This window comes from Polypterus senegalus, chromosome 9 (genome assembly GCF_016835505.1).
Source record: "Polypterus senegalus isolate Bchr_013 chromosome 9, ASM1683550v1, whole genome shotgun sequence".
Classification (NCBI taxonomy): Eukaryota; Metazoa; Chordata; class Cladistia; order Polypteriformes; family Polypteridae; genus Polypterus; species Polypterus senegalus.
In genome coordinates, this window is record NC_053162.1 from 61,052,198 (window position 1) to 61,124,286 (window position 72,089).

Sequence of the window (72,089 nt, forward strand, 5' to 3'; positions counted from 1 at the left end):
TTATTTGTTGAAAAATCATTATGTCCAGACTCCAATACATTTAGTGGAATTTTTTCAGTGCAGACTTTCACTGATTTATAATTATGCAGATCTCTTCCTATTTTCGGTGTTTCCTTTGGAAGGAGAAACAGAGATCCTTCACACATCCTACACTAGTGATGCAAATAGTTCCTTAATAGAACTAAAGAAGAGAAAGACAAATTAGTGGTGGGTTGTTAGTAGTGTTCAAATGTACTGGCCTGACATATCTCTAACGGTAAAGTATTCCAGATTTTTGGTGCAAAAAACAGAATGCTGCCACATCAGTTCTTATATGCTGCACTCCCAGAATACTAAACAAGCCAGTATTAGAGGGCCTAAAATTACTGTTGTTTAAATTAGAAGGCTTTATTTTTTAGCTCCATAAAACAAGGCCAGCATTAAAGGACTTGATTTATTAGATAATTTTAAAAATAGAATTCTGCTAGATATTCATCTGGGCAGATGGCTTACCACCTCTATAAACGTGATAGCATCCTGAATCTCAGAAAGCCTCAGAGGGCTATTCAATTAACCTAAACATGGTGTCTCAAACTGTGACACTTATATTTTATCAAAAAAAATAATTCTTTCTGATGTTTATAAAAATAACAGTATTCATTCAATTTTACTTAATTATTAATATTTGGTAACTTTAATTCCATCTAAATCATTGATTTTTTTGTAATTTATTCTGAATTTCTTCCTTATTCTCTGTGTAGAAATGCCATTGTCATGACTTAAGTATTGTTGTGTTGTTTCTCTTATGATCAATACGTTAAATTCTGATTGCAATAGCTATCTTTATGTCTTTATGACGCTTAGTGATGGGGAATTTTGCATATGCATCATCAATTTTAGAAACATCACTTGTTAATATTGACACCATTCTGGGTTGTAATTTATATTTGTGTAAAACATAAGAAATTGTTTGTCCTGATACTGTACATTTGCTTTATGTTTTTCCAAAATGTTCCTTTGGCAACATTAATTCTGAAAAAAAGTCAATTTGTGTAGAAATCAATTTAATATATTCTTCATTTTCTGTTAATAAAGGGTTGATATTATTTAAAATTCTAAGCACCAGCACAAATGGAGCATGGTCAGAAATAACAATGGCATTATAATGGCAGGTATTAACAGAGGGAATCAGGTTTTCATCGATTGAAAAAGAAGTCAATTTATAAATGAGCAAGATGCACTGAAGAAAAAAGAATACTGTCTCCAGTACATGTTAAGAAATTCCATGGTCAGATGTGTTATGGTCCTTGACAAAATGTGAGAGTACTGAAGTATTACGTTTACAGCTAGAGATGATTTGTCTATTAGTACACAATTAATATTTCCTGAAACCTTGAGCTTTTTCACTGTTACTATTAGCAATTTAAGAGAGAACTTTAACTATGAATTCTTTACTGCCTTAACATGGTGTGTATTTGTTAGCCAAGATGAATTGAGTTTCATGCATTTTCTCAATTACTAAATGCAGCAAACCTCCAAATTGGAGATTACCCTTTTAGCCATACATTTAGTGGCTTTTTGAATCAGTATTACTAATAATAATACTACCACTAATAATAATTATTATTAATAATAATAATAATAATAATAGTAATACATTTTACAGTGGTGTGAAAAACTATTTGCCCCCTTCCTGATTTCTTATTCTTTTGCATGTTTGTCACATAAAATGTTTCTGACCATCAAACACATTTAACCATTAGTCAAATATAACACAAGTAAACACAAAATGCAGTTTTTAAAAGATTGGTTTTTATTATTTAGGGAGAAAAAAAATCCAAACCTACATGGCCCTGTGTGAAAAAGTAATTGCCCCCTTGTTAAAAATAACCTAACTGTGGTGTATGACACCTGAGTTCAATTTCCATAGCCACCCCCAGGCCTGATTACTGCCACACCTGTTTCAATCAAGAAATCACTTAAATAGGAGCTGCCTGACACAGAGAAGTAGACCAAAACACCTCAAAAGCTAGACATCATGCCAAGATCCAAATAAATTCAGGAACAAATGAGAACAGAAGTAATTGAGATCTATCAGTCTGGTAAAGGTTACAAAGCCATTTCTAAAGCTTTGGGACTCCAGCGAACCATAGTGAGAGCCATTATCCACAAATGGCAAAAACATGAAACAGTGGTGAACCTTCCCAGGAGTGGCCGGCTGACCAAAATTACCCCAAGAGCGCAGAGACGACTCATCCGAGAGGTCACAAAAGACCCCAGGACAACGTCTAAAGAACTGCAGGCCTCACTTGCCTCAATTAAGGTCAGTGTTCACGACTCCACCATAAGAAAGAGACTGGGCAAAACGGCCTGCATGGCAGATTTCCAAGACGCAAACCACTGTTAAGCAAAAAGAACATTAGGGCTTGTCTCAATTTTGCTAAGAAACATCTCAATGATTGCCAAGACTTTTGGGAAAATACCTTGTGGACTGATGAGACAAAAGTTGAACTTTTTGGAAGGCAAATGTCTCGTTACATCTGGCATAAAAGGAACACAGCATTTCAGAAAAAGAACATCATACCAACAGTAAAATATGGTGGTGGTAGTGTGATGATCTGGGGTTGTTTTGCTGCTTCAGGACCTGGAAGGCTTGCTGTGATAGATGGAACCATGAATTCTACTGTCTACCAAAAAATCCTGAAGGAGAATGTCCGCCATCTGTTCGTCAACTCAAGCTGAAGCGATCTTGGGTGCTGCAACAGGACAATGACCCAAAACACACCAGCAAATCCACCTCTGAATGGCTGAAGAAAAACAACATGAAGACTTTGGAGTGGCCTAGTCAAAGTCCTGACCTGAATCCAATTGAGATGCTATGGCATGACCTTAAAAAGGCGGATCATGCTAGAAAACCCTCAAATAAAGCTGAATTACAACAATTCTGCAAAGATGAGTGGGCCAAAATTCCTCCAGAGCGCTGTAAAAGACTCATTGCAAGTTATCGCAAACACTTGATTGCAGTTATTGCTGCTAAGGGTGGCCCAACCAGTTATTAGGTTCAGGGGGCAATTACTTTTTCACACAGGGCCATGTAGGTTTGGATTTTTTCTCCTAAATAATAAAACCATCATTTAAAAACTGCATTTTATGTTTACTTGTGTTATATTTGACTAATGGTTAAATGTGTTTGATGATCAGAAACATTTTGTGTGACAAACATGCAAAAGAATAAGAAATCAGGAAGGGGGCAAATAGTTTTTCACACCACTGTAGTTATATAGAATCTGTTTCATGCTCAAAATGCTTCAAAGAAAATGACAATGAACAATAGGGCATATACAACACTGGAAACAAATAATATCTACATAAAGCACTAAAAACAGCACATACAAAACTTCATATTATAATAAGAAAAAATAAACCAGAATACAAACACAAAAAATACAAAATACTACAAGAAAGCATTGAACAAATAATATAATTTGTGTTACAAACACAAATAACCCAAAGCACTTGGACAGAAAAGGGTTATAAAGTCGGGGTAAGTTAAATGTGTTTAATTTGCTTTTTAAATCAATAAAATGACTCAGGTGATTTGTTTAATTAGGGAGATCATTCCAAAGTCTGGGAACTATAGAACTGAAGGCTCTTTCACCCATAAAGCACAGGTTAGTTTTGGGTAGAACAAGATTGCCAGAATCAGTAAACAGTGGGTAGACAGCAGCATGGTGATGGAGGAGTTTACTGATGTAGTCCAGTACAAGGCCATTTAAACCTTTGTGTATTATGAATAGAACTTCATATTAAGTCCTATAAGACATAAGGAGTCACTGAAGGATGTGCTGGATGGGCTTTATATGCTCACTGTTGTGGGTTTGTAGAAGGACTCTTGCAGCAGAGTTTTCCAACTGGAGCTGAGGTAATCGATTAGAAGGGGCAACTGCCAGTAGGGAGTTACATTAGTTAATATGGGATATAATAAAAGCACGGAGAAGTTTCTCAGCTCCAGAAAAGGAGAGGAATGAGAAAACACTTGATATGTTCCAGAGGTGGAAATAAGAATGTTTTTAAGGTGATTTATGTGGGCAGATAAGAAAGTGAGTTACTACAAATGACAATTGAAGAAGAAGAAGAACTCTGATTGAAAAATAGTTCATTTTATAAAGCTGATCTTTAGTGCCAATTAACACGACTTTGGTTTTGTTGGAGTTTAATTTTAAAGTGTTTTGCTCCATCCAGGTTTTAACTTCAATGAGACAAGTTGTGAGCTGAATAAACTCTGATGAACTTTAACTTTTAAAAGTGAAATAGATCTGAGTATCATCTGCATAAAAATGATAACCCAGTCCAAAGCTATGAATAAAATGGCCAAGAGGAAGCATGTATGTGCAGGACAGTAGAAGGCCAAGGACAAAGGCTTGATTGACTCCTTCTGTGACTGGCACTGAGCTGGGGCTGCTGTTGCCAAGACTAACAAGCCTTTGTTTATCAGTCTGTGGTATAGCGGGTCCGCGGCTTCCGAAAAAGTCAGGTTTTTTAAAAAATCCGTATAGCCGTGTTGTTCTCCGTGGGCGCGATTGCATGACCGTGGGGAGTTAATGAGGTGATTGGAGTGAGTCGCACCTGCACGTGTGTGTGCGGTCGTTCTTGTTTGCTTAATTGCGGTGTGTAATTAAGACGCTGTGCCCACGGAGGCAGAGGTGTATATATAAACGAAGGTACACCAGAGAGGGGGATAGATCGTGGAAAAAAGAGAGAAAGATGATTGAAAGATGTATGGAGGAGAAGGAGGTTAAAGGATAGCAATGGCAGTCTAGGCTGGATGATCTGGCAACCTGCAAAGAGAGAGACAGAACGAGTGGGGGCCCCTGCGAAGGAGTGTTAGATGGAGGCGCTCTTGGGGGCTAATTCGCCCCACTGACAATTAGCAAGTGGGGTGAGCAGGAGAGGTGTCATCCCGTCGGATCTGAGGAGCAACTACAGGTGCGCGAAAGATCACGGGAGGAGAGCCAACCTCGTCGGTCTGGCAGTGACGTCTGTTTGGAGGCCAAGACGGAGGTTGACAGAAGGAGCTCATGACTGTTTGGTCTCCGCGGCTGCGAGTAATGGTGAGCCGGGGAGAGAGTGCTGGAGGTGGGCCAGAGAACAAGAAGGGAGTGAGAGACTGCATTTTTAACTCCTACATTTTTAACCTCAGATTTTAAAGGATTTATTTATTGTTGGTTTTAACCCCACTGGACACTTGATATTATGGATTTATTTATGGAACTCTGACGCTGTACTTTTTGATTTGATTGTTGTTTTAAATAAAAGCACTTTATGGAATATCCCCTGGTCTTGATTTGTCCCTATTTGTCAGCTCATCTCGGTGACATTATCGATGGTGTTGGGTTCAGGGTTCCCGAACAAACGAGGAGAGCATGGAAGAGAACCCGCATCGTCACACAGTCAGACTGGACTTAAACCACTGAAGGGCAGTGGCAGAGATACCCAGATTATTCTCTATTCCTTTATTACTTTTTGTCATGATACCCTGCCAACAGAATTTCATTTTGTCTGGATTGATCTGCCTTATTTACAGTAAATTAGTATCCTACAGGAAGACTATTTTTGACTTTAGTATCTGGAGATGTGTTGACCCTTTTTGATTTAGTGTTAACAGTTAATATCATTAATATTGCAACTACAAAATATAGATTTTTGTATTTTATAATTTGTATTGCTTGATTGAAAGAGATTTTTTTTTTTTAATTTTTAAGAAAGGGTCATTTATGTGCTGGATCCTGCCACCACTGCCATAGTCACTAAATGTAAAAAATGGTGTTTGCCCTGTCCTCACCACTTCACCCCACTTGCCTCTCCAAATGAGGCTAAGATCACAAAATCTCCTGTCCTCTGAAATCCACACCAGACACCCATAAAACACAGGCCCCAAACAAACAAAATTTCCAATTGAACATTTAATACAATATCAATAATTCAATTACCTTTTTCTGTAAGGTAAGAAATACAGACATACCCAAAAATGTATTAAATATATTATATACTGAATAATAAATTACCATTGTAAACTAGGAATGCTTATGCTAATTAGTAATTAACTGCATAATAAACCGCTGTTAGCCAAAAACTGATGACTGAAAGGATGGAAGTAATAATTTGATAGCTGCCTTTCAAACTCAAGGGGCACTTGACCCCATCTTGACACTATTTTGTGTCATTTTTTGGCAACGTGTTTTTTTTTTTTTATTTCTACTTGGAATTACTGGATGTTCTAACAGTTTATCTATGAACAAATATACACACACTGATGAGTGATGTGATGGATGCCATGTCATACTATAAGCAGATGCAGAACTAAGAAAATGTTTTAAATCTTAGCTGGCGCTTTATCTTCTTTAATATCTCATTGATGGAATCTGTTCCTCCTCCTGTTTCAAAGACAAAACAAATATCCTTGGAGGAAAGAAAACAAAACGGATGATCTCAATAACTACAGGCCAGTGACATGTATTTCTATTTTTACGAAATGCTTTGAGAGGTTGGTGGTTGTTTACCTCCAGTTTGTAAATCATCTTCACTGGTCTACAGAGAATGCCATATATTTTGTGCTTCATCTATCTTAACAGACAAGAATAACAGAAACAGCCATAACTATTTAGACTAAAGGTCAGCCCTTTTGTACCATCAAAGCTGATCATCAGTCTCCTTCCTACACCTATGACACAGGAAGTCACAATCCAGCTGCAGAGAGTGTTACTATCTGGTAGACCCGTGTATGTGCGAATTTACAGCATCACCTTCTCCACACTGATACATAAAATAGACACCTTATGGGATAATGTGACAACAGGCACAGTATTTGTTTGCTTATGACAACGTGGCCAAATATAGTCAGCCCAATTATTAAACTTGAAAATGACACAATCATTGTAGACCTGATAGTCAACAATGGTAAAGAGAAGAGATTTGACTATTGATACAGTTGTGAAAAAATAGCAATCACTCCTTTTAATATCAGCAAAATTAAGAAGCCTCTGCAGCTTCAAAAGTCCACTCAGGTTTTAAAGCTTAATAAAAGGTACATGGACTTGAAAAATCTACTGATTTTAAAATTCAGTTAAATTTATTTTGTATAGAACTCTTTACCGATATAGCATTACCACATGCTGATCAGCATGAAAGGAAGCTTAAATTCTTTGTTGCTAATTCCAGCATCTCAGGTGTTAAATTCATAGGCTGGAGTATTAGCTTGACAATGAATCACAGCAGTGCGGGTGTGCCCCTCGCTACCGCGTCCCACTGGAAGCTTCCTAAACTCGCCAAAAACGCTAATGTCTCAGAGGGTTGAGCTGGGCAAATAAGGACACCACACAAAGCAAGGAGAAGGTGCAAAGTACTAAAGTGCTTTTATTAAAACCATTCAAAAACAAACAGCGTTCCTAAGTGCAATGCACAGTTCCCAAATAAATAAATAAACCAATTAAAATCGTGAATTTTTGGAGGTTAAAATTCAAATAAATAAATCCATTAAAAACAAGGTCAAAAACCATCTGGCAGGAAACTGGCCTTTTCTAAGAGCCTGGCACATCTTTCTTAAAACTGTCATCTCCTCTGTTTATCCCGAATGGACCTTGCAGCAGAGAAGTTGCCCTGCTGACAAACACAGCCAGCCTTCCACAGGTCCAGATCCCTGCCATCTTATAACTATGGTAAAGCTTCCATTCTGGACCTAGGCATGAGTCCACAAAGGCCATGATCCTCATATTGGAGCTCTCAGTCTAAGCCTCATCAACCCCCACTGCCTTCCCAGGGCCTCATGCATAACTCCGTGCGTAGAACTCACACTATAACATGACGTAAGCACAAAAGCCGAAATGTGCTTATACACAGAAAAATCCAGATGCATATATCTGTGCGTTCGCCAACTTCCGCGTTCTTCTGCTACATAAATCCCGGTCAGCTTGAAAAGTAACGCTTGCGCACGCGCCTACTGTTCCGCCCCAGCTCCTCCCAGAATTACGCCTCTTTGAAAATGCAAATCAATATAAATAGCCCAGTAATAAATTAAGCTCAGTATTCTGTTAAAAGACAATGGGAAAAGCAAGAGGGAAAATGGAAGAATTTCAGTGAATACCAAGTGGAGGTGTAATGGGCTACAACTCAGCATTATAAAGAAAATAAAATTTTGGTGTGTTTCTTAGAAAAGGCAGAATTTCTGGAAAATTCTGCTAGAGGTTATTGCTGATGGCTATCTACAGAACATAAATATTTACCTGTCTTGCTAAAGAGTCACCTGCTTTGAATAGTCAGACTGCTTTGACTTAGTATCTCATCTACATACAATGTGGAGATACAGAACTGTCTGCTTCCTTGGAAAATTGGTTTCTAATCAAGGACTCAAAGTAAATATGTTTACACTATTTGTTATGCAGAGGAAATTGGCTTGCACCATTGTTTTCACTGATTGCCATGTTGATCTATGCAGAAATTGAAGTATATATATATTTCTGGAAAAAAGAAAATAGAGAAGTATGGTCTGAGACTCGGGACTGCTGTCTGTTTCTTTTATGCTTTACACCATATCGCTGTGGCTACACCCTGTAGCAACAGTGGCTTGTACCTGGCCCAGGTTCCCCTAGGCCTGAGGTCGGTAACAGAGGCAAAGAAAAACGTACTATTTGTTGGTTTAAACAGTGGTGTAAACAACAAAAGGAAGTTGATCGCCTGACATAGCGTGTCGGAGAAACGAAAGTTCAAGTTCACAAAGTCGCACAGTGTCCAAAATAAAAAAGAAGTTGTCAGATATCATAGTCGCCATGAAAAGGTGAGTCATAGCCCACCATTTGAGTGTAATAATAAAGCTTATTAGGGTACAGAGAAAAAAAAAGGCACACAGTGGGAAAAAAGCACGAAATGTCAAGTTCAATCTCGAAATTTCCACTTTAATCACGTAGTTTATTTTGTCATTAAAGTAGAACATCATAAACTTCATCTTAAAATCGTTTAATTAACCAGTTTCTCAAATCACATCATAATTAAAGTAGCACGTTAAATGCTTCGTATTGTATGTGTTCTTCTATGTGCTCTATGTGTGTGAATCACTACGTGCTTCCAGGCTTTCTCTTCCTCCAACAGGACACAGAATCCATTACATTTGTGATATTACAGCACTCTGAATAACTAAAATACTGAGATGTATACTTGATATCATTTTCATGATGATTTGAGTTAAAGCACGTTATTAAACATGGGTTTCACGGTGGCGCAGTGATTGTGCGCGACCTTTGATGAAATAATTTATTGCAGCAGTACTCAGGGGTGGCTCTAGGCTCATGGCGGACCTGGGCAGAAAAACAATCGGTGGCCCCTTTGCCCACCAATGCCAATATGGAATCTTATGCACGGCAGATGTCCACATCCATTGCGGACACTGCATAGCCGCCTCGTGATCATGACACAAGCGCTTAACTTTTGCTGAAATTTGCCACTGCAATTTTAGCTGTGTATTTTCTCTTTCTGTTTTATATTCAATATATATTGGCGTGGTGGCCCCTAGGATTTGATGGCCCTGTGCAGGCGCACACTTTGCACATACCTAAGGCCGCCCCTGCGGTACTGTCTCTTTCAAACGTATTAACCTCCAATTCCTGTCCTTCCTTTTCTTTCTCCAAGTAGCAGATCGCCACACAGTCAGCTCTGTAATAGACGTTAAGTCATCTTTAAACTTATAATGTCGATTCTTCAAAACTTTTAGGGAACATTGAAATATCTTCGTATTACATGTTTAATTATTCTGTCCTTCACGCCAGTCCCAGTGAAGCATACAGTGTGAGGCAGGAAACGGTTAATTATTTATTAAAAATGGCCAGTGTTTCTGAGCCACAGATCTGCTGTACCACACAGGAGGATAGTGAAATGAGAACCAGAATGAGCAATTAATCTGCTCAAATGAGAGTATACCAGTCTAAAAAACTGGGTCTTCAGCTTGAATTTAAATGCAGTGACCAAAGAAATAGCCATAAGATTGTATCCAAAGAATCTGAAACCCAAAAAACTTACATAGCACAAGTTGTAATAGTCAAACTTTTCTATTCACCTGACATGTTTGAATCCATTGTTATTTTGGGACTTTTTCTGTATGGTGCTATATAAAGTTTCATCAGTCTTAACTTTGTCGTTATGTTTTACATTTTAAATCTTCTATGCCTGTGAGTTTTCTTCCTTTGTAATTACTCTAGTAAAGCCAATCTGGCTGTTTTATCCATGAGCTCTCCATTTTAACAGATAACTATTCTACAATATGTGTTATAAAGAAAAAGACAGTAGGGAGATAATAAAGTGCTGAGAACTAGCTGGTAACCCAATTAGTATAGAACAAAATTAGGAAAAAGAATGAAAATTTTCAGTGGCATTATTGCAGACATTGTGCATCCTTGAGTGCCTCTCTTCTCCCTCTTTGGTTCAAAATGAAAACCAGCTTCTGACAACACTGTTCTGTAAATAGCACATGAGGTGGATAAGGTGGAACTTTCTGGGTTGAAGTTGTACCAGTGGGCTTCATTCTCTTGAAAGAAGAGAGGCTGCACTTTCTCAGACACTGGTGTCTGTGTCCTCACCTCTATAATGTCATGAAGATATTCCTTATTCACTCATGTGCGACCCTGCATTTATTGTTCATTATTATTTTAGCTGATATTAAGATATATGAAGACTCTTCTCAGATTCTCAAGAATGCTATGTGATTTATGTTTGATTTGGATTTTTCTGTTGTACAATACGTATTTTTCCTTTAACTAGACTTTAAATAGTGTTTGCTCTAAACCTTCAGTAAAGGTTAAGTATGATTTACTGAATTTAGAGGATTTGTGTATGTTTATCATTGGAACTCAATTTTTATATCTTTAACACATTGACTGCTGGACTATTTATTATAAAAAACTGCATTGTAGGTCTATGCATACAGGTATATGATAAATAAGGAACTCATCAAAACTTGTAAAAAACTTTCAAAAAGCAACAGTTTTATTATTAACAATAACTATTTTACAAAATGTAAAGAAACTGTTAATAACTTAATTTGATCAGCAACATGGCTATAAGTCTCTGTCTGAATGAGAGTCCAAGAAGTACATCACCTTGCAAAGTAGAGGCTTAGAAAAACATGCCACTGTAGTTGGATAACTTGTGCAGAAGAAATTCCTTCGGGGCAGCTATCAGCATCAGTGCCACTGTCATTATGATCATTATTATTCATCATGAAGCAAATCTAATTGTTTCAAAACATCAGCAGCTTTATACCTTTATTACAACATCATAACTATAGATTGTCTTTTTATAGCACTCTTTTCAAAGCTGTTGCCGCCAAAAAACTATACTGAGATACACATTTGACAAACTCAGTGAGATACGACTTAACTCGTACCTTGTGTTCAAAGTGTTAAGCCATTTGAAAATAATCTATTTTAATGTTGCTTAAGCCATTGCTTTCCTGGAAGTTCATGAACATTGCTAAATCATTGTTGACTTCTGAAATATGTAGGATTTCTTCCCTACAACAGAAAAGTAAAGCTTGAAACAAGAGTTTCTCTTCTCTCATACAGAGCTGTATTTGAAACTAATATGGAGGCTTTTTCTGTTTTACAGTGACTTACAAAATGCACATTAAAAACAGATTGAGTATGAGAAAGGCATTATATAAATAATATGTATTATTATTATTATTGTGCCTCGCAGATAGGAGACCTGGGTTCGCTTCCCAGGTCCTCCCTGTGTAGAGTTTGCTTGTTCTCCCCGTGTCTGTGTGGGTTTCCTCCCACAGTCCATGACATGCAGGTTAGATGCATTGGTGATCTTACAGTAAATTGTCCCTGGTGTGTGTGTGCCCTGCGGTGGCCTGGCACCCAGCCTGGGGTTTATTTCCTGCCTTGTATCCTGTGTTGGCTGGGATTGGCTTTAGTAGACCCCTGTAATTAGGATATAGTGGGTTGGAAAATGGATGGATGGATGAATGTTAAGAAATTGTTTGCCTGTTAATTTATTTCACATTTTAGAATTTTGTTTAAATAATATCATAATCTCCCTTTTTTTTGGACACTTTTAAAAAAGCTTCACCTCTTGCACTTACTTCTTTTAACATAAAGCCAGACTTTTAAACTATTGACTATCTTACACATATGCAATTACTAGTATCTTACAGAATTCTGACTTTACTCCAGTGTTTGTCCCACTTCCCAGAGATGGGTACATTATTGGTCAACTTTAAAGCGGCCCTTTAGATTTTGCAAGTGCGTTCCTTGACAGACTGTTTCCTATACTTTGTCTCCTTGGTGATGAAAATCTTACTGGCTCCCTTTTTCCATAAAATTGGATTAAATGATTTTTCATAAATTGTTAGTGACAGTTTCTGTTTTCTTTTTTACCAAGATTTTAAAACCAGTATTATCTCTCACAGGAAAAAAAATATTATTTTAATTAAAGAAGGCAAGCACCATCTTTAATAAAAAAAATATTTGTCTAGTGCAATCCAGGTAAACTAATTGAGCCTTGAAAAACAAAGCGTGGGGTAAAGGGATCCATGCCAGGCTGACACCTGCACTTCAGGGAATGAGTGAAGACAGAAAAATTGATTTTTTTTCTCTTAACTGTGTATGTCAGGAAAACTGTTAAATGTTACTTTTTACAATAAGTCTAAAAAAATTTCATTACATACTGAAAGCTGCAGAGCCTTAGGCTTATATTTTCCTGCTTGAAAGATGGATAGACAGAAAAATGGGACCCAAAGAATTCAATTTCAGTTTGTTGTCTCCTCAGCCCCAGCTCACACTGAGACAGAAGGTAGGGCTTGAACAGACTGTCACATTGAATCACAATAAAGCATGCTTCCAGATGAACAAATTACAAATGTGCTCATGGTGGGTGAAGACAAATTAGGTTGAAAACATCTAGATGGGGGAGTTATGAAGGCAAGATCATCTTTCAATGTATAAGTTGGCAAAAAAATAGCCGGACATTTCTACTGAACTGCAGGTAAGCAAGAAATGGTATTGTGTATTTTAGAGTTTCAGAAAATACTTATTTTTGACTTTCAATTGTGTTTATTTACTAAAAACAAAGCAAATAAAATGCTACAAATCAGGCACTGCCACATCAGATTGACTATGAAATGCTTGTATGATCCAGTGCCCATGTATCATAATGCCTAGTACTGCTGTGTGTCAAAATTCACCTAAGCATATATACTGTGTTTACTGGAGTGCTTGTTTGTCGAATATTTTCCTGGAAGTTCACTGTGTAGAAGGCTTAGACAATTTCACATGCTACAAAACTTGTTATTTTTCTATATAAATTATATTGAGCATACAATGTAAAACTGAAAAATTTGCATAAGAAAACAAAGTTAAGGGTTGTTATAAACATTTTTATCATAAATGAAATTACTGAGGAAAGGGTAAAACTTAGTTGCAAAAATACCACTGGTCTTTGTACTTAAAGATATTATAGAAGTTCTCTTAATTGTTTCAATAACCCTAATTAAACCTTTTTCTGATGCTTTTCTTACTTTGAAGATGTATATCTTCATAACTTAACAGTGTCAAGATTTAATTGCATTCTGTACTGTGTTTGTGCATATTTTTTCTTATTTTCTTATTTCCCATTTTTGCTTTGTTTCATGAATTGAGAATGGCTGCTTCATCATGATACCATAACAGTGTGATCACTTGGGGCCTCATGGGGGTATAAACATGCATTACATCTGTTTCCATTGTGGGATAATAAAAATTTGAATCAACATCTTAAATAATAGTTGAACAAAGAATCTTGGGCGGAGGGCCTTTTGACCTAGTCCAAAAGAGAGGAAGAAGATCTTGAGACTACACCTAAGTGCAATGTAACATTTGGTACTTAAATAAACAAGTCTAAAACGCCTTGACGATTACTATCTGGGTGCGTTTGGGTGGATGGAAAATATCTTATGCAAACCAGCTGATGCTAAGAAAATGTATATATCTGCAAGTATAAGAGTTCTTTGTGTTAACCATATGAATGCATTAAGATTGTTAAGGTATGTGATATAGGAAAGTTAAAGGTTAGAGCCTGGGCATAGAGAATAGCCGCAAGCTAAGTGGAAAGAGGTGGGTGAAGGGTGTGTCAGCCCTTAGGAAGATGAACCCTGTCTTAGTTAACAAAAAATGAAGTTACTCCACCAGTGAGGGAGGGCTGCCTGTAAAGGCGCAACTATAAGATAAGCTTTGCGTTAGGTGTGTACTGATAAAAAAAAGGATATTAAAGCCTACAGTAATTTGGACAGCTGTGATTAGAAACTGTCAATGACAAGCTGATAGGGTCTGCACAGATTTCTCTGCTCACCAAGAAAAGAAAGAATAAAAAGAATTCTGCTTGTTTGAATCGGTGTCTGCCTGCTGTTGTCTCGAACCTTTGTCCACACCATGCTCATGTCAAGATGTATAAAAACTAAACTTAGAGTAAAGCTGCCCACATTTTCACGGCAGCCTCAGACCATGTGTACACACATTTCTGCATGGTTTTGTAAAAAGATGACACCCAACGTCAAAGCAGTGGTACTGTTTCTGTGTGGTTTTGCTTTCTTTTTTATATTCACACCCATGATGCAGGCTGTATTAAATACACCAAAATTAATTGCTTATCTTTAATAAATTTAAGGTACTTGATTGTACTCAGTCTTAGAGATCATACTGATTTCTTGTCCCATGATGATGACTTCTAATTTAATTTAGATTTCTAAGAGCTTTTCTCTTGGAGCTGTGTGCTGTTAGAATAACAAGATGTATACTTGGTATCATTTTCATGATGAAGCATCTTTTCCAGCCAGCATTTCTCATGAGGCAGGAACAATCCCTAGACAGAGCACCAGCTCATCACAAGGCAAATGCGTGCACAAACATACACTAGTAGCATTAGTTTAGCTTCACCAAATCCCCTAACCTGCATGCCTTTGTAAGGAAACCAAAGTACGGGAAGGAAACCCACCAGTAAAACATAAAAACTCCAGACAGGGAATACCTAGCATGTGATCTCCTTACTGTGAAGCAGCAGCATTACTGTTGTGCCACTGTGCCTCCACATGTTTAGTAAATGCTTTAATGCATTTAATCATGAAAATGATTTCAAGTGTAAATTTTAGTATTCTAAAATATTCAGAGAGCTGTAATATTATGAAAGTAATGTGTTCTGTGTAGCTGCCTGTGCACTACTATAAGTGTAAGAGAAGTCTAATTTAAGAAGCAAGTAGTGATTATAAACTGGGTAGGGGAACACTTAGAATACGAGGCATTTATTGAGATACTTTAGTTACAAAAGGGTTTGAGAAACTCTAGTAAATTAAACATCAGTTTTAAGATGAAGTTCTACTTTAATGACAAAAACTACGAGATTAAAGTGAAAATTTTGAGATTAAAGTCTAAATATTATGCATGGTGCTGTGGCTATTTGCACCCCTATAAACAGCATAACAGCATGCGTAGAATTCATGCAAAACATGGCATACAGACAAAAGTGGAAATGTTCGTACACACAAAAAAATCCAGATGCATAAATCTATGCATTCGTCAGCTTCCGCGTTCTTCTGCTCCATAAATCCTGGCCAGCGTGAAAAGTAATGCACGTGCATGCACCAGCTACCACTCCCCAAACTCTTCCCAGAATTATGCCTCTTTGAATATGCAAATAAATATAAATAGCCATTAAGATCAACGTTCTGTGAAAAGGCAATGGCAAAAGCACCAGGGGAAATAGAAGAAGAATTTCAGCGAATACCAAGTAGAGGCAAGGAAAAACATACTATTTGTTGGTTTAAACAGTGGTATAAACAACAAAAGGAAGTTGATCGAGTGACATCGAGTGTCGGAGAAACTCAAAAGCTCAAGTTCACAAAGTCGCACAGTGCCCAAAAAAAAGTTTGTCAGATATCAAAGTCACTGTGAAAAGGCGAGTCGTAGTCCACCGTCTGAGTGTCATAAGAAAGCTTATTAGGGTACAGAGAAAAAAAAATAGGTACACAGTGGGAAAAAAGCTTGAAATGTCAACTTTAATCTTGAAATTTCCACTTTAATCATGTAGTTTATTTTGTCATTAAAGTAGAAAATCATACACTCCATCTTAAAATCATTTAATTTACTAGTTTCTCAAATCCCATCGTAATTAAAGTAGCACATTGAATGCTGTATGTGTTCTTCTATGTGCTCTGTGTGTGAATCACTACGTGCTTCTTAAATAGGCTTTCTCTTCCTCCAACAGGACACAAAATTCATTATATTCATGATATTACAGCTCTCTGAATAATTTAAATACTGAGATGTATACTTGATATCATTTTCATGATGATATGAATTAAAGCATGTATTAAACATGGGAACACGGTGGCACAGTGATTGTTCATGCCTCACGAAAGATGCTTGCTGCGCCGTTTGCGACCTTCGATGAAATAGTTTATTGCAGCAGTACTTTCTCTTTCAAACGTACTAACCCCCAATTCCTGTCCTTCCTTTTCTTTCTGCAATAATCAATCACCACACAATCAGCTCTGTAACAGATGTTTAGGCATCTGTAAGCTGAGAATGCTGATTCTTCAAAACATTTAAAGAACATTTAAATATCTTTGTAGTACTTGTTTAATTTTTATATCCATCTATCCTTCCATTGTCTTGCCAGCCCCAGCAAGAATACAGCGCGAGGCAGGAACAATCCATGAACGGAGCATGACACTGTATCCTCACATGTTTAATTATTAATAATATGGATTATTTAAGTGAAGTTAAAGTTTTATCTGTTGTGATATATGGCCGGCCATTCATCCTGGCCAATACCCCCATGCCGCCAGGTGGAGCCCTCCCTGCAGCATGGAGGTGCCCTGAATGCCAGCAGGGAATTATGGACATTGGAGTTTTCCTTTACAGCCTTGATGGATACCATGGGGGCCGCTAGAAGGCGTTGCATGGAGGAGCAGTGACTATTTTCCCTACATCCTGGAAGTACATCCGAGTCACATGGACAAGAGGAATGACGTGCTTCCGGGGTGAAGAAAAGGACTTTTGATCTGACCTGGAAGTGACAGGAGATCACATGTACTGGGGATTGGAAACACTTCCGGGTCAGGGATTATAAAAGGACTCTGGGAACTCCCAGACGGCGAGCTGAGCTGGGTGGAAGGGTGGCAACGCATCTGGGAGTGGAGGATTGTTTATTGATTAGTATTGTGCTATTGAATGAATATTGTGGACAAGAGGGTGCTTTGTGCACTGTGCAGTTTGAATAAAGTCAATATTTGGACTTGTACCTGGTGTCTGGTGTCTTGGACAAGGGTTCAAGGGAGTGATAGCGCCCCCTATCTGTCACACTGTATAATATAATAAACATATTTTGCTGCATTTCATCTTAAAATGATATCGTCATCATATGTAAATACACACTTTATAAGGTGGCTCAGGTTGTGCAATATTATAACTATCACAAGTTTACAGTGAGGCAATTGAACTTATAAGTACAAACAGTTTTACAAGGAGCACTTGATGGACTGATTGATTGCGTTTATAGTTCTTGGGATGAAACTGTTTCTGAACTGCGAGGTCAGTACAGGAAAGGCTCTGAAGCGTTTGCCGTGTGAGAGCAATTCAAATAGGCAGCATGGCTGAGTAGATGAAGTTCTACTTTAATGACAAAAACTACGAGATTAAAGTGAAAATTTTGAGATTAAAGTCTAAATATTATGCATGGTGCTGTGGCTATTTGCACCCCTATAAACAGCATAACAGCATGCATAGAATTCATGCAAAACATGGCATACAGACAAAAGTGGAAATGTTCGTACACACAAAAAAATCCAGATGCATAAATCTATGCATAATAAACATATTTTGCTGCATTTCATCTTAAAATGATATCGTCATCATATGTAAATACACACTTTATAAGGTGGCTCAGGTTGTGCAATATTATAACTATCACAAGTTTACAGTGAGGCAATTGAACTTATAAGTACAAACAGTTTTACAAGGAGCGCTTGATGGACTGATTGATTGCGTTTATAGTTCTTGGGATGAAACTGTTTCTGAACTGCGAGCGTTTGCCGTGTGAGAGCAATTCAAATAGGCAGCATGGCTGAGGCAGCATGTGCTACATGCTGTATACCAATAATTCTCTTTCTGATCAGCTGCTGTAGAGCTATGATTCCACACTCAGATACAGTGATATAAATACTCCAAGTGGTGCAGTGAGAGTAGTATGGAAAAAGATGATCTGCTGTGGCAACCCCTAATGAGAGCTGCTGAAAGAAGAAGAAGTGCAGTGAGAGTAACACCAATAAAGCACCTTTGGTATTTGGAATAGTTTGGCTATTCCATGGACCATAATATTGTTACAGGTTAATTACAATCAGATACCTTAAAATAATAAACAATATACGGTACATTTCAGTGTATATGATAAAGCCGCGTCAGGGATGTGGATCTAAAACAGAAAGGGAAACCAAACTGGAGCAAAAGCACTGCTTTGACACTGGATGCTGCCAGTTTGCAAAACCAATTGGAGAACTTGCGTACACCAGGGATTGAGCTATCGTAAAAATGTGCGTGGCTTTATGCCAAGTTTAGGTTTTATGCATTGTGATTTGATTGTGGAAATGGAAGTACACAGCATTTTTGTGCATATGCGCCATTTATACATGAGGCCCCAGGTCTAGTAGTCAAAACATTTCAAATTTTTTTTTTTGAAATGTCGTTTGTTATTCATTCTTAATTTTCCCATATTTTATCCTAGATTTGTTGTTTTGCTCTTTTTTTTGCCTGTTAATTTCTTTGTATTTTGTACTTTTAGCATTTGTACTAGTCTCCTTGCTATTCCATTTTTCTGATCTGTGGCAATGTTTTCCTCTGTAGGAAATAATTAACGCTGTGAAGATTCTTTGATTGCTTTGTGAAAGTGTTATGACTTAATTTCTGAAAGAAAAGATAAGACTGTGTTTACCCCAAATAATTTATACTTACGTTTAATAAACTCAATAAGTAGGAATCAGATAAGAAGCATAAGCAGACACTATAAACAAAAGAAAAGAAAAGAAAAAACTGGAACAGTGGCTGAATTTAAATAGATCAGACTTCTGGATTGCCCTGGAGTGTAGCACACCTGGAGAATTGGGAGGCCTGCTGCCTGGATTGAATTAACAAAAACAAATGAACTAAAACACATGAAGATAAAAACAGACACTTAACTAAATTAAAATAAACACATACTATGGTAATGTAATTGGCAGAATTAAGTATAATGCAAACAGAACAGAAGAAAATGACAAAAAGGTCATTGAAGATTTTTCCACTAGGGAATGGGTTTAGGTAATACCACACAGCCAGTGCTGAGCCAGTCTGTCAGGAATATTTTATTCAGGTAATCCGGTGTTACTTCATGTTCATTTTAATGACATCATTTGTCACCTGTTTGTGTATTTAATTTACATAGGCAGCACAATTTTGCTTTTTAAAATTTCATTTGTACTACCATTTTGTGTGTCAAGTCACTATGATGTTCTATGGTTCTTAGTCATGTGATGCATATGCTGTTTAACAAATGGCATCAGGGTGGCCATAACATATAAGCAGCATCTAAACTAGATTAATGGGATGACTTAGCAATAGTTTAATGCTTGGGCAAACATGCAATTTAGAGAAAAGATTTGAGTATTGACTTTAGTTTTATTTATAACATTGACTTTAGTTCATTTTTAAGTATATTCATGAATATTCATAATAGTGAAGGGCAGCACAAAACTCTTTAGAGCACCAAAACATTTAAACAATTCTGCCAGAATTCGTTTCAAAGTTTCAATGAATTTGATAACCGTCTAGTGATATTTCTTTGCCATTTGTATTAACATTATGGATCAGTGACAGACTGAAGCACCAGTCCTGAAAATCACTTAAGTATCCTGATCATTGTTACAGCTGTGATGTAATATGCTTTGTCCGATGCTTAGCATTGATAATAAAACTGTAAAAGAAGTTATATTCCATATCTGAGTTTTTAGGACCACTGATGTAGAAAGATTGCTGATTGTGAGGTCCATGCTATAATAACTTTTTATTTTTGAGACAAATAAAAAAAACTACCTTCCAGCTTGTTTAATTGTGCATTTTCATTTTAGAGTGCCATAAAGGTAATTTTCTATTACCTAAATCTTTATAAATATTTTCTGTCAATCATCACCATCCTTCAACATTATAATATGCTTCATTAACTTTTATTGTGTTATTTTACTATTTATTGTTAAGCATTGTTTTAGGTGCTGTTACTGTAAGGAAATGTTATGAACGTATTTCATTCTTAATTGCCTATACTTTTTATATTGAACTGGGTACATTATACAGTATACTTAAACCGAGATTTTTATATTGCATGCTAATGGTGTCCATTTTAAGATGATTATTTTACATATCTTCCATCATGCATTATTTATCATTTTTCAATAGCACATAATGCATCACTACTCACATCTGACTCATCTATTTGAAATTTTGTCTCATACACTGTATATGCAGACATTCAACAGAAAATTGAATGTATTGAATTATTGAATTGAGTGTACCTGACCTGTGATTTTTTTCTTAAAATGACTTTATTTCTGAGGTATTGGCAGTTTAATGTTATAGGAAAAAATGAAGCTACATATGCATGTATTTGTGTGGAAATGGCACATATGGAATTGTAACACCCCAAACAGCAATGACTTAAACAAAACATAGACAGGAACTCAAAGAAAAATTCCTAACAAAGACTTAAATAAATCCCACTTTCTATTTACAAAAGTTAAGTCATAGAAAGCTGTTAGTTTTGCTGTTCCTAATGTGCTATTTTGCCTCATTCAAAGCCACATAAAACATTATGACTTTGCCTATTATCTCGTACAGAGAGTGAATTAAAAGACTAAATATTGTACCAGAAGTCTAATTTTTAACCTCATTTATTCCCAGGGAATAAGGGTAAAAACATTCCTTTTGCTTTTTAAACAACTACTATGAACAGTTTATGCATTGTTGATTCATTCTTTTATTGAACCTGCCTTCTCCAACAGAAAGGTTCTTATGGTCACACACTACACCCATTAGCTCTGGGGGCAATGCAGGAACAAAACCTTGTATCACTTCATCATATGTTTCATTCACACATACACTTCCACACTGTTTCATCCAAGGCCGTATAGTCTAACTTGCTCATCTTGGGGTAGAGGAACCATCGTGGCTATCCAAAACCCAGTTGAACATGAAGAGATCATACACACTCCACTAATATAGTATCTGGGCCATGACGTCAGCCCAGCAGAATGGAGTTGTGAAACAGCTGAACACAACAACACAGTGTTTTGAAATAATATTAAGAATAAGAAAAATACAGAGACTGGAAACATCAAAGTGTTTTTTGCTTCTTAGGGTCAGTATTGTCACATGGACAAAGTACAGTGGAAGTCTTATTTGCATGTACTAATAAATATGAAACATGTCATCACTCTCTGGTGTCATGATCAGTTTACGTCAAATTTGTGTCTTCTGTTAGATATCTTACAGCCAATAGTTAAGTAATATAATAGCGTTATAATTATAGAAAAAAATTGTTAAGCAAATATCCATTAGGTTCTTAATCATTTTTAAAAGAAAGATTTAACACATTTGCAGTAAGAAATGGATCAGAAAAGCTTAATGAAGTATTATGTTCATTTTTGTTCACTTTTATATCTAGTAAGTGAAAATGTGACAATGGTTTCACACTTGTAAATACATTTTAATGCTATTTTAAGCACATTTTCACATTTTGTATTTAAAAAGTGCATGTATAATTGTATTACATTGTTTAATTCTCAAGGGAAGTAATACTGAATTTCTTTAAATATGAACACCAAATCCCATAAAACATTAGTTGAATATTTTGGCACATTGTGTTTGAAATTTTTTTTCTTAGCTGCTAATTTTGAGGTGGAGACACTCATCCTTCTGGGGAAATCTTCAAACATGGTCATTAAACAGAAACATTGCATACATTTGGTGGTTCATTTAAACTGTGGCAGGGTGGAACATACAGTGTTTGTAACACCAGTCCTCATTGTCAGCATTGTTAGCCCATTTGGAAGTTTATTTGCTAAGTTGGAAGTTTGAGACCTCATGCAATTAGGCCCATGATAATTATACCCGCTTCATTATTAATAAGCCTTTTTTGCTTGAATTCTCTTGTGGACTCAAGTTAGTTGAGAGTTGCACTTAAATAGCCAGAGAAAATTATAATTGCACTCTGCATATGGAAGTCAGCACAAAGCCACAATTTTTAGTTTCATGACTCCAAAATTTTGAGTTCTAATCTCAAGATCTACCTGTGGAAGTTGTTCTGTACCTACTTTGGATTTTGAGCAAATGTGTTGTGTTGACCAGTGGTTCCAAATTGGCCATGAGTGTGGGTGTATGCCCTGGAATGGATTGGCGCCCAGTCCTCAGCTGGTTCCTGCCTTACACCTAATAATGTCAGGATGGGCACTAGTTCTCTGTGACCCTAAATCAGGTGAGTTCTAGTTAGCAGTTGGGTAATAATAAATTGGATGAATGGATAGAAAATGTATTACTTTACGCAAAATATTATTGTTACACCTAAGTGGAAATTTTGCATGGTTTTTAAAGCTTTTGTTTAACCTTTGGACCATCACATAATTTCACACAGTTAAAAGCCACAAGAGGAGATACATTTTAATGAGCACAAATTTGCATGGCAACTCAAGTGTTTGGAGCAAATGACATCATCATCTGATTTTGAAATAAATAGTGTTAACTTTTGAATTACCAAATGCATTATTTAATGGTGAAATAATGTTAAATTAATTACTTCTCCCTTTATTGACTTTTTATGGCAATCCTTAAGTGAGGCTATCAAGTGATGAAGTCATTGTATGTTTGTGTGAATTTGTATATTTCTCATTCACATTCCCTTAGCAGCAGTTTTTTGTTATAGAATATGCTTTGCTTTTACACATTAATTTTTTACAAAATGTAAAAATTACATTGTTATAGAGGTTAGAGTTCAAGTGCTGTACCCTAAAGCTATGCCAAAAAATCACTTGGATGTACACTTATGAAAAGGACCAAAAAATCTACTCATTATTTTAAAAATGCTATGTAAAAGTCAGGACAGGGATTGTCATACAAAATAGTTACCCTCTACACTTATACAAATCTAAATCTGGACTGTCGATATTAGTCTTTTTGAAAAACAAATTGCAGCAAGAAGACAGTGAACTTTATACATGTTTTAAAAACCTATTGAAAATTCAATGGTAGCACTTCTGTGACCTTCACCCAGATAAAATGTAAGACTATTCTAAGATTGGGTTCACTTGCCTCATTTTATTCCCCTTTGAAAGGTCAAATCCATTCTCTCTCCCCATATTGAACAGCAGTAGCAAGGTCAAGGAGCCTTCCCCAGTTCAAAATAGTCTTCTTCTTTTGAATATGAATATGAAAATGGGTGGCATGAAACCACATCAAAACTTATATTTCTTTGAGTATTTCAATAAAGTTACTATTTGCATATTTTATTACAGAAGGTGACTGACATCCATTTTCCATATTCTGAACATACTTTATTCATTAACCAGTAATGCTTATCTAGACAGAACCCAACCCTAGAGGTTGTACATCTTTCATACCATACTCATGCTTAACCCTACAATAACTCACACTCTGACAGTCTACCTAATACATTCAAGTTAGACTGTGGATTGAGACTGAAGTTTCAGGACACCACAAGGAAAACTTACACACTGCAGACAAAGGACCCCCACTCAGCCACACAAGCTGCAGTCCAAGTACTTTGATATATGATTGACACCCAGTACATGATTATGCCATTTCTAATTGTCAGTAGTATTAAGTAGTTATGTGTTGATCAATATTATAGAATAGACTTAATATGATTTAGATCATTTTAAAGAAATGTAATTTAAAGTTAGTTTTTAGGGGTTGCTTTATATGCACATAATGTTTAACATTTTTATATATTATTAGTACCATACTTTGCTGAATTTTATTATGTATTTTAATGGTAACATAAATAAAAAAATAACAAATATATGGTAAGTTTATGTCAGGCTGAAAAATTTTAATATTTCATTAGGTGTTGTAAAGCATTGTCTGGTCAGGACTCCAACTGCTACACACATGAAGTGATAAAGGGCAGGAGCCAAGTTATAAAAATCTCTGGTGTGGTTTGGGACCACCAACTGAGATTACTATACCCAAATGTAATATCAGGAATCAAGGAGATAACTACTGCTTGGGCACAAATAAACGAAGGGATCGGCAAATAGATTGGTGGCAGCAGAGAGCCCCATTTGTTTACACATGGCTGCCTGCAATCTTGTGTAGTATACAGTGATCCCTCGCCATATCGCGCTTCAACTTTCGCGGCTTCACTCCATCGCAGATTTTAAATGTAAGCATATCTAAATATATATCATGGATTTTTCGCTGGTTCCCGGATTTCTGCGAACAATGTGTCTTTTAATTTATGGTACATGCTTCCTCAGTTTGTTTGCCCAGTTGATTTCATACAAGGGACGCTATTGGCGGATGGCTTAGAAGCCAACCAATCAGAGCATGTATTACATATTAAATAAAACTCCTCAATGATATACGATATGCTTCCTGCGCGGTGCTTGATTGTTTGCTTTTCTCTGTCTTTCTCACTCTCTCTGCCTGACGGAGGGGGTGTGAGCAGAGGGGCTGTTTGCGTAGAGGATACGGATGCTCCTCTACAAAATGGCGCTTTATTGCGGTGCTTCGGCATACTTAAAAGCCCAAAAGTACGTACAGAAATCCCTCGCTATATCGCGCTTCGACTTTCGCAGCTTCACTCTATCGCGGATTTTATATGTAAACATAACTAAATATAGCGGATTTTTCGCTGCTTTGCGGATTCTCCGGACAATAGGTCTTTTTACTTCCTGTACATGCTTCCTCAGTTGGTTTGCCCAGTTGATTTCATACAAATATTTACTGTATACAATTTTTCTTGCATTGTACGTACGTATTTATTGCTGGTGGCCTGTCTATTGTAATGGTTGTAACATATGTGATATCGGAGACACTCGATATCTTTAAAATAATATTTAGTTTTTACTGTATATAAACAGTGTGTTTACATACATAATTTCAATGAATCTTACCTAATATCTAAGAGAATACAAAGGTTTAAAGGGTTTATGCTGTATAACTGTGCAGGGAATATTTATAAACAGTGTGGGAGAGTTTATAAGGACTTAAAATATATACAAATAACCATACAAACATATGGTTTCTACTTTGCGGATTTTCACCTATTGCTGGTCTGGAACGCAACCCCCGCGATCGAGGAGGGATTACTGTATTGATTTTTTGATTGTTTGCTTTTCTCTCGCTCTCTCTCTCTCTCTCTGACATTCTCTGCTCCTGACACGCATTCTTTGAAGAGGAAGATATGTTTGCATTCTTTTAATTGTGAGAAAGAACTGTCATCTCTGTCTTGTCATGGAGCACAGTTTAAACTTTTGACTAAAGGGTGTTATTTCATGTCTAGAGGGCTCTAATAATGTTAACAATGTGGGGGAGTTTATAAGGGCTTAAAATATATAAAAATAACCATACAAACATATGGTTTCTACTTCACGGATTTTCATCTATCGCGGGGGGTTCTGGAATGCAACCCCCGCGATCGAGGAGGGATTACTGTACTGGTGACCTGGAGTTAGTCTGACCCTTAAAGAGGGAATTGGGGGCCAGAGTTGGAGGAGTAATTGGGACTGCTTGGATCAGTAATAGTAGTAGGATGGTCCCAGGAATTTCCTGAGACACTACTTTCACTAGAAGAACTTCTTGTTCAGAAGACAAAGGAGCTTGGAGTTTGATGGACTGGTGTAAAAAGGGTACAGCAGCCAGGTGGAGGGAGGAAAAATGAAAGAGACAGTGCAGAAGGAGCTATTTAGATGGGCAAGTGAATCAGTTACCCTACTAGAGTAGGTTAGGTAGATTATTATTTAGTTAGGCACAAATAAGAACAAACGTTTATGGCTTCCACATCTATTTTTATTGCTTTGAGTACCTGCTGCTTTTCTTTTATATAACTTGGCTTCCTTGGTGTATTTTGGGTTCAGGGTGTATTCGAGAGTGTCTTTTCCAGTTCACAATGTATAAGGTATTTTTTTTTTATATTAAATGCATCATTCAATTTTAATTCTTAGCTACTTCATGTTTATAGCTATATAGTGTAAGAGCAGAATATTCAAGTTATATACTGGTTTCTCTCATTGCTGATGAGGTCTTTCACTTAATAATTATACCTTCATCCCAAATCCCAGCAAAAGACAGATTACGCCGATTAGAGACTTAAACCTGGCTTAATGTGAGTGTAAGAGTGGCTGCATTTATGAATGTACTATCACAAATCTAGCATCAATTGCCCTTTATGTGAATTACTGGAAATGGGAAAGAGTCATTTTGCAGCTCTAAATTGTTACTTCTTACATGCTCAATGACGTTCAAAACTCTCAATTAGAGAAGCAGAGATATGACCTACTGATGAACTACAAAACATTCCACTATACTGGAAAATATTGTTGACAGCCTAGGGAAAAAAGAGGGCTAAATTACAACAGAGAGAAGGAGAAACAATGTCTTAGACATACCATGCTTATTAATCGTTCCTTCACTACATGGTCTCAACTAAACTGGGAGGTTGACTGTCTCAATCCTTTACTATATTTGTATGTATTTTGAGTGGAGTAAACGGTAGTGATAAATCTAGATGAGAGAATAAGTGGTTATTTTCCAACAGCTAGTGAAAGAGGTGAGTTAGATCCAAATTCAAGAGCTCGAGTTATACTGTCAAACAAACCATTTCCCTACCCTGAAGAGAGGCAATACGTTCATCCTCCTGACAATGATTTGGAAGTTAACTTTTTTTTTTTTTTTTGTAAAAGCTGCAATTTGTCACTGCTGGCCACAAGAAAAATGAGCATCTGTATTAGCACCATTTTTGTGAGAGGAATCTTTGCAGACTTATTCTGACCTTTATGAGACCCGAGTGTCTGATATAATGAAAATATGTTGGTTGGCAAAATGCTCCTTGCAGCTTGGTCGGGAACTACAACTCTAGCTTGAAATGACTATAAACTAATTCAAACAGCATGATTAGTAAATCCCTTGTAAAACCTCAGAGAATTACATTTAATGCAAGAAGAATGAGGATTTCAGACAGTTACAGCAACATCAAATGCAAAGCAGGAGCCAATCACTGAAGATATGCCTCATCAGGTAAAAATAATTTGTGGTTATTAGTTATTTCACATTTTATTTCAGTACTATTTTGAAATCTTGAAATAAGTGATATTTTTTCTACTAAATAACACTAAAATGGCAAAACAAAACCAAAGTTCCATAAAAATTTCTAAATTAACTATATAAAGCAGAAAATGACTAATTCCATTTCTGATGCTCTTTAGTCTTTTGAATCTTTCATTAATCCAGTTAACCTTCAATGTGATCATAGTGCATATAAAACTCTTTTGTAATACTTTTCATATTTAAGCAATCATTTCAATTAATCTGGCTCTTAAATGTTTTATTTTCCTGTACTTTCAGTTTTGTATATTATTTCACACTGTAAACCCAATTAGTGCGCAATACTGGTTGATTACTACTACTTAAATCTCATCTAAATCGTTAAACATATTTATGCATACAGCATCTCTCTTTGTTAGTCTTTTGGGCAAAATTATAAGTAATACAATATTTATAAATCATTATTAACCCTCCTCTATTCTGTTTCTCTTCTGTGTATCATGATGGTGCCACTGCTCTACTGCGAAGTTGCTCTCCTCAGTATGGATAAGTTATCTCAGATAAAGGAGCATTGGAATCATCAGATATAAAGATTCTCTCATCAGACTGGATGGCCCAATGTAGACTTCATTATAGAATCAACAGGTTTGTGTAGGTGGCTATTTAGCCAAGTTCTCCAAGACTGCGACTCTGTCCATCTTTGACTTTCTCTCTCTCCTCCATTGTCAACTGGCCATAGTTCTTCAAGTTAATTAATGAATGAATATTATTGATTTCCATTTATGTTATTCAGTTTCTACTTTGTTTTATGGGTGTTTTTAACAAATCTGTATCTTTTTATGTACGCATTAATATCTATACTTGCATTTTACTTGAGAATCTGTTGACAACATTCTGCAAATGAACTCAGTGATGTGCACTATACAAAATAAGTTGTATTGTATTGTGTTATATATTGCAGAGGTTCTCTAGTGTCTTTCTCTGTCAATATATTTCTTTTGTTTTTTTCCTTTTCCTCCCAATTAGTTTTCTTCTCCTTTTAGCCCTTTTGGTTTATTCCACTCTTTTGATTCTTTTGACACAATTTGATTTAATGTTTGCTTCCTTCCACTTCTTGTGCTGAAGTGAGCAGCTACACTCCCTAGACTGTAATCAAGACCTGCATGAGATAAATAAGTGGTAATAATTAAATAATGACACATTGTTAATAACTAAATAAATATTGTATTTGATCTTTAAGAATAAAAATCAAGAGTCAATATTATCTCACCATGTGAATAATTATGATTTAATTCCTGGACTACATATAAAATATAATACTCCTTGAAGCAGCAATTTGAAAAAGATACTATGAAAAACAGCGTGAAATTTGGTTAATTCTAGCCTACAAAATAGTTATCATAGCCTAGACTTGTGAATTGCTAAGCGCTTCCTGTCCAAAAGTGCACATGGCTTTCAAAATCATTAAAAAAAACACTAAACTGGCAGCAGATTGCTTTCTTGAGTTTAGATTACTGTAAAATATTTCATTTTGTCTGTAATGCAGAGGCAGCCCTAGGGTTGTACGGGGCCTAGGGCTGACAAACCCCATGCGGGTTAGTTAAGTCAAACGCTGTTACCGTTATATGTAGACTGTATAAAATAAAAATAATGTTAACATACACCGGATTTTTTCATTACAGTATTCAGCAAAATTTTTGCAAGATAACATTCAGACTTTATCAAAATATAACTGGAGAATATAACTTGACAAATCCGCTCGAACATGACAAAGCGGGGGCCCCCTTAGGTGTGGGGTCTAGGCCGGTTGCCCTACTTCCCACCCCCAAATGCTGCTTTGGCTGAAATGTATTTGTAAAATATCAAGATAGAATGTCTTAACATAGTCAGCAGGTACTTTTTAATATGTTTGATTTGAAACTTTATTTTATGAACTGTACAGCTCAAGTCACACTTTTTAGATTCATTGATTCTTCTGGGATACCTATGTATTATTGCCAGTAACATAATTAGTATGTCAGGTTGCTAAAAATTAGCTATTGGGTTAAGTTCAGACTCTGATTCTATAATGTTCAAAACATCGAAAAAAGTAGATTTTAGCATGGTGTCTGTCTGTCAAGTTGCACTGTGTTTGTCTTGTTACAGGCTGCAGGTCCATAGTTTTTGGTCCATCTCCATATCCTTTAAATACTGTTTGACCTATATGTACAATGAAAACAGCCATAGAAATTGTTTAATTTAACTGGGATTTTTCCAGTCTGCTCTGTTTACTCACAGAACCAGCAATACTGATTTGCAACATTTTTGCACAAGCTCAGTTAACAAATTATCTTAGAACTAAGCTCCTTTATATTTCTCATAAAATGAGTGCTGTGGAAGTCTTTGTCCAGTTTCTCAGAATCTCATTAATATGCATACAATACAACACCATGTTATTTGTATGTGAGGGTATGGTATTGTACTGTAGTTATTTTAATATATCTGCAAAGTAATACTGATAATTTGCCCAGTATGTCACTAAAATCATTAAGCAATATCTTTAAAAACTAAAATGCAGATTATAAAGAGGGTAGAAGCTAGAGAAAAGAACCCCCTTGTTGCAGAGGCCTTGGGGTTAGCACATGGCCATGAAAGGAGCCATTGCTGAGTGTAGAAGAGAGGGCACTGATAGACAACACTTACCTGCTGCTTGTACTGCTTGTAGTGCAGACACAGCACAACATAAAGCAAAGTGAGGAGTCGTAAATGGGAGATCAATCTGTGTAAAGCGTCTAAGTCCAATGCCCAAACTGAAAGACAACAACCAAGGACATGTGAGAACAAAAACCAAAGAGACTATAAAGCTTGGGAAATGTGTCGTGATCTTTTATTTTAAAGTCGGACAATTGAACTTGAATGGATTCACAGTCATATTAAAAAGTTTGGGAACCCCTCTTAATTCTTTGGATTTTTGTTTATCATTGGCTGAGCTTTCAAAGCAGCAACTTCCTTTTAATATATGACATGCCTTATGGAAACAGTAGTATTTCAGATGTGACATTAAGTTCATTGGATTAACAGAAAATATGCAATATGCATCATAATAAATTAGACAGGTGCATACATTTGGGCACCGCAACAGAGATATTACATCAATACTTAGTTGAACCTCCTTTTGCAAATATAACAGCCTCTAGACGCCTCCTATAGCCTTTGGTGAGTGTCTGGATACTGGATGGAGGTTTTTTGTTTTTTTTTGAAATTTTATCAATTTTATTGCAATCATTCCATACAAATCAATCAATTTTTACAAAAAGTAGGATTAAGAACAAGTCGACCCCCACCCCTCAGAGAGAGAGCAAGGCCAACGTAGTAAAATTTAAGGCTTGTAAACATACCTAAATTGATAAGTTTGATAAGCCAATAGAGATGAATGGAGAAGAAAAAGAAATACAGAAATAATTGCGTCCTATGTGCTTTAAGAGCTTATTCTAAAATATTACTGATTAGATCCTGCAATGTTTTGAAAAAAATCTGTACAGATCCACTAACTGAGTATTTGATTTTTTCCAATTTCAAATAGTATAAAACATCGGTTTCCCACTGACTTAAAAGAGGAGAGTTAGGATTCTTCCAGTTTAGCAAAATAAGTCTGTGTGCCAAAAGTGTAGTGAATGCAATCATAGTTTGTTTGTCCTTCTCCACTTTAAACCCATCTGGAAGAACCCCAAACACAGCTGTTAATGGGTTAGCAGGGATTGTGAGACCAAGGCTGTCTAAAAGGTAATTAAAAATTTTGGTCCAGAATGACGTTAATTTGGTGCAGGCCCAAAACATGTGACCCAGTGAGGCTGGGACCGGGGAGTCTTCTTTTGCATCCTGGCTTTGTTTGGCTCACAGAGTTGAGGAGTGTGATGCAGTAGGTTTTGACTGAGACCCCAAGTGAGTGGTGAGAAAGAGAGTGCCAACAGTATGAATTTGCATACAATGGATAAAGCAGATGAGAGTTTGAATAGCGGCATGGAGGGAGCTGTGAAATACTGGGTGGTGGCAGAGGTCATATCAGTAAATATCCATATTATTCCTATTTTGCATCAAGTTTCTAATAATGAACTAAAGTTGTGGAATGCATTTGCTTTGTTAAATAAAGTAGTACAATTATGTGTGGAATTCAGTCTGACTGGTCCTCACCAGATTATATCTCTGACAGGAAAATTCTCAGGAACACAAGGGGCCTCATGTACAAACGGTGCGTACACACAGAAATGCTGCGCAAGAACTATTCCATGTTCAAATCGCGATGTATAAAACCTACACTTGGCGTAAAGCCACGCACTTTTCCACGGTACCCCATACCTTGTCGTACGCAAGTTCTCCGCTCGGTTTTGCAGACTGGCGGCACCCAGCGTCAAAGTAGTGTTACTGTTCCTGTGTGTTTACTCTTTTATTTTCCTGACGCAGCTTTATAAATACATGAAACTAACCGCATATTGTTTATTAGTGTAATGCATCTGATTGTAATTAACTTGTAACAATATAAAGGTCCAGGGAATAGCCATAGTATTCCAAATACCATAACTGCTTAAGCGTTGTTACTCTCACTGCAACTTCTTCTTCTTTCAGCTGCTCCTGTTAGGAGTTGCCACAGCAGATCATCTTTTTCCACATTACTCTCACTGCACCACTCAAGAGTATTTATATCACTGTATCTGAGCGTGAATCACAGCAGCAGCTGATTGAGAATTATCGGTATACAGCTTCAAGCACACACTACCTTAGCCATGGCAAAACGTTTTAAAACCTTTCCCGTATGGACCTCGTGGTTCAGAAACAGTTTCCTCCCAAGAACTTTAAATGCACTTAATCAATTTCTCCTTGTAGAACTGTTTGTACTTATAAGTACAATCACCCCACTGTAAACTTGCACTACAGTTATAATAATACACAACCTGAGCCACTTTATAAAGCGCGTATTTACATATGATGACGATATCATTTTTAAGATGAAATGCAGCAAAATATGTTTATTATATTATACAGATAAAATTTTAACTTCATTTAAATAATCTAGATTCTTCACTGGGACTGGTGTGAAGGATAGAATAATTAAACATGTACTACAAAATTATTTCAATGTTCCTAAAACGTTTTGAAGGATCGCCGCTCTAAGCTTACAGATGGCTTAACGTCTACTACAGTGCTGATTGTGTGGCAATCGGTTACTTAGAGAAAGAAAAGCAAGGACTGCAGGGGTGGCTACGCCAATATACTGTATATTGAAAATAAAACAGAAAGAAAATAACAACACATATAAAAATGCAGCGACAAATTTTGGCAAAAGTTAAATGCTTGTGTCATGAACACGAGGCGGCTATGCAGTGTCCGCAACGGACATGGCCATCCGCCGTGCATAAGATACCATATTGACATTGACAGGCAAAGGAGCCACCGATTCTTCCTCTGCCCAGGGCCACCACAAGCCTAGAGCCGCCCATGAGTACTGCTGCAATAAATTATTTCATCGAAGGTTGCACACAATCACTGCGCCGTGAAACCCTTGTTTAATAACGTGATTTAACTCATATCATCTTGAAAATGATATCACGTATACATCTCAGTATTTTAGTTATTCAGAGCTGTAATATCACGAATGCAATGGATTCTGTGTCCAGTCGGAGGAAGAGAGCCGGTTTAAGAAGCAAGTAGTGATTCACACACATAGAGCACATAGAAGATCACATACAACACAAAGCATTTAACGTGCTACTTTAATTACGATGTGATTTGAGAAACTGGGTAATTAAACGATTTTAAGATGAAGTTTATGATGTTCTACTTTAATGACAAAATAAACTACATGATTAAAGTGGAAATTTCGAGATTGAAGTTGACATTTCGTGCTTTTTCCCCACTGTGTTCCTTTTTTTTCTCTGTACCCTAATCAGCTTTCATATGACACTCAGACAGTGGGCTATAACTCGCCTTTTCACAGCGACTTTGATATGTGACTTCTTTTTTATTTCCGGCACTGTGAGACTTTGTGAACATGAGCTTTCAAGTTTCTCCAACGCTATGTCACTTGATCAACTTCCTTTTTTGATTATACCACGGTTTAATTAAACAAATAGTATGTTTCTCCTTTGCCTCCACTTGGTATTCGCTGAAATTCTTATATTTTCCCCCATGCTTTTCTCATTGTCTTTTCACAGAAGGCTGAGCTTAAGGGCGATTTATATTGATTTGCATATTCAAAGAGGCGTAATTCTGGGAGGAGTTGGAGCATTACATAAATCGTGTGCACGAGCGTTACTTTTCAGGCTGACCAGGATTTATGTAGCAGAAGAACGTGGAAGTTGGAGTATGCACAGATTCTTGCATCTGGATTTTTCTGTGCCTAAGCACATTTCAGCTTTTGTGCTTACGCTATGTTATAGTGTGAAATCTATGCACGGCGTTATACATGAGGCCCCTGGTGCCATTAGAGAGAACCCTACTGATATGGAAGTGGTCACGGGCCCTAGCTTAAAATGCTGTCCTTCGTCTTGGTCTTGGAGAGTGGGGTCGGGTGATTAAAATTGGAAAGGGCTCCATTAACTAGTAGGAAAAAAGCTCAGTTAGATGAAGAGTCGTAGTTTCAGGAGACAGGAATGTCACTAGGTGTGGTATTATACTCCATACTGAACCTTGTATTTGGTGATATTGTTCCTTTTTTCATGTCTTGCCATTGTTCAATTGTAACTGAAACCACTTTTGTTTTACTGCTTTGTGTTTTATGCCTGTCTTTTGGGACTGGGGTCTGCCCTTAACCATCGTTTATAGTCACTAATATATATAAATCTTTTTAGACAGATGAATACAATTGTGAGAGAGAGTGAAAGGGACACCCCAAACCTAAAATAATACCATGAAAGCCAAAATACACTAAAAAAATACTAGAAAATGAATAACAGGAGGAGGTAACAAGGGATGTTTTAAAAACCATGGTTCAGGCCCCAAATAAGCCACTTTAACATTTCTTTTTCTTCCCTTCTAATATAATCCTCTACAACATTTTAATGGAAATCTTTTTTATCTAACTGTGTCATTTCATAAACTGAAATCATCTCCATACAAGTGCAACAGAATGTATTAATATTTAATTAAACAATTTTTAGATGAGTATATATTAATAAAGGCTATATTAATGTAGTATAATTGAATGGTTGATGAACAACAACAAAAAAAATCTGACTAAAAATAGAATCATATTATTCTCTAGTACTCTCTATGATGCTGCTACTATTTACAGTATAAGCCAATATCTAGTCCCCAACGGTATACAAGTAGTTCACAGACATATTTTAGTATTCTCAGGAAGTGCCTTGGAAAGTGCTGTGAGCTGTAATCCATCTTGCTTGCAAAGCACTGGAGGTGGGTTTAAATGTACCCTTCTTTAATAGCAGAATAGTGTGCTGCAGCGTTTCCCTTGAAGCAGAGAATAGTGCTTCACATTCCATTTTCAATGCTGTAGATCAAGGCAGAGGTTAGCTTGGCTAGAAATATAGATCAAGTATTGAAAGATTTATATTTAGCTTGCAATTATAACACACAATTGTAAATGATTTATGCAATGCTATCCCAATATGATATGTTGTAATCAGACAATAATTGGTGTATATTTTTGTACCATTAGGAAGTGGTAAAACCCCTTTTAAAGCAATAAATGGAAAGTGGTACGGTGAGATGAATGACCAGTGTGCTAAAACAAATCAAAGCCCTGACACAGCCCTTATGGTAAATAACCCACATAAGACATTGCCTGCAATGTACATTTCATGACTAGAATATAATAACAATATTATACATTTAATTGAGTGAGAATACTTTAGCCCAGAAGCTTGTAGCCCATGATTTATAATTCTTTCTATAACGTCCTTGATTCAATGTTCACCCTAAAAGTGTTTTTGCAGTGTTATGTTCAAGAATTTTTTAAAGCATTTTAAGAAGCCAAATATGTAAAACTCAGGTTTTTATTAATTATTAGGTACTGATGCTAATTATGCAGCATTTATTTATATATTCATGTTATTCTAATCTGTTCTTATTTGTTACACAAGGCTTCCCATAAAATAAACATTACTAGATTTTTAATATCCTACAAACATCTTACACATTTTTACATTTCTTATTGTGTACTATATCATTATTTTTCCATAACTCTGATGTTCAAAAAATATCCTGTGTGCACTAAAACATGAGAGGCCACTGTTACATTTCCTACTAAAAAGTGCCACATTGCGCTTATTCTACAATATTTGATAGTCCACATTAGCAAAATTTAACGCAATTCTTCTGAAGAAAGTCAACCTAAATGATAATCCCAATTTATCCCTAGGCCATTTATGACCTTTCCTCTCCTCATTTCTCATTCTATGACCTTTCAACGATATATGCCTTTTGCAATTTAATGTTTTCTATTGTAAGCCTTGATCCATTTTCAGTATACATTTTTGGTGTTTAAACTTCAGTCCACATATTGAAAATGTTGGTAATTGTTCGTTAAAAAAAAAACGTTTATCTCCCTCTGCTTGGAATGGTTCACTAACAAATATGATTTAGCTTCTGTTCAAATACACTAACTAAATATTTTGAGTTATTAAAAGGAATTTAGAGCATAGTCTTTACAAGATGAATTACCTTATTTTGTTATTTATGCTTGGGCTTGTATTATTTTCTTTGTAAATTTCAACTATGTTTATGAACCAGACAAGCAGCCATTGTTGAAATTATTTGTCTTTACAGAGGGTCTGCAAAAAATGCATTCATCTATATTGTAATTTTTTGCTGCACATACTTGAGTGATAAGTGTTAGGAACAAAGCTGAAATACCCAAGAAGGAGACTAAGACTTTCAGATGCCTCAGAGTCTGCACTGCTTATTTTTCAGGAGTACACAGCCAGGCACATTATTTTTTAATAAACGTTTTTAAAACAATTATTAATTACTAGCTGTGTAAGTCCATGCTGTAGAAAGCCCAGGGTCCCAGAAACTATTGAAATTATCAGAAAAAAAATTAAATGTAGAGATGTCAGGTAATTGAAAGGAACTACTCTGGGCCTCTCGTTCTGCCGACGTTCTTTCATCGCTTGTACATTAGTAGTGGGAGGAAAAGTAAAAGGGATACTGTTTTACCGATGTTAGCGGCTATGCGACTTTATCTTTCTTCGGAGGTTTCATTTTGCTGACGTGCTGGCCCTGCTGTTGTTATTAGTGGCTAAGCGAGCTTTCTGTTTCCTAAAAGGTGAAGCTCTTACCCCGACTCCACCTCTCACTTCTGGGTCGGACAGACACATACACTTCCATGCATAGACATTTATATATAAGATTGTTAAAATTAGATTTGATCTTGTATCTGATTTGTTACTATAAATTTATAAATTTAAATGGATTTTTTGATTGAAGATATAATTCTGTTGTCACAAGCCCAAGCGTTGGCCCACCTCTACTGGCTTTTAAACAAGCTGAACTTGAAAGATGTCACAGAGTGAGGGTGGAGGATCAGAAGGCTATCCTACGTCTGCAACATCTAAGAATGTAACAGACTCTGAGAAATGTAAAATGAGGTATATTAAATATCATACTGAGCTGGTGGCATTGCAATCAGTACCATCTAAGGAGCTCTGTGACAGCTTATCTTGTCCAAAGATGGACAAGATCTATCTTAGGATAAAAGTAAAATGGAAAAGTTTGATTGCATTTAAATAAGTAGGATGAACTATCACATTTCATAGCAAGTCATGGCAAAGTTAGGTACTGAGAGGCATTTTGGGTACTGTGAAAAAACAGTTTAAGCTTCATATTTTTGAACCTATTCTATCTAAATGTTAATGCCTTCAAATGTAAAGCTGTAGCATAAGTGGGCATATCTGACTACATCTTACTACCACCCATAAGCCTGTTATCAGTTGCCAGTAGTTCTCTCATTATCTAAGGCAGAAGTTCTTTTTGTGTGTGTGTGTGTGTGATTTTATTTTGTGGTTTGTTATAATATTTATAGTTTTCTGCCACTATCTGTCAATCTATCTATCTATCTATCTATCTATCTATCTATCTATCTATCTATCTATCTATCTATCTATCTATCTATCTATCTATCTATCTATCTATCTATCTATCTATCTATGCCAAAAGTGCATAAGCAGCCGCACATCCTTCTTGTCCAATAAACACAAGAATATAAAAGACCCTTGAACTTGTGAAATAGTAGTTAACCATTCTCAAAAAAATAGATTGAAGCTTATCTGTGAGTTGATCTAGGCAGCAAAAATAACAAAAAAATCACATGTATGTTTATATAGTGCAATTAGATTCTTATTTGCATATCTCCCAGTTTAGTAATAGTAATTCAATACTCACAACACAAAAAAAATAAATACAACAGCAATTACAGGTTTGTTACAATGAGTGTCTTTTGAGAGCTTTATGAATCTATTGGTAGGAGTGTTAATGGCCCTTTATCTTTTACCAGAACAGAAAAGGGAGAAAAGTAACTATGTAGGATGACTGAGGACTTCATTTAATACTGTTTTCCTTTCTAAGACATTGTTAGATATGTTTGAATAGAATGCAGTTAGTTGTGTGCCAGAAACATTTTGAGCTGAGCTGAGCAAGTGCCAAACCAGGATGTAATGCCGCCAGTGCGTATAGACTACACTGTGACATTCATTATCACTGTACAACTTGCTGAAACAATTATCTAATTCTTTGCATCATTCCTCCTTTTGTCTAGCTTCTTTTATGTCCAGAATCATTACTTTTGCTTTCCTTGTTTCAGACACCAGTTCCATTTCTTTTCCATTTATTCGTCCTACTTTCCATGTACAATAATTTGTTCTCCTATTACTGATCCATTTTTTCAGTTCAACTGCTCCTTGTTTATATTTAATCTTTTAAGTTTCACATACTGTATGAAAGAGTTTGTTTGGCCCTTGACTTGTTTTTAAGATTTCCTCCTCTAGGATGGCTGGTTTTGTCATGCCTAAAAGCCCCTCCTGCCCCATTTATTGTGGCCTGCTGTTCGTGTGCCTCCTGTCCTGTATAATTTTTGGCTTGTGTGACCCTGCCATAAACATGTGCTCCCACCATCATGGCCCTCAGGATCACTGTGGGGCATGCAAACCATCTTGCCACAATAAGGACAAAGAGACCAATATGAAATCTGAATACATGTGCTGTTTCATTTACACTGTTTCTGAAGCTTGCACACATTTTAATGTCCACCAGCTAAGTTTTTACATCCTCCATGTTTCACTACCCTTTTAATGCCACCTAAGCTTGTCATTCATGGCACTGGAAAAAAACAGCATCCGTGACTAGAGCAGCACACAGTCATATTTGAAACAGATCCATACTGAATGACTTCCTTCTTGACTTGGATTGCGAACAGCCCATCCTATTTCTAGATAATAGATAAACCTAGAGAACAATTACACTTTTGTGAATTGATTGCATTAACTGGATGAACGTTAGTAAGTCCTAATTGAGGATTGCATGACTTTTTGTATGCTTTACCCAACTATTTTCTGCCATTGCTTATACATATGCAGACCTACAAAACTGATGGAAATAATACTATGTCATATCATTATACATTGCTAGGTCAGGGATATTGATGGGCTCTTGAACCGTGAAATTGCCAATCAAATTCAAGATAGCCTGCACATGTGACTCCACTTAAAACAGCTTTTGAGAACTCTCATGAACACTGATGCTCTTGTATTGAGCACCTGTAAAAAATAAAAACGTGTTATCTTAGTATGAAGAACCAGGAAACAAAATAATTTTCCTTTATTATCTAATATTTGTAATAAATTTCAGATTATGCACTCCACACTCAGCAAAAACATAAGCCACCATTCTAATTTGAAAAGAAGCTTAAATTGAAACCAATAGAGGAGACAGAGAGTGAAGCAGAAGGAAGCATATGGAATGAAATAATGCAGAGGTTACTAGCCTAGTTTAATCCAAACGTGGATTAAGCAGATTCAATAAAAGGCTGGATAAATGGATGGCTATATCCCAATAAAGTTTCCTGCCTTTTTAAATGCTTTCTGCATTTTTAACATTTTGTACAAACCACAAGCTCAAAAGACATCATTGTATTTTTAATTATGCCAAATTACTATTTTCAATAATTATTAAAATTATGCACAGAGTGAGCAACCTCATTTTCTGTGTAGCTGTTACTAACTCCATTAAAATGTTCTCATATTGTGCGGTAGTAATTTTAAATATACTGTAACTTTTTAGGACAAAATTGTTTTTATGTATTACATATGTCTTTATTACAATTCAGTTATTTAATGTGCCATTAGCTGCAAGCATTATGAAGGCACAGCATGTAGCATGCCTTAGGAAAAATGATGTATGGGGTTCTATTAATATTTAAGACTAGAAAGAAAATATCATGATTAATTTTGTACATAATGAAACATTTTATAATTTTACAGCTCAGCTTCACTGTTGCAAGCCATTATTTACTATCCAGTATTTCTCAGCTTTACATGTATTTATTTTTCAAATATCTTTTTAAATTAAAAGACAAATGAACAGCTCTTTCTGTTAAAAGTCATTCATGTTGTAAGGGAAAATACAGATTTGTCAGTTTTACTTTTGTTGTGTAATAATTTGTCATTATTTGCTGTGAAGAAAGCCAGTTCAGCAAATATTGGTTTCTTGAAAACAACATATATAATATCTGTACCTTTGTGTGTAAATTCCTACAAACAGGGCTGTAGGCTGGCCATGCAAGTGAACATTAAAGAGCAAGTGTGCCAACTTGTAGTCAGCAAGTCAACAGTTACAGGCATGATAAATATTTCTGGGCAAGCTGCCTTGTGCAGTAACTGGACCATAACAAAATGACCTTTGCCACCATTGCTACTTTTGGAATACCATAAGTGCATTTTTCTTCCAGCAGCGGATTAAATATGTGGCCAAGTTCTGAGACTTTTTAAATAAAGGATCTTGTTCTGTTTACACAGCAGGAAGATATAAATATTACGTCTCTTGTTGACCAAAGGGAATATGTTTTATTTATGTGAAAAAGAGAAAAAACACAATTTTTGATCACTAATTATTTTATTATGTTCATGTTTTCAACCAACAATAATTCTAGTAAGTTTATTTTAAAAAGCTGACTAGTGCTCTGTTTGCCATGAAAGTTATGGGAGTGGGACACATTTTTTTCTAAGTCAGTCATTTTCTCACCCTCTTATTTCTGCACAGGGCACTGAGGGATGCTGGAACCTATCCCATCTAGCATAGGGCACAGGGCAGGAACAGCTCCCAGGACAAGGCGCTAGTCCATCGCAGGGCAAAAATACACATACACCAACCACAGACTAGGGCCAATTTAGCACTGCCAATTCACCTAACCTGCATGTCTTTGGACTGCAGGAGGAAACTCATGCAGACACTGGGTGAACATGCAAAATTCATGTAGGGAGGACCTCTCTGCAAGGCAACAGTAGATTTCTGTAATGTTAAAGGAATACTTCACCTCACAATTATACATATTTTTTAATATATATAGATAGATAGATATATAGATAGATAGATAAATTCATGTTACTCATGTCACATAATCCACATGTCAAGTTTTCCAGTAGTATATGCAAAATATGTACATTTTTCCTAAAATATTGTTAAATTAATACCTTCAGAAAATGAAAGCCTGTTTTCACAGGATCATGCTTTTTGAATTGAATATCTGTGACTTTCATTCATTGGTCAAGAGCCCCGTCTTCAACTCAAAAATGCAGTTCAAATATCACCTACATAATATTCCTGGTATCCAAGTTTGTAGACAGAAACCTTGATTGTTTCTAATTATTTTTTTTTTTTTAATTTTCCTGCTTAAGAAAAAATGACCCTGTGCTTGGATTCTTTTAACTTGGATTTTTGGAAACATTTCAGGCCAACACTGATTTTTGGCTAGCGAACATGACTTTTGACAATGTTTCTTCTCCCAATCCTTGATAAAAATCTGCTTCAATTCTTTCTGTAGCAGAATACACCTCATCTAATGTTGGTAACTGCCTTTTATCCTTTGTTGCTGTGTTAAGCTCTTTGAATGATTAGAATAGAGAACTAAGCAATTAATAAACAATTGTTCATCATTGTTCAGTTCATCTTCATACTTACTTTTTCCTTTACAGTGTGTACAGGTGTAAATTCTATACAAGATGCCGATTATTGGATGGGCACACACTGATGCACACATCTGACCTTTGACTCTGGGCCATGTTTTAGAGGACACAATGAAATGTAAAAACCAAATAAGGATAAGGGGCACCACATACAATTCACCTGTTTAGGTTGTCTGAGGCCCATAATCTATTCTGGCAGAACTCAGTCATGCACACATCTAATTTGATGTCATTTAATTGTGCATCTGCTAACAAAATAATTAATGATACTGTAACAATCAATGGAAAACAAATAAAAAAGGAACCACTATAGATAGGATTCAGCTGGTGGATAAACTGTTAGATTTTTGTCCTTTTATACTCTTTGAAATATAGATAAATATCAATTGCATTGAAAGCAAGGTAATATAAAATCTAATTTATTTATTGTAGTTTTTGTGGTGCTCTTGATAGTGCAATATTTCGCAAAGCTGATAGATAGTCAATTCATTTTTTATTTATTTCTGCTAATTTATAGCTGCTGTCAAAGCCAAGCACTATGCAAATATCATAAAAGTAAGCAAAGGCATTCAACATGCCAGAGATGATTCATACCATTAAGAGTGACAAGATAATAGATTTAGATTATCTTAGAGCTTATTACGGTTCTTTTTGCTATTTATGGGCACGCATAGATGGATTAAGATAACTGTATCCTTCATTGTTTACCCAGTCAATTAAGTTAGTTGTCTAGACAAGCTGTCGGTTTCAGCAACAGTAACCAAGTGATCAGAACGGGTGGCACTTATAGATCATGCTCTCTAAATCCTTCTTGAAGCCTGAAGTGGAAGGGCAAAAAAAATCAATAGCAGTATCTTGAAAGATTTTAATTAAAACTCTCAGTGGAATAAATATTTCCAGCATTCTTCCCCTCATATATTCCTTATACACACACCTTACCCAGACTATGAAAACTGTGTGGGGAAGACAAATGCTAATTTTCAGCTAATTGCCCCAATGCCAATTCATAAATGAACATCAAAGGTTACATCCAGTCAATTAACAAAATGCAGCATTAATTGCTTTATTCATCATAACTCTTATGTGCATTGTTTTTATACCAGAGAAAATGTCCAGACTAAAATCAGATACAAAAGTTATGTTGATGATCTCTATTTACACTGCATTGCTAGGTAAGTGGATTTTTTGAGATATAATTAAATAGCTCTGTTAAATACATGATGGGTGATGTACTGTAGTGGCTAGATCATTATACTATAAAATTCAAGGTTGCTTGTTCAGTTCCCATCGCTGAGTAAAGAGAGGCACAACGCTAAGCAGCAAACTGTCTTGTCTTTAAACCACAAGGTTGCTGGTTCACTTTTTACTTCTGACTCCTTGTGTGCCTCACTTAGCACATAACTTTGCTATTTATGTACAAACAATTGTACTATTGTGATTGAAAAAGTTTGCTTTTGTAAAAGCTGCACATTTTATGACTGGATATAAATGTAAATCTAGCAGGTAATAATAATAATAATAATAATAATACATTTTATTTATATAGCATCTTTCAGTTTAAGAAAGAACAGCAGGGTATACACTATATAGCATTGTACAAACCAGATCAATAAATAAAGATTATTAAGACAGTAAATTCATAGAAAAAGCCTAACAGACAACATAATTGATGGTCAAGTACACAAACATACAGCTTACATGAGCATCTTGACATAGAAGTAAACTGAGAGAAGGGTAGTAAAGTCAAGTAGAGCTAAAAGCCTTCGTGAACAGATGAGTTTTGAGTTGTTTTTTAAAAGAATTCATGGAGTCAGCTGATCTAATTAATTTCGGTAGGTCATTCCAGAGTCTGGGCGCTATACAGCTGAAGGTCCTGCTGTCAGCCATGGAGTGCCAATTAGTGAAGGGCACAATAAGATTTCCAGAATCAGAGGACCTTAGTGGCACATAGTGAAGGAGAAGGTCACTGTAGGTTATTAGTAGAATTTTATATTCAATTCTGTAAGACACAGGTAGCCAGTGAAGGCAGAGCAGGATTGGTGTTATGTGATCGCTGCTGCTGTTTCGTGTAAGGACTCTTACACTCGAGTTTTGAATAAGCTGAAGCTGTGATATAAGATTAGAAGGGGCACTTGCCATTAGGGAATTACAATAATCTATGCAATATTTGAGTTTCTCAGCATTAGAAAAAGAGAAGAAGGAGCGAACACGGGATATGTTACGGATGTGAAAGTAAGAAAGTTTCTTAATGTGATTTATGTGGGCGGAATGAGAAAGGGAGGAATCAAAAATGACACCAAGATTCTTTGCAGTGGAGGCAGGTCTGATGAGATCACCGTCAAGATGGACTGGGAAGGAGCTCATTTTATTAAGGTATTCTTAAAGCAGTATACACTTTCTTAAAATCTGAAGACTGCAGTGAGATTTCAATTGAATATTCTAAATTTTAAAAATGAGATGAATCTTTTATAATAATAACTATCTCCATTTTTTGTTGTTTTATTTCCATATGCTTAACCCCTGAATTACATTTCATAAGAAACAAGCTGAGTTAGAAAATCATGGCGTCATCAAAGCTGCTTAATCCAGTTCTGAGTTGTGAGGAGAAACATCCTATCCCCAAAGCATCAAATGCAATAATAGGGACAGCACCTGATGAGGAGCCAATCCATTTCTGAGGTCATTAATACACACACCTTAACTTGGTCAACTTTGAAGCATCAGTCATCAATATTCATGCCTTATTTGTTATGTGGGAGAAAACTCCCCCAGAGACATACAAGAAGCATATTCAGAGTCCATGCAGACGGTGTCCTGGATAGGATTTGAATCCAGGATGTGGTATCTGTGAGGAAACAGTGCTAACCATTGCCTCCTTGAGATCGACAACGTAAATAATAAAAGACATTTTTAAGTACCTGGCATTACCCAGGTTTAAATATGTATGATGGATTAAGATAAAAAAAACGTTTATGTGTTTTCTAAATGTTGACACTTTTTCAGGTGTCCCATCTGTCATCTACAATACCTTTCAATCATTTTTTCTGCTCTCATGAATCAAGAATTTGTTCTTTTAATGTATGATGGTATTATAATATTGCAGTAACTCTGTGCTGGGCTGAATCCATGAATGGTACATCTTTGTAGTCAGCAGCCATACCACATGTACTTCAGAGCAAGCCATCCACCTAAAGGTAAGCATGTTCAGGCCTAGCCAACCAGGAAAAGCTGGGGTTGCTGTTGGAAGTGGTGTTGGTGAGGCCAGCACGGGGCCACTTATCCCAGGGACTAAAATTGAATGCGAATGTTCCAGTGCAATCATACGGACAATATGCTGAAAAAATGGTGCCATCTTTCAGTTGAGAAGTAAAATCGAAGTCTTGACTGTGTGGTCATAAAAGATTCCTGGGCATCCTTCATAACGAGTAGGGTGTATCTCAATGTCCTAGCTAAATTATGCACCATGGCCTAGTCATTCTGGCCCCCTAATCATCCCCAATTTCTAATTGGCTAACTTTCTTGCAACTCTTCACCACCTAACAACTGATGTGTGGTGAGTGTACTGGCGCAAAATGGCTGTTGTCGCATCATCCGGATCCGCACATTGCAGGTGATTGAAGTGACTGTCCTCTCCCTATCCAAAGTGTTTTGAGTAGTGAAAAAAGCTTTATAAAAATGTAAAGAAGCATTGAATTTCCTGGTTTAATAGATGTTTAACTGGAATGCTTGTTAAATAGTTGAATCGTTCATACGACATGTAAGCTGGGCAAAACTATAATTTTCGTGTTGTTTTCTTTATGAACCCTTATTCATGATGAAACTTTTGAAACTGCTTAAGCTCTATTACAGTCAATCCAAATTAACATATTATGAACATCCAATCAGCTGTTTTGCAGTAATGTGTGGTTTGTGTGCTGTTGGGTCCTCCCATTACAACTCCCCAATGAAGTTCTTGAAACTCCATAAAACCTATATTTTAAATTGCTTGAACAATAATGTAAATATAAAATACCATGAAAGCTGACATACTCATTTTTGAATGATGCACCATTTTTTGCATCTATCACACCACCCACACCTTCCTCACTGTCATTTCCATTAAATTACTGACATGCGATGCAGCCTTCCTTGTTAAGTAGGGCCAATCCTTAAAAATGATCCCAGTTTTATAACCATCAGATGAACAGATTTGGTATGATAACACAGTTTTGGTTTAGTGTCCCTCTTATATAATACCATTTCTTATTCTGACTTTCAAAGGCCTAAAAATCTAAATTATAACTTGTTTTGATTGTAATATCTATGCAAAAATTCATTCAGTTTGACTCTTTTTTTTTTCGAAACAGCATGTAGTCTTGATCTTAAGCTGATTCAGATTTATTATACATGCAAAATGTCCTGAAGATCACCTCAAATATTTTGGAATAAAGTGCACTTTATTTGGTCTATATTTTAAGTAAAAATTACAAACATTTTGTTCAAATCATTTCAGCCAATAAACCACCAAACAGAGAAGATGTTATATGAAGGTTAAATAAGATCCATTATATGCAAAATGGATGAATAACATTAAATGAAGCTGAAAAATTAAAAAGACAGACAAAAGGCATTATCCATCCATCCATCCATCCATCCATCCATTATCCAACCTGCTATATCCTAACTATAGGGTCACGGGGGTCTGCTGGAGCCAATCCCAGCCAACAAAGGGCACAAGGCAGGAAACATACCCCGGGCAGGGCGCCAGCCCATCGCAGCAAAAGATATTATGATTTTATTTATATAGATTAACACATTAGTGTTGTTGAGAGAGAAACACAAAAAGCAAAACATTTTATACTGTACACTTTAATTTATTCTTCATTTGCTCTATGCAAACTAATACATCCCCTGTCTGAGGCTGCAAAAAACTGGGGTACATCAAAATAGAAAGATTGCAAATGCCAGCCTATTGCTGGGTACACACATGAACTTTCTTACAATTATATTTCATGCAGCAGCTTTGTTATGTGCTACCATTATAACCCACTCAGATGCATATTAACAGTTCCATTGAGTTCTAAACAAAAAATCATGAAACATGTTATTTAGCAGGATCAGCAATAACAACAACATTTATTTCTATAGCACGTTTTCATACCAAGAATAATAATATTATGTTTGATTTATGTAGCTCATGCTCAAGGAAGTAGCTCAAAGTGCTTTACAAAATGTCAAAGAAACAGTTACATGCAAAGAAAAAAGAATGAAATTTAGGTAAAAATAATAATGCATAAAAGTATAAAAAGTTAAATAAATAATGCACACATATAATTAAGATAAGCACAGTAGGGGAACACAGAAGCTAGTAAGGCCCGCTAAAATGGCGCTTAAAGAGAATAAATTTTGGTTTTCTAAGGTCTGCCAAAGCTAATGTAAGAGTGCCACATATTGAAACGTTATTTTTTTCACATGCATATCTGAAAATGGTTTCCTTGAATTTTGCCATTTGTATTTCATTTTAGTCTGATAATTTGACCAGTGGATATCCTGGTACAAAGCAAGGGAATCATCTAAAAGAAAAACCCTTACACATTATTGCTTCAAAGTTTTATTGTATCCATTTACTTTCCATCCACTTTTCAAAAGGTAAGAGGTTATTTTAGATGGAAACAACTTTTCATGGGGTGCACAGTAAGTCATTTGTGAGGCATACTTCAGTTAACCCAACAGCCCAAAAACTAGTCTACCAAAGGGTGACAGAGAAAGCACCGATGGCTGAAACTAAACTGAGCCTGAAATGTTTTAAAGTGGAAATGTAGGATACTGCAAATCCAACCTTCACCTCCAGGTCTACTGATACTAGCAGTTGTTTTGTGCTGCTTAATAGGTCAGATCAATGTTAAGACTGCATGAGAAACAAAATGTTTTTTTTTATTTAGTAGATTAATTTTTTTTTTTATTTTGCTCAGGTAAGTACCACCTGCCTCAGATTTGAAATTTGATTGAAAAGAAAACCATGCACTGTGCTGGCATCCTACATTTGCTGTTACTCCTGTCTTCAGTTGAAGGGCATTCAGTTGACAACCGAAAGGCAGTAAGATGTCATAATAGCAAAAAAGCATAAATAAAATTCAATGCAAACTCAGAGAAGGTATCAAAAGGTGGTCTTTATTGGTTTTACAGGTGTGAAAAATGTGAAAATATTCTATACTATACCCTTTTGTCCTAGTGGAGATTTTTTTTTTAATAATATACACATATTTGACAGTTATGTTTGATACAATGATGCGCTTTGCAGATCCTGTGTACAGGGCTTGACCACCACAAAAACACATAGACAGCCATGAAGAAGAAATTGTTTTTCTTTGGGAAAGATAGGGATATACTTCCTCTCCTAGTTATCATGTTTGAAATACATGGAAATCGTTCATATCGTATGCAGCATGGTAATTTTCAAGGAGATTTATAGTAACTGTTCAATTGCTCCTCCATATTCTTGTTTTGATCACACCTAAAATATTACATTACATAAATCTATTGGCTCTCAATCAAGACAGAGAAAAGTGACCTGCCTGAATGTAACAGGAAAGGAATAAAATGTTGAAGGTATAGATGGAATGGGATTCAAAAGCCTGAGTGCAGGTGATAGCTAGTTTAATCTCTTTTTATAATGCAAATTAAGACCAACAGTGTGTGCTGAAACAATTAAAAACTCAGAAAGCAGATATTAATTGTGGTGACATAAGGCATGGTTAAAGATGTTCATGTGAGAGATGAAATTTGGCAGTTAATGACCTTCTTTGTTTAATTATAGTATTACTGATTACATAGTGTAATGGTTTCAAAATACAATGATTAATATTCGAGCTGTGGTAAAATAGATGGAAGAGGGAGATTTACTAAGCACATTCATTTTTCACATTTTGTGAAAAAATGTATCCCTTAGAATGCCTACAACTCAATAAAATAACTTCTTCCTCACCCTGTTTTAGTAATGAAATACGTTCTTAATCGAAATTTAAGCTTGTTTTGCTCAGGTGATATTCAGTATAATGTAAAACATTACTTGTGCTTTTATACTACTACTGTACTTTCTTAAGGATATCTCTTATCACAAATGGGGTGGAAACGATTTCATTGAAGGCCTGTCTTTAGATGAACATTCATCCTCACATTTCCATTATATTATATTATATTATATTATATTATATTATATTATATTATATTATATTATACAGTGGTACCTCGGTATACATCCTTAATCCATTCCAGATCCTTTGACATATACCAAACAGGACGTATACCAAACAAATTGTTCCCATAAGAAATAAAGGGAAAATGATTAATCCGTTCCCATAAAAAAAATCCTATTGTTATTGGCATATTATACATTGATGGGGTTGTATAAAATAATTTAAACACTGCTTAATACTAAAATACATAAATACAAAAGCAATTAGATGAAATAAATGAAAATTTAATCTCACTTTACTTTTTAATAACGTCTTTGTTTTTCACAATCGTAGATACCGCCATTCTCAGTATATGGCATGCAGCAGCCATGTCCCGGATACGCATGCCACCTTCATGCTTTTCAACAATCAATTCAAATTTATGCAAAAAAACACAAAATCACGTGAAAATTCACATAGAGTTATTGCGTGAATTGTTCACTGAATGCTAGAAACTGGCGTACTGATGCGCGTGGCCAGCCGTGGCTTTGTCTCAAGAGAGGTAAACAAGGGTAGCGCGCGGTATTTTAACATGCAAGTCGTATTCCAAACATAGGTTGTATACCAAGCAAAATTTTTCGCATCCAAACAGAACGTATACTAAGTTGGACTTATTCCAAAGTGGATGTATACTGAGGTACCACTGTATTATATTATATTATATTATATTATATTATATTATATTATATTATATTATATTATATTTTATTATATTATACTAGCCGTTCCCTGCGGCCCTGCCTGCGTAGTAATGAAACAGAACACTGAGGAGGGCCCTGCCTGGCTCCCCACTCCTGATATCACGCTACCTCCTCCCCTCGGGCCATAGCCTCTGTCTCACATTAGCGCGAATATATCACTTCTGCTAGCGAATTATGATTCTTGCCGAAATGAGAGAAGTCACAAAATCAACCAGAATGTGCAAGCAAATTATAGAAAAAAACCTGATCTAAATCCATTAAGTAGTTGTTTTGTTCGCTAGCTAAGTGGCGGTAATGTACTCCCCGAGGCTGGCACATGAGTGAAATTGTCTAATAAATTGTCTAAATTTATACTGATGACAAAAATTAAACAAAGAAACAAGCCACTTTTTACTAGAGCTCCATTAGGACAATTATTCATTGATTCATCCATTTTATACCATCTTATAAATCTCTATCCCAGCTGTATACTGTAGGTTGGAAGGTGGAAACAGAAAACCAGCCCATCGTACAGCACGCTGACACAATATGTCACACTCAGTAGCACTTTTACCTACAGTCACCCAATAACCAAACAGACACACCTCTTTTGAGATGTGGGCGGCGGAGCTACATGATGCAAAATGCAAACTCCTCACAGACAGTAGTTGGGTCCTGGTCTTGTGAGGTTTCAGCCCTGACCACTGTGCCACCATGCTGTCACAATTATTCATTTATCCAATCAGAAATTTTGCCAACAAAAAAATAAAGTTTCAGAAGTTATTCATATTTTGAATAAGTGAGAGACAGTTTTACGTTTATTATTTTTTACTTATACATCCTATGAAAGATTATGTTTTATTGCAGTGGAAGAAATTAGTTCACAGGGTGGCACTGTAGTAACAATAATGGTTTTAAAATGTTTTCTATTGGCCTAAAATCTTAAGTATCTTTAATAAATCTGTATTTGCATATTTTCAATAATGATGATGCACAACCTTCCCGTAAAGATCAGGATTATCTTTGGATCATTACAAGTTTAAATATTATTCAGGGGCCATCATAGCCAAATATATATAGTAAGGCAAAATTCATCCATCTATATATTTTTACTGGACCGAATTAATCAAATTTCAAGATTAACAGAAACTGGAGCCATTCACTGTAGAATTGAATCCAAGGCAGGATCCAACAGTGACCAGGCTGGGAGCAGATCCACTGTTTTGAAGGTATATATGCCACAGCGCCCTACTAAAGAAAATTTAAATTAACTAATTTTGCTGTGAGTGCCTATTGAAGCAGGACAGAAAAAAGTATCCTAGCCGAATATTTCGATGGCATACAAGTCATTGAACTGAAGGATCATATACAGTATAAGCAGAAATCACATAATCATATATACTGCATATATAGGGGAATGAATGGGACAAAGCACTGTAATATAAATATCTTTAAAAATTGTAATCCTTTCCTTAAAATAATGAATTGATATTGAAATATTCATTTTTATCAGTAAATTTGGGGACACTTTTTTTCCCTTTATGGTCCAATGACGTGCAGCTGGGCTGACCAGTGACTCTAAACTGATCCTTTTTGAGTGAGTATACCTGTGTCTGCAATGGATAGAAAGTGTTATTTTTACTTTGCGCTTGATGCAGTGAAGGTAAGCTTTGGTTTGCTGTGTTCAGAAAATGGATGAAGAAACAGATAAGTAACACAGAGGCACAAGGTGTGAAACCAATGCTTAATTATACTATACACGTTTTTTTTGAACTGGCAATTGTTTGGAAGAAAAAGGCATTGTGCTCTGTGTTAAATGATGTAAATCGCCAACCAAGGCAATCACCAGCCACATTCACAGTGGTGTACAAACCCTCAGTAAAGTTTCAATGACTTGATTGAGCTACATTTGCAGATGCGTGATACCCAGCAGCTGGACTAAAATCAAAATGCTCTGTAGAGCGTAGTTTTTTAAAAGTTGTTAAAATCATTTTATTCATCTACTGAAGGAACAATTCAGTTCCTACATTACATTCCACTTTTAGGCTCAAATGCTTTGAAGTTTAAATATATGTGCATCTATTGAATATTTAAACACAGTGGTAAAATATGCCAAAGCAGTAACAAAATAATATTGCAATATAAAAGGTATGTATCACTCCATTCATAAAGTCAAATGAAAACATTCACCTAGAAAAATAGTGATATGAATAGTAGATGGCCTCTGAATAAACATAAGCACTTAAAAGCATAATTAATTTTTGATTTTATCTATTTATTCATCCTTTGATTTACTTGCTGAGCCCACTTTTAGCATTTTAATTATGTGGGGATCTTGAATCTATCCCATAAACATTAGACACAAGTCAGTAACCACCACTGGGTGGGACAGCAGTATATCAAAGGTACCTCGAAAATATACTCAGCAATACTGAGCCAGACAGCCAAGGATGAATATCCTTAGGATGAGGAAAGCTGGAGGAACCTGGAGAACCGAGGAAAAAATCCACCAGCATATAAACAAGAAAGCCCACTTAACTTTATATACCACCTTTGAGTGGGTCAACACCACGCCAAGGTTCTCTATAAGTAAAGTTTGGGTACAGACAGTTTAAGTGACTCACTTAGGGACACACTACCAGTTAGTGTTGGAAGATGAACTGCTCTATAGCCACTAAGACACACTGAATGCCAAAGCAATGACAGAAACTAAGATGACAAATTGAACCAGGCTCTTGAAACAGTGAGGCAGCAGTGTCAATGAGGTGCTTGAATTCAGTACATTGAAAACAATTCAAACAATTTAGAAAATGTTTGCATGGCATAATATTCAGGTACATTCTGGGACTTAGTTAACTGGTTTGAAATTTGGACGATATTCATTTTTTTTAGTTAGTTCATCAAATTATCAGATACCACATTTGCATTTTATTATATTTTTGATACAATCAGTGAACTGTAATAGAATGCAAATGCATGTGTTATTAGAATACATTAAATACATGAATTCAATGCCATTGTCACACGTGTGCATGGGAGGCAGCTAAAGGGCTTGAATAGTGACAATTCCATATTTGACCAGGGTGTGCCGAGGTGCACTGACATTTTCTCTCAATCCTATGCAAACCATTCACGGGAAATTTCACAGGGTTCCTACGCATGTGACGACATCACTTCCTGCCCAGATGACATCACTTCTGGTTTCAGGGTGTGTAATGATGTCACTTCCGGTTCCAGTTAGTGTTGGAAGATGAACTGCTCTATAGCCACTAAGACACACTGAATGCCAAAGCAATGACAGAAACTAAGATGACAAATTGAACCAGGCTCTTGAAACAGTGAGGCAGCAGTGTCAATGAGGTGCTTGAATTCAGTACATTGAAAACAATTCAAACAATTTAGAAAATGTTTGCATGGCATAATATTCAGGTACATTCTGGGACTTAGTTAACTGGTTTGAAATTTGGACGATATTCATTTTTTTTAGTTAGTTCATCAAATTATCAGATACCACATTTGCATTTTATTATATTTTTGATACAATCAGTGAACTGTAATAGAATGCAAATGCATGTGTTATTAGAATACATTAAATACATGAATTCAATGCCATTGTCACACGTGTGCATGGGAGGCAGCTAAAGGGCTTGAATAGTGACAATTCCATATTTGACCAGGGTGTGCCGAGGTGCACTGACATTTTCTCTCAATCCTATGCAAACCATTCACGGGAAATTTCACAGGGTTCCTACGCATGTGACGACATCACTTCCTGCCCAGATGACATCACTTCTGGTTTCAGGGTGTGTAATGATGTCACTTCCGGTTCCAGTGCATGTGATGATGTCACTTCCTGTTCAGACCTTTAAATCAGTTCTGTTTTGGACATTGAACCAGACACAACCCCACAATAATTAACAGCCAGGGCATAATACACAGGTGGCTGTCTCAAATCTTTTTATTTGTCCTGTCCATTCTTGTAATACCATGTAGTTAAAAACTGGCTCAAATAGGCTTGTAGTGGCTCAATAGCTGTCATAGACGGCAAATTCCAATTCAAGGAATGTAGAATGGCATTGGTCGTTGTTCTATTGGAAGTTGTTTTTGGAATGTCTATGATTATTGTTGTTTAGATTTCTTAAACATACAATTTTTGAAAGTTGTACCAGACGGAAAGTTAAAATCTTTGTTAAGGTCTCAAGACAAAATTCTGAAATGTGTGTGCTGTATTTGAAACGAAAATGGATCTTTCCTCACAAATCTCTTTGGAGAATAAGTATGCCAGATTTCAACAACTTCAGTCACCTGGGAGCCAAGTTGTTTTACGCAGGCAGACAGACAGATATGATGATGGCAGTAGGTAATAATAATAATACATTTAATTTATATAGCGCCTTTCCAATGCTCAAGGCACTTACTTTCTGCATTATAAGCAAATGCACCTTAAAGAAAGAAAGCTGCACAAGCTACATGTTGATCAGTCACATCATTTATAAATTACCTTAACCAGCATCTGTTGTTCAAAATGTGATTTTAAACAGTACTGAACTGTCATATCCATTAAAACTTACCAAGGCATGGTGTCACTCTTGGCTTAGTGGTCTGACATCCAAGAAGGCATCCTACTTCTCCACAATAGTGCAGGCATTTCACCACCAAGGTACTGTCCCCTGCCATTCTGTTGTTTGAAGCATACTGTAAATAACTGCGATCAACAACCTACAAGGGACAATCCACGGGTGACAACTTACCCTTGAATTTGTATGTAGTTTAGATCTCATTGCAAGGATTAAGAAGAAGCAAACAGAATACTGCATTTACCCAATGTGACAGGCGCCTGCCGTCCATGCCCAGCCGGGACTCCCCTGCACACTGTATTCAGGGGGAGCAGCCCTGGACAGTGCAATACCTCCCCCTGGACACTAGATGGCCGCCCCCCTGGGCTGGTGTAGTGCCTCGGTTTCCCACGGGGCTCCCTGGGAATCGGAGTTGGGGGCAGCCCTGTTGGGTCCCGCATGTACCGCCAGGGGGTGCTGTGTTTGGGACTCCTGAGCCCGAGTGGTCAACAGATTCATCACACCTGGAAGTGCCGCCGGGTCTTGGTGATCAAACACCTGGAGCACTTCCAGGTGACCTATAAAAAGGAGCCAGCAACCACCACTCATCGGCCAGAGTCAGGTGGAGGCGGACAAGGTTGCTAGGGAGGAGTGAAGGTGCCAAGGAAGTGAAAAGTGCTTGTGTGGTACTGGTGCTTGGGATTGTGTTGTGGCTGGGGGGATTACGGGGAAGACGTGCCCCCCAGCTGAAGAGAAATAAAAGTCTTTTGTGTTTTAGACGTGCCTCCAATCTGTATCGGGTCAGGCGCTATATAGTGCCTTTCACACCAAGGAGGCAACTTGCTAAGCATATCTTCTGTGAGTTTTGCAGACTTTCATCGTCCTTCTGTTTTGCTTCTGATAGCAGCCTCATATGCATAAAGGGGCAGCTTTGTGCAAAGACATAGTGATTTTGTTGATGAATGAATGAGTGAGCCAGTCAACTTTCCATTATTATATACTGTAAATATACACTGTTGGAAATTGGGGGAACACATATCAAACATCGGATCTCAATGAATGAAATATTAAAGTGTAAAATCTTTACTGAGTAATACTGTGTAATTAATTGAGAACAAAATGTTTAACAAAAGTCAATGGAAACTAAAATCACCAACTCAATAAGGGCTGGATTTAACATCACACAATCAAAATTTGAAATCATAGGCTGATCCAGCTTTTGTGAATGGCAAGTCATAATGTGACTAAGTAGTGTGTATGGCTCCATGTGCCTGTATATAGGAAAACACTGCATTCCAGTATAAGAAACTTATCCCATCTGTGAAACATGGTGGTGGTAGTTTCATGGTTTGGGGCTGTTTTGCTGCATCTGGGCCAGAATGGCTTGCCTTCATTAATGGAACAATGAATTCGGAATCATATCAGAGAATTCTAAAGGAAAATGTCAGGACATCTGTCCATGAACTGAATCTCAAGAGAAGGTGGGTCATGCAGCAAGACAACAACCCTAAGCACACAAGTCGTTCCACCAAAGAATGGTTAAAGAAGAATAAAGTTAATGTTTTGGAATGGTCAAGTCAAAGTCCTGACCTTAATCCAATCAAAATGTTGTGGAAGGACCTGAAACGAGCAGTTAATGTGAGGAAACCCACCAACATCCCAGAGTTGAAGCTGTTCTGTAAAGGAATGGGATAAAATTCCTCCAAGTTGGTGTGCAGGAATGATCAAAAGTTACCGGAAACGTTTAGTTGCAGTTATTGCTGCAAAGGGAGGTCACACCAGATACTGAAAGCAAAGGTTCACATACTTTTGCCACTCACAAATATGTAATATTCGATCATTTTCCTTAATAAATAAATGACCATATATAATATTTCATTTATTTAACTGGTTTCTCTTTATCTACTTTTAGGACTTGAGTGAAAATCTGATGATGTTTTAGGTCATATTTATGCAGAAATATAGAAAATTCGAAAGGGTTCACAAATATTCAAGCACAACTATAGGTCTGGGAAATGTGCAGGCCAGTTAATGACATCAATGATTTCTTCATCCAGGAATAGCCTACACACTCTGGCCACATGAGGCCAGGCACTGTCCTGCATCAGGAGGAACCCTGGGCACACTGCACCAGCATAAGTTCTGACAATGGCTCCTAGAAGCACATGGATGTTTGGGCAACCGTCCAAGTTGTCATACTAGATAATTTTGCAGACTACATAATGTTCACCATACCATCTCCGTACTCTTTTCTGTTTCTCATATGTTCTCTCATCTGAGAAGGGACCAATGGTGAAGCTTGCAATTGTTGTATTCTCTATTGAATGCCAATTGAGCTGCACGGTGATGGGCTGTGAGCACGGGTCCCACTAGTGGACATCAGGCTCTCATACCATCGTCATGAAGTCTCCACACCAGTAGCCATCTTGAGGTCATTTTGTAGGGCTCTGGCAGTGCTCCTCCTGTTCCTATATATATATATATATATATATATGTACTGTGCTCGTGCTGTGTGTCTGTTCCTTAAGCAGACAGGAAGAGTGACAGTTCTCCTTCTCCAATATTAGTTCTGGTTTCCACCCACCTGGACCTGCCTCTTCTTGTTCCTGCCCATTTGCCACATAGCCGGAAGAACCTTCATCTTGGGCAGTCCACTACATGAGACTTGCATCTGAAAAGACTTGTTTTGAATTTTGCATTCTTTCAATTATACGGTTGTTCATCAGGTTTGTTCTCTCCACGTCTCTCTCGATGGTGGCACCCCACTTCGAGCTGCAGCCAGTGATGATCTTCATCCCATCCCACACTTCCTTCATGCTGTTATTCTGCAACTTCTGCTCCAGCTTTCTCCTGTACTGCTCCTTTGCCTCCCTGAGCTGGACTCGGAGTTCCTACTGCACGTGCTTGAGCTCTTGCTGATCACCGCCTTTAAAAGCCCTTTTCTTCTGGTTCAAAAGGCCCTTAATGTCATTTGTAATGCATGGCTTGTTGTTAGCATAGCAGCGAACTGTTCTTACTGGACCTACAATGTCCATACAGAGGTTGATGTAGTCAGTAGTGCAGTCAACAAATTCCTCAATGTTCTCACTATATGATCCCTGCAGGATATCTCAGTCCGTAGTTCCAAAGCCGCCTCTCAGAGCCTGTTTGTGTATGCAGTATATATAAAGATATAATATATATAATATATACACAGAAAAACAAATTTAAGTTTCAACATGCCATGCTACAACTAGGCTTCAGGCAGTCATGGTTTAGCAATGGTGATTTTGCTATCAACAACACAATAGCATTTATGAAAAGGAACAGCAATCTTAAACTGCAAAAAATGCAATAATTGTTGCAAAAATGACCAAGAATAAATCAGAAAATGTTCAAACTGGATCATAACTTGTAATTACAAAAATAAATGCAGTGAAACTATAAAAATACTTAAACACAGCAAACCTAGATCTTTGCTAATAGGTTCATGACAAATCAGTCGTTCCACACATTTATGCCAGGTGACTCTGATTGCTGCCAGTTTATCAGTGACATATTTTGCATGTCTCAGATCTCAGTTGTCATATCTAATGATTCAGGAGAACTTGTGAAATGTCGTCTCCGACATTGTGCTGTGAAAAACTGGCCTGTTGAGTATTGAGTATATCCCAGAGACAGGAAGTTACCTCTTTTCTGCACCTAAATACACCAATCAAAATCAGCAGATCCATGTAGGCCTGCAGGGTGTATGTAATCTATCCTCTTCCAATCTCTTCCTCTATACTTGCATACACCTTCCATGTTTGTGATCTCCTGGATGTTTTTTAGTGGTTTTTGAAAAGAAAAGTTCAAAGGCTAAGGCAGTGGTTCTAAAACTGTGTGGCGGGCCACCCCTAGGGGAGAGCAAAGTAACAAAAAGGGGGGCGCGAAGATGTGAAAAAAAGAAAACAAGAATCAAAAATATGAAAAATACATCTATTGAAACCAAAACAAATTAACTTTAACTACATTCTGATACTAGAAAAATAGAGTTAGATAAATGTCAATAAAAGTATAATAAAATTTGCATCGATGATATATCATTAATTAAAAAAGAACAAATTGGTATTAGTGGGCTCCTTTCAAAAAAACGTTAGGGGGGCATGATTAAAACTGTTATGAAAACTCTGGTCGCAAATACTTAAAGGTTGAGAAATGCTGGGCTAAGGTAATGTCTTGTGTGTTGGAAATTCATTACAATGTCTGGTGTTGTGATTCTATCCTAATGGTGATAGTTGAATGGGAACGATGACCGGGTTATTTAATTGTTATTAGATATAAAATATCTTTTTTTCACTTTTTCAGGGATTTCAGGAGAAGCACTGCCATATTCGGAGGAAGAATCAAAATGTATGTTATCTTCTTGTTCATTTACCTCCTGGACATTATCTTCGGACAAAATGAGCTAATGGGCTGTTTGGTCAGAGAACCATGTACTCCTCATTCAGCAAAGAGGAATGAACCCACTGGTTGTCACCTTCACTTTTATTATGACACTGTGAGAAATGCTGACTTTTTTCCAATTGATACTTTGTAACTTTTCCCTGAATAGAAGGTCAAGTGCCCATGCTGTCATGCTCACATAGAGTACATGCACACACATGCACAAACTTTGAGAAAAACAGAAATGAAAAGGGAGGGAGAAAAACATTCTCATGAGAAAGTGCTTCTGTAGAAGCTTAGGGAAAGTAAATTGGACTTTTCTCTCAGGAAAATGTAGTTCTAAGACATGGTAAATGACTTAATTCTCATTTTTGTATATTTAGGAAAAAGGGATGAGAAAGGCTAAAAAAAGCCCTCTATCCCTTTACGATGTTTATTTTTGATTTAAACAATTTATTGTTACCTAAGGTAGCTTCTAAATTATCTAAAATGTGATATGTAAAAAGATCAATCCTAAAGACAATTTTGTAGTCATAAAAAGATAAAACCTAAAGATAATTTTTGTAGCAACATAGAGTACTGTTTCTATGAAAATATAAAATTAAAAAATAATAATTTCTTGTAAAAATAAGGTTATATCAGGAAATATCATCAAATTGTGTGGTGAGAGAATTATATTAATGACATTTAGGTTTTTTTTTCTTGGTATGAGAACAGACTTTGGTCAATTATTTGGTATGTTTGCTTTCATGTTGTTAAAGGGTTATGTTACTAGTATTCTAATAGTAATAAAGTATGTAGTAGACAACACTTTTAAGGGTTGAAAGAAAACATTTCACGGTAACTTTTAAGTTACTATATAATACAAAGCTGCCTGCTTTCTCTGCTTAATGGATAACAGGTCAAAACTTATCATTCGGGGTCATTTTTGCTAAATCGCTTGTAATTCGACCTCTCCAAATTAGAATCATTGCTGTTATTGAACTATCTGGAGTATAAACACATGTTTGGTCTCTTTGTAAAGGTAACATTCTCTAGTTTTACCCTTAGTAGTCAGAATCACTGTAGGTGTGACTGATCAAAAGTTATGCACATTAGAACTCACAAAAAAAACGAATTTTTTTGTTCTCGCCTAAGTTTTTTTATGAAAATAAAGGAAAATAAAGCTGCAGTAGGTAGGTGGGGACAGAAACACACTATGTACCAACAGAATAACTTGTTGACTACTCAAATTTCAAATTTGAAAAGAATACCTGTAAAAATGACATTTTTTACACCAGTTTTTATGTGGGCATGCCCAGGGGCTTTTTAGAGGGACCATTATCCACATTTTGGAACATGTGGAAAAAGTGTAATAACTTTTGAATGCTTCAACCCACATATATCAATAAGGGCTCTACTGAAAGCTTACACCTAAAGGAATCTATATCTACACACAGTGTCACTCTATTAGTTATGGTAATTCATGTTCCATAATAAAAACAATAAAAAATACACATTTCTATGTAAAAATAGTCAATACAAGTTATGGGCCAAAAATATATTTATATTTTTTATTTTTTCCTTTTTTTTTTTATAAAATGCACACAAACTATATATATTTCTTTTATAAACTGTTACAACACAGCTCAGCGTTTTTCCATGTGCCACTTGATGGCAGCAATCACTAGCAAGCAGAAAGCACAAGGGCGTGGCACGTCGCTCTTCGCCATTACAAGTCCCCTGTGCTGGTTGAATACTTTCGCAACGCGTACATGCATCTATTATTTAATCGAGCGTTTATTTACGTTTAAACTTCTACTTTTATTCATATTTAAAATGCGAAAAAACTTGGCGAAATCACAATAAACAACCACGCACCAACTCTGCAGACTGGCACAAATGCCACCTTCACGCAGCTCCGATCGTTTTGTTTACAAGTTAGTATGGCAAGTTACATATCAAAATGCTCGGCTGCTCATTGGCTGTAAGTTTTGAGTGTCAGTCACAGTGTCCAATCAAACTGGTAGATTCTACCAGAGTTCAGAGCTATACGTCATCCTCAAAGCTTTCTGTGACACTGGTTGGCTATACGAGGTGCCAGTCAACCCCAGACCCGTCGTAATTGGCCAACTTAGGTGTCTTTCGGAAGCTAACACTTCCGTGTTTCATGCGGTAGCATGGTTATCGCCGACAGAAACAAATTATGTCTAATATGAGCAATATATCTGTGCAAAACCCTTTATGACAAGCCTGTTGTGAGCAAAAACCAATGAAACTGTTTAAATACAATAATACGTGGATTCCCAAATTTAATGTGGTGTGAAATTTTGTCATCTGAATAAATAAAACCTATTATTCGAAATCAGTATTTAGTTCATTTAACGCTACCATAATTCCGTTTCGGAAGTCAACTTCTACTTCTTCACTGTTTGAGCTTTTGGTCACTAGATGAAAGCACAATGGCGACACTATTTAGTCTTCGGTAACTCTGCCTCACAGAAACCGCTCGTGTTTGTTGTTATACGTGCACTGCCGCTGTATTGCATCGTAGATACTAGATCTAAGCACAAAGCCGATACCATTTCGTCTTTGGTAACTGCGTCACATACAAGGCAGGATTTAGTTTCGGGGCAGAATTTATCAATTTATGTACATGAACAAATTTTTTCATTAATTTTATGCATAATTTCTTCCAATTCTTTAACATTTTATTCAGATTTCGGGGCAGTTTAGACAGCTCTCCCTCCCTTTCAACAAGGTGCGGGTGGTACGCAACGCAACTCACTTAAACTCAGGTGGTACTTGACGTCCAAAAGTTTGGAAACCCCTGATCTAAATTGGTCAATTAATCACAGTTAGAGTGCTGCAAGACAAAATGAAATGTTTTAACTTAGTTGTGGAATGCTGATTGGTAAAAGGTTCAAGAACAGGGAGTAGGCGACGCCTTGCCTGGATTGGTCCAGAGGCATATAGTCAGAAGTTGGGACGGGAGCTACCCTTAAACTGCAATGCTCTATTGATCCAAGGGGTACAGTAATGACAAGTATAAATATAGGGCACAGCAGCATTTACTTGTCTTGCTCCTCCTATCAATTTCCATCCAGAGATAATGCTAGATCAAATACCTTCCAGCTCAGAGGTGCAACATAATAAAGAAAGAGTCACCTTTTTTCTAGGCACATTGGGTGCGTTGACATTTAGCAAAAAGAGTTACCATCAATCCAGGTTGTGCTGTCATTATGTCCATTTTTGCCTTGCTTTTACTTTAGGCACATTTATGACTGCTAAATCTTTACCAATTGCAAAATTATAACGAGTGAATAAAAGTTTCAATCTACTCCCTGCTTTTGCACTTAATCTTACTGTCTGGGAGCCAAAGAGTTAAATCAAAAGGAATAAGGCATTGTTACAGTCAAAGTAGTGCAGTGTGAGTAAGATAACAAACATTAGTAGAGAGAGAAGTAAAAGGCACAAAAAGTAATACTTAAGTTTATGACTATATAATAACAAGGGGAGTAGGGTCACCCCTTACAATCCCAATATGATAAAACAATTGCCGTAGTTGGCAAGATTTGTGGTGGAGTGTAATGGCAATGGTGACTAAGTGAAACAGAGCTCAGCTGACGTGACCAGGAAGTACACTGCTTGCAGTGTGTACAGGCTGTCTCTGCATTAATGATCATAGGAGAACTCCTATTGCTCAAGGCATAGAAAAGGGAACTAACTCTGAAGGAGTCAAGAGTTTGCAGCTGGCCACCAGCAGGTACCCCAGTGCAGAGATTCAAACTGTCAGAAATCCTGATGCGATTCCATAACTAAACACCCCTGCTGTTATTTTGCAATTATAAATATGCCCCATATTCATATATGTGTTACATAATCGTACACTGTAAGAAACTCATGTTCTGATCAGGGTTGCTTGACAACCTGTGCCCATAGCTGCTGGAAAATCACCAACACTATGTGACCTGCAATACGTGTGGTTTCAGTAATGTTAATAACAATAACTGTTGAAGTAGCACTCACAAACTGTTTTTTCACCCGTTCACTAAAAAGTTGGAGTTCAGTTTAGGAATCCCATAAGCAAATTCTACATCTGTGGGACCCCCTTTTCAAATGGATAGTGAAAAGATAAAGGATTGTTAAAAAAAGAGAGCAAACCATTCTGTGTCTTGTCTTTTGGCAATAATGTTTTAGAAGGCATCAATTCTGTACTTCACCTAAAAGCTTTATGAACTTAAAATAAAAGTTGTAATATTCAGTAGTTTGAGGTGAACAGAACATTAATGCACTATGTATGGATCTGAACATTTTCTGAAAAGTGAGCTGTGTTTTCACAGGGAATCTCGCCTCATCCCAGCCCTTTACCTACCTGGAATTCTTCATAATTTTATATGACAATGTTCTAGTGACATCTGCAAGGAAATTCTGAGATGTGCATTCCACATGACAGCAAGTAAGGAATATTCCTAGTTTCTTTTCACTAATCAGAATGTTTTATGGATAAGAAATTGCCTTGAAACGACTCCACAGAAGTGCTGTATCTAAAAAACAAGAAGAACAAGGCTAATGTTTTGCTAATGTCAGCAGATAGCACTCCTATTTTTAAAAGGTTTTACCTTAGTGGTTTGTCAGCTGGAGATTTTCATGTTTTGAAGCAGTAAGAAAAAAGAGGTAGAAGTTTATAATTTATTTGTACTGCGTGTTTTAAATGATAGGCACATTTTACACATTTTTAACACTGATTTTAAGCATTTACTTAATAATCTTATGCATTCTTTGAGGGGTCGACATGTTCTCAATACTACTTTTTGTAACAATTAATTGATTTGTATGAAATGATTGCAATAAAATTTAAAAAAATAATAATAATCTTATGCATACTTATTTAATTTCTAAATACACTTGACTGTCACCAAATCCAAGGTTACTTCCTGCATTGCACCAAGTGCTTCTGAGTTGGGCTGAAGTTTCCTCAGTTCTGAACTGAATTAAGTGGGATTAAATCAGTTCAATAACACATGGATGGAGAATCTTGGATACTGGAGGTCTCATGGCACATGCCTAATGGCTCTAGTGACTGGGTTCAATTGCCAACCTGGTCACTTTTTTCTTTATAATTGAATGTTCTTCTTATTTGTGCTTCATGAATTATTTTCTTTTCAGTGGTGTCAGTAAGTGATAGACTGGTGATCCTTCCAGTGCTGATTCCTTCCTTATCCACTGTTGTGATTAACTGTCACAAACATGATGGTATAAGGCCCCCTAAAATGACCATAAATGTAAGGCCACAACATAATCAGACTGCCCAAGGAGGTTCACCTCTAATTCAGCTGACCCCACAGAAGCTAAAAGTAAGCTTCAGTCCTAGCACACCCCAAACATGGGAGATGGCAAAATAACCAGAAATATCCTAAAATAAAGCCCCACAAGGAGGAAGATGATGGTAAACACCCAGCTTATGCCCAGAAGGGTTAACAGAGAATCTTCATAAATTAGGATTTATAAACAAAAAATTAAAAAATACAAGGAAATGCTGAAAAAAACAAAAATAGCATAAATGAAAAACAATCATACAGCAAATATATCCCAGTACACTACTGAGTAATCAGAATCCAAAAGACAAAAGCAAAAACCAAGAGAAACAAATGAACATAACAATACTCAAAAAGAACTTCAAACAAGCACAATGATCTAATGGATGGTTGTCTTGCCATAGCCACCAGATAAAGCCAGAGGGATGACCCAGCAGGGGTGACATCAGGGTGGCCGTGTCTCCTGGGGCTCACACCGTCCACAAAATACATAGAATGGGGGCACATTTAAACAGAAAGTGCACAATTAAAAAAAGCAGATAGTACATATTGCAGGAAACAACTACCAGAGCTCCTACAATGAAATCTTCAAAAATTTTCTTTCTCTCTAAAGACCTTTGAGGGCTAATGCAATAAGCAATGAACAAGTAGACAACCAAAAATTTTAAAATAAAAAAAAAAAACCTAAAACAACCTAATACATGGAAGGAAACAAATTCAAGAGGTTCAGTTGTGGCAAGATTTTGGGCCCCACCCAAAAGCATAAACCTTGTTTTAATGCTCAGACCCACAGTTTTACAGTATGTCACTTTTTTGCCATATACAGTACAGGCCAAAAGTTTGGACACACCTCCTCATTCAATGTGTTTTCTTTATTTTCATGACCATTTACAGCACTCCATCACTCTCCTTCTTGGTCAAATAGCCCTTACACAGCCTGAGGGTGGGTTTGGGGTCATTGTCCTGTTGAAAAATAAATGATCGTCCAACTAACCTGACTTCTGCACAACACAACTGCTGGTCCCAACCCCATTGATAAAGCAAGTAATTCCACTAAATAACCCTGATAAGGCACACCTGTGAAGTGAAAACCATTTCAGGTGAGAGAATGCCAAGAGTGTGCAAAGCAGTAATCAGAGCAAAGGGTGGCTGTTTTGAAGAAACTAGAATATAAAACATGTTTTCAATTATTTCACCTTTTTTTGTTAAGTACATAACTCCACATGTGTTCATTCATAGTTTTGATGCCTTCAGTGAGAATCTACCAATGTAAATGGTCATGAAAATAAAGAAAACACATTGAATGAGGAGGTGTGTCCAAACTTTTGGCCTGTACTGTATATGAAATTCCTGCACTTACAATTTGGAAATGAGACAAAACCCACAGCCACGTTGCACTTGTACCCAGGAGTACAGTCTGACATCACCAGGATTGACTGGTACTGTGACTCTTCCCTCTAGGAGGGATCTCCTTTAATTCTTCTTCTATCGCCAGATCAGCAGAATAGAGCATCATGGCCATCAAGGGTTTAGATACTTCATTCAGTCATTATAATCTTTAGCATTACTTAATAAGCCCAAAGCAGAAAAGTTAAAGTAAATGGTAGTTATTAAAACATGTGTTAGACTGCCTAAGTACATAGTCACACCTAGATTTAATATTATGACTCATTGTTGACAATTTGGCAGGCCCTATACTAGAAGAGCCTCCACAAATATAACATCAAGCAATATGAAATTTTCAGAAAACCTAGCAACATCTGTGTTCAAGGCTTTAAATAAGTAGTAGTGTCGTTTCATGTGAAAAGAGCTAGGACAAAACACCAATGAGTATTGTAGGCAAAAAACAAAGAGACCAGAAAATGATGCCACAAATATGGGACAAATAAAGCAAAACATGAAGTAGTGAAGAACAGCAGCTTTTAAAAAAAATTAAAAATTAGGATTTAACTGGTAAATACATAGCAGCAAAAAAATAAGTTTAGCTCAAGCTATAAAGGAATTTCTAACTTCTTGTGATACAGGAAGAAAATGTATTGTTTTTCACACCATAATCCTCTGCTTCCTGTGTTTTACCTAATTTTGGACCCATCTACACATTACACCCTGTAATTCCACTTCTTTTAGTTTGGCATGCAGCCTTTCATGTGGGACCTTATCAATTGCCTTCTGAAAATCAAGATAAATAAAATCATATGCAGTACTCAGATCATAAACTTTTGTTGTTTCCTCATAGAAATCCAGTATATTAGTAAAATACAACCCTCCTAGCCAAAATCCATGCTGACTCTTGCCTAAAACACGAATTCTTGCAATGTACTGCTCAATCTCCTCCTTAAAAATTCCTTCCATTATGGTACCATGATATTAGTTATGCTTACTGATGTATGGAATGGCCAGATCACCCCTTTTATATAATGTAGTAAAATTTTCTAATTTACAGTCTGTAGAATTTCCACAGTGTGTAATTACTTTCCAAAAATATGTCTCACCAACCCCTTAAGCATTGTGTTCCCTGACTTCTGCTTATGATTCTTTTTATTTATTTTAGTCTATTTTAAAATATTTTTTGTTTAATGTGATTATGTATTTTTGATTAATAGTATTCCATTTATGTATTATGTTTCTATGTGTAAAATTGAGTTCTCCTATATGGCGTTATTTCAGTGCCACTATTCTGAGCGCACGTAAAAAAATATTGCAAGTGCAAGTGTTGCATTTTGAGGAGAAATTTATTTTGAGCGTACAAAAGCTGAATTTGAGTGAACAAAATTCATTGCTGCGTGCAAAAAATGTATTTCAGTGTTTGCGCTTATCCATATACACACACACACAATAGCACCCCCTCTCGCTCAGTTTTTTCATTTGCGCTTGCTCGCAATGTGTTGCTTGCGCTCACAACATTCTCTGCTGCAAGCGCTCAACTCTCTGTACACCGTTATAAGTGTGCCACAAAACCAACCAATCACAGACTTGGTTTCAAAAATTCTGATTGGCTCTTACGGTCTCCAATCAGCTCGCTAGCTGCTGCATTCCGGAAACAGTCCGAAATGTAGCTAAATCCAGCTAAACTCAATTAAACCCCAATTTGCGGATAATATCTTTAATTATTTTATTTTAAAATATATTATTTGTTAAGACTATCGTTGGTGTAGTATAATGTAGTTGCATTATACAACCATGCCAACTGACTGTTTCCGGAATGCAGCAGCTAGCGAGCTGATTGGAGACCGTAAGAGCCAATCAGAATTTTTGAAACCAAGTCTGTGATTGGTTGGTTTTGTGGCACACTTATAACGGTGTACAGAGAGTTGAGCGCTCGCAGCAGAGAATGTTGTGAGCGCAAGCAACACATTGCGAGCAAGCGCAAATGAAAAACTGAGCGAGAGGGGGTGCTATTGTGTGTGTGTATATGGATAAGCGCAAACACTGAAATACATTTTTTGCACGCAGCAATGAATTGTGTTCACTCAAATTCAGCTTTTGTACGCTCAAAATAAATTTCTCTTCAAAATGCAACACTTGCACTTGCAATCTTTTTTTACGTGCGCTCAATATTTTTTACGTGTGCTCAGAATAGTGGCACTGAAATAACGCCATACTCCTATGTCCTTTAATCTTTGTTGGTGGTACACCTAAAGGTGAGGCAACCCTGACATCGCTACACTTGAGCCTTTGCTCTGGTTATTGAGTTCAAAGAGGAGGTAGCTCAGGTTAGTAGTACATTGAGATTCATGGGAGTCATTGTGAGTATTTTCTTTGTTTGTTCTTATTGATTTTCTGAGTTTATAAAATTACTGCTCTTATTCTTGGATTGTTCTTGTGGATTACATTTTGGGATTTGTTTACTTAACACTGCTTTTTAGGCACCTTCTTTTGCTTCCTTTTGAGTCTCTTGTGAAATTTCTGTATATTCCAAATAAATATTTTTATTTATAAAGACTACTTTGACAGTCTCTTCAACCAAAGGTTTGTTTTGCCTGCCTAAGGTAAAGTTATCCCTGATGGAGGATCACAGGAATCGTGGGAAAGAGGGGTCCTTTCATCGGATTAGCGCTTTTTCAGCAGTGGAATGGCCAAATGGTGGAGGCAGCTTGATGAATGAGGTGGTCTCTAGGACTCTAAACAAACCCAAATCATATTATGTGATATCATCTACTGTTACATTCTACTCTGTACTTCTAAAATTTGTATTTTTATACTGTATTGAGGATTTGTTCTGTTCTGTGTATTGTACTGTATTGTATTGACCCCCTTCTTTTTGACACCTACTGCATGCCCAACCTACCTGGAAAGGGGTCTCTCTTTGAATTGCCTTTCCCAAGGTTTCTTCCATTTTTCCCTTCAATGCTTTTTTGGGAGTTTTTCCTTGTCTTCTTAGAGAGTCAAGGCTAAGGGGCTGTCAAGAGGCAGGGTCTGTTAAAGCCCATTGCAGCACTTCTTGTGTGATTTTGGGCTATACAAATAAATAAATTGCATTGTATTGTATTGTTTAGTACAGTTCATTTTCCTCAGTAGACAATTTAATATTTTGGGACATTCGGGTTTATTTTTTGAGGTTTAAACCCTTTTAGGTCCTGCAAGGGCTAAGGCAGGCCAGTCGAGCTGGCATTATGTCATTTGAGGTGAAGCCTTTTCCATTCTGCCAAAGGAGGTCTGGTTTGGCTTGTGAAGCCTTTTCTCATTGCAGTCCTGACTGTTTCACAACAACCCAGTGAGGTGAAGAAAGTGAAAGGTTTGTGGCAGTATAGGATCTAAAATAAATCAGTGTGGCTCAGGTTAGAGGGCACAGGTGCACACTGCTGCAAACCTGTGCAACCACTGGGTGTTCAGTGGAAAGGTAAGCTAATTGCTTGTTAACACGCAGGTGCGTTCGGCTCATTTGTTCCCCGTTTGACACTCAGGCAGACCGCCTGCGCCAACAAGGTACAAAAGAAGCCTGGGATGAAAGAGAAGGGAAAAATGAAAGGGGAAGAGACATTGAGCAGGATTGATCGTGGGGCTCATAGGCCTCACATACTATGAGATAGGTGTCAGTAAGATGGAATCAGGCTCAGTGCGTCCTTGTGGATGCAGAGGGATGATGACGAAGATGGGAATCACGTAGGAGGACCACCTTTGCTAGGTTCTCGGTCCTATTGAGTAGGCTTAAAAATAAAGTGACCAGAGCTTGACAACAGTGAGAGAAAGCATTAGAGACAGAGCACTGGGAAAGAATACAAAGGCAATTCTGAGGTTGGTTTTACCCTTGATTTTAATGGAGAATTTATTAAGTATACTTATTGGTTTATCCTAACTTCGTCGTGTACACTGGTTGCATGGGTTATTTATTTATTTATTTATAAATAATGTATTGTGTAGTTTTTATGTGCTTAAATGTGTTCTGCCATGTCTTTTGTTTATTGTAGGTGGTTCCCCATTAGGCAAGTCCACCTTGTAGTGCTGCCACATAAAAATTGTTATGTGTTTTCCATCTCATACATCCTGTGTTTGACAATGGCACCCCAGAAGGCGGGACATCTGGTTTCTTGTTCTGACAGGATCTGCATAAATCAATGGAGTTGCAATGTCGGTCAATCTAGGTATAGATTTGTTGTAACACCCCACTCGACCAAGAAATCTCTGCAGCCTTTTCAGATTCGTGGGTATACTGTAGGATATCTCTGTACCACTTCTATCTTCCACTTCAACCTCTTTTTCCATCCTAAGAACTTATCCTGGGGTTGAAGGAAGCAACATTTCCTCACATTCAGGGCCAGATAAGCCTGTTGCAGCCTCTGGAAGATCACTTGTAAATGTTGTAGATGTTGTTTCAGTACTGTAGAGAGCACAACAATGTCATCAGTGTACACACAGCAGATTTTCCAAATTAGCCCCTTGAGTGCTTGCTCCATAAGATACTGGAAACTAGCCCCATCATTCTTCAGTCCAAATAGCATGGCTTTGAATTGGAATAACACTTCGGTGGTAATTACTGTTGTCTTTGGTTTGCTGTTTTCATCCATCTGTACTTGCCAATATCCACTGCACAGGTCCAGGGTGCTAAAAATGTTTGCCCCATGCAGAATCTGCAAGATCTCATAGACTAGGGGCATTGGATAAGCTTCATGATGAGTTTTTGCATTTAATTCCCTGTAGTCTACACAGAATCAATATAACCCATCCCGTTTCTTGATTAAGACTACCGGAGAGGCCCAGGGTAAGGATGAAGGCTGTATGACGCCGTCCTTTAACATCTTGTCCAGATGCTCCTTTATGATTTCTCTCTTCTGGGCAGACATGAATGAAATTTCCTGTGGTGAACTGGGACTATCCATGGTCCTTATTACATGTGAGATAACATTGGTCAACCCCAGCTTTTCTATCCAAACCTCTGGCCATTGGCTAAATAGGGGCTTCACCTCCTTGGGTTGTTTCAGAACACTGTCTAGACAGTTGGTCTTTGAAGTCATCACCTCAGCTGCATAAAAGATGAAGCTGGACCATCCCATATCTTCTTGAGCTTTAGACAGGAATGGCTTCATTTCACTCCCATCCACAGAGTATTTCCTCAAATGCAGATATAATGGCATCTTGATGGATGTAGAAAAATCCAGTCTGAGGAACAATGGAATGGTCCGGTGCTTGTCCTCCAGAACATAGGTTTTGGTCTTCAGAGGGTTGTGTATATTTAGAAGGTTAACAGGACCCTCCCCACTGCCACATGCTTGATGCATTCTACTAAAATAAATTTGACCACGGTTGCTGTTGCAAGATCTTCACCTGGTAATGCAATCCTTTTCCGCAAGATCAGAGTGAAGTGGCTTCCAGTATCAATGACTGCCTCCACCTGTAATCCTCTTACCTGGACAGAAACAACCACAAGAGATGTCTGGATTTGGACAACTGAGACCCCAGCTTCGGTTTGGATGTACTGTTTTTAATGTGGTTTTGAGCAATGGGCTTCCTTTTTTACTTGTCTGAACTTTAGTCTAGTATTCATTGAAAGCAGCTCACTCTCACTCTACAGGAGAACCAACCTTCACGAGTCTTCCCACTGAGGTAAGCAATTTCTTTAAGCCTCCAGCCAAGTGTGGATTTAAGACATTCAGCATACAACATACCAGCTCCTCCTCTGCCATGTCAGGTTGCCACTTCAGACACAGAGCCCGATAATTGTAAGCAAATTCCCGTATGGACTGTGTTGGTGCTTGAACCATGGACTGGAGACACTCTTCAAGTTCCATCTTATAACCAGAGGGAAGGAAAGCATTAAGAAATTAATGTTTAAATGAAACAGTGATCTTATGCCAGGTAGCCTGACACCAGCTCCTCACTGGACCGTGCTCTTTGTTGCTCATAGGTGTAGCAGACACAAAATCTTCCCCGCTCTCCAAAAAGTCTATCACATCCTCAGAAGTGTAGTCCATTTTAAACTTTGGAAAAACAAAGTGAAGTGCTGGCACAGAAGGGAGCACACTTTGGATTGATAAACTCACAATCCTACCCTTGGCATTAACTGTACTGCCGTCATTTTAATCATGGACATACTTTTTCATATCTCATTACATAGCTCTTCCTTCCACTGACAATCATGCTGATACAGACACTGGACAATCTCTGCTCCATAGTTGCCGGCTGGGCAGAGTAGCTGTCTTTCAGCTCTTTGATTGCGGTTTCCACATAGACCCGGAACTCCTCTTCACGGGATATTATGCCATCTCTGTCACAGATGTTATTCTTTCATCGAGCCATTAGATAGCAGTGGCAACTTAAAGTAGATTGCCATTGATGTACTTATTATCCGGATCCTCCAGATAACTGGACTGCAACACACTCAATATCTCATTGATCCCTGCATGAGTCATGAGTGTGGTTGAACGTCAAAACCATCAAGTCAATGCTCAATATTTCGCCTGGTTCGGTCAAAAAAATGGTTGGAGAAATATAGCTAGGTTACCCAGTGGATTCTTCATTTGCTGACAGATCTTGCATGATTTTATGTGGCTTTTACCCTCAACAAGAAACCAAAAGATGGTTTTGATAGTCATTGTAGACTATTTTTCAAAATGAGTAGAACTGTTTGCACTCAGGGTTGCCAAGGTTCCAAAGATTTGTTCTACCCTGAAAGATGAGATTTTCACCTACTGATGGGTTCCAAAGTATATTGTATCTTATAGGGGTCTGCAATTTACCAGCTCTCTGTTCCTGGAACTGTATACAGCTTGGGGGGTCAAACAAAAACTCACCACGGCTTACCATACACAGATCAATCTGACGGAGAGAGTGATTAGGACCCTGAAGACTATGGTGGCCTCCTATGTGGGTGAATGACACCAACATTGGGATAAGTGGCTACTGGAGCTCCGATCTGACATCAACACAGAGTGTGTGAGGCCACTGGTGAGACACCTGTTCTGATTGCAATAGGC